The sequence below is a fragment of the Lonchura striata genome, chromosome 1 (assembly GCF_046129695.1).
Source record: "Lonchura striata isolate bLonStr1 chromosome 1, bLonStr1.mat, whole genome shotgun sequence".
NCBI classification, from domain to species: domain Eukaryota; kingdom Metazoa; phylum Chordata; class Aves; order Passeriformes; family Estrildidae; genus Lonchura; species Lonchura striata.
In genome coordinates, this window is record NC_134603.1 from 32,528,142 (window position 1) to 32,600,230 (window position 72,089).

The 72,089-nt window shown below is 38.7% G+C and overlaps 2 protein-coding genes across 2 annotated transcripts; one reads left to right on the forward strand and one right to left on the reverse strand.

Moving 5' to 3' along the window:
* The first annotated feature begins 32,573 nt into the window (after positions 1–32,573).
* On the forward strand, positions 32,574–41,726 carry SBSPON (somatomedin B and thrombospondin type 1 domain containing). Its single transcript, XM_021530611.2, has 5 exons — positions 32,574–32,819; positions 38,899–39,093; positions 39,625–39,715; positions 40,534–40,710; positions 41,352–41,726. The coding sequence occupies exons 1-5, from the start codon at positions 32,603–32,605 to the stop codon at positions 41,467–41,469; spliced, it is 798 nt and encodes a 265-aa protein (XP_021386286.1). The 5' UTR covers positions 32,574–32,602; the 3' UTR covers positions 41,470–41,726.
* A 1,527-nt stretch (positions 41,727–43,253) lies between these two features.
* TERF1 (telomeric repeat binding factor 1) lies at positions 43,254–59,311 on the reverse strand. Its single transcript, XM_077783214.1, has 10 exons — positions 59,122–59,311; positions 57,165–57,260; positions 54,925–55,055; positions 53,729–53,815; positions 52,313–52,462; positions 50,141–50,244; positions 48,922–48,982; positions 48,791–48,851; positions 47,935–47,999; positions 43,254–43,771 (listed from the first exon to the last, which is right to left on the reverse strand). Exons 1-10 carry the CDS (start codon positions 59,309–59,311, stop codon positions 43,613–43,615), a joined length of 1,104 nt encoding a protein of 367 aa, XP_077639340.1. The 3' UTR covers positions 43,254–43,612.
* Positions 59,312–72,089: the final 12,778 nt, after the last annotated feature.

The window sequence follows — 72,089 nt, forward strand, 5'->3', positions numbered from 1 at the left end:
AAAGGTCATTGCTGCAGATTTATTTCCACAGAAAATAGGAGAATTTATCCTGCCAGTTCCACGCTGGTTTGACTTACTCACATATGCTGCCCAATTGTTACCTACACGTTGTAGACATCGGTAAGCTACTCCAAACCTTTATGAATCTTCCTAAAAACCTGACAGACTGCCAAAATAAATAAATAAAAGTAAATACATTAATGATACAAGTTTTCAAAGTAATAACAGCTATATAATGGATCTAGTTTGTCCTGAATAAGTGACAGCAAGCTTTTGCTTAAGACTCAGCAGAGTACACAAAGCATTGAAGACTTGCAGACTCATTTTCAAGTTTGTCAGCAGTTACACACCTTTCATTGACTGCACTGACAATGTTTTGATAAGTAACAGCCTGACAGCGGGAGTAAAGGGTTTGAAATTTTATGAATGTTAATTATTAATTACAAATTGAGACTTATCTTGCACATTTTAGTTAACTCCTCTGTGGTTGCCTGTCATGATGATACAGCCCCAGGCTTCATTTGTTTAGATCTACGTAGATTTCAATAAACAGTAGATGGATGCTTTTAGGTGAAAAAGATGCCCATGAGCACCAAGCACTTAATAAACTTCAGGTGTTTTACAAACAATATGTACAGATCACATTTCAGGGGTCAGAAGTAGCATAAATCCTGATGTTTTTGAACTTCTCCTTGGAAGACTGCAGTGGAATTACCCACATGAACATTTAACTGAGAACCAAATAACTGTGGCAGTCATGCTCCAGAGAGCATAAAGCATCAGTAATAACTCAACCAGTTTTGACATGCCAGTCTGTCAGTCTGATGGTACTTTTTAAACTCTAATGCGTCTTTCAAGGGATGAACAAACCACAGAGGAAGTTAAAATGTTTCACCTTGGAATGACATAGAGGAAAAACTTGGTCTTAATTTTTTTTTGTTTACTAAGATACAAAATAACATTTTTCAAATTACTTAGTTGTCTCTGATGAACATGGAAAAAAGTATTACAGATCTCAGTCCAAGCTGTACTCAACTTAATGTCTTCTGTAACCTCACTGAAAAAAAAAAAAACAACCAAAAAACCCAAAATAACAAGAGTTGTGTTGCTTAGTATTTACATTTGGTTCAGATCAACCCTTTGGAATTCTTTGGAAAATTTATCAGCCTGATAATATGTCCATCTTTCAGCATGCTGGCAGAAAGCAAGGGAAAAAATGGAGATTTTTCTACTCCTTTATTGGGAAAAAAAGCAAGTTGAAAAAAAGTTGCTCATTCCTTCCTAACCAACTTTTTTCTTCCTAGGGCCAAGTGAGTAAATAGAACCATACAAAGATGACAAATTTTCAAGGACTGAGCAGTGCAAATGTGCAGACAATAAGCACACAGGTTGGTCACTGGCTGCATGGGTACATGGATATGTACAACCTGCAGAATTCAATGCTGCCCTGGTACTGACATTAAGTGGTTGGAACAACAGGCCTGAAATTTGTTTATGTATCCCATTTCTTTCAATTCCTGCAGGATTTATCTCTGAATTTTACTTATGCTGTCACACTAGATGGGCAGTCTTACATTCATGCTGTGAGGTCCATTTTACCCTGAGTTTTTACACTGCACAGATTATGTGATGCTGTTGCAGCTCCCTCACATTTTTGGCACTTGCCTGGGCTGTTGCAGTGAATTCAGCTGCACTTTAAGGGTGGAATCACACTTCATCAATACCCATTTTTATGTCTGTTCATTTTATATACCATATGCAAAACCAGTGTGGCCCAGCTGCCAGCACACAAGTCAGATCTGGGTAACCAGATGCTTTCCCCTGGTCTACTGCCACTTCTGAAGAGCAAGTAGAGGAGAGCTTTTTGGTTCCTTCACTCAAGCTGCCTCTTACTGTGCTTGTGAGTATGTGTTGTGCTCCATGAATGAAGAAGGAGATGTGCTTTGAAAAGCATCTCCTGCTAAATGTGAATGCAGGTCTGGCATCAGAGTCAGGAGCTACCAATGGTACAGTGACTCACAGAGGTGTCCTCAAACCCAGGCTGTACCTTGTGTAGTACTTGGTGAGAGGAACTCATTGAATTCAGATCTACTCAATCTGGAAATGCTCAGTCAACTCAGGCACTGACTTGGGAAACTGCATTTTATTTTACTGAAACAGAAATGGTCCCCAGTCACTGCTAAAGAGACAGGCAGGCCTCTAAACTTGACAAATCTCATCTGATACCTTTAATTCCTCTTATTCGAGATCTGGTTGCCTTCTAACCTCTTTCCCTTTACCAATGGTGTTGTTCTTACCTGCCAGTCTGCCAGTGACCCACTGGGCTGCCTTCCCCAGAGGCACACAGGTACATTTTCTCTCCTGCATAGGTGTAGATCCAGTGTAACTTATCCAAAGATCCTGCACTTCCTCCTACATTACCTCTACTCTTGCCTGCCCTGTCTTTTCTATACAGAAGAAGCAGAAGTCTCTACTTTCCTTGCTTACAGCCCTTTATTAACATTACCATTTTTATTTTTTCTCTTTTATCTACACCAAAGACACACTGTGAAATCTGTCCCTTCCTTCTCCTTGAACTTCAGTATAAGGAAATTCCAGAAGGTCAGTATGTGCATTCTGTCCATTCAGCAGGTACCTCACTACCTTTTTTCATCCTTTTCTTACCAGTCCTGCTATTTCCTTTCATACCAGTGTTCTAGGCCTGTGTCTGGTGCTGGTCTTTATCAGAGACAGCAGAGCGAACTACATTAATCATGGCTGATTCCTAGATGAGGCAATTCCATGTTTCTTTTGAACATTTTAAAAATTGTTATTTATGGCAGCCTACATTTTTTTCCAGTGGAGGTGCTCCTATATGGTGAATTCAGAGTTACTGGTAACAGTTTTGCTATTTATAGCTGTAGATGTGGGTCTAGAATAAAAGAAGTTTGCAGAAAACTTGAAAACCAAAGCACAAAACTTGTATTTGTTTTTGGGCCTAATCTTAGAGAAAGCTCCCATTAAGTTCACCTGCACAAGGAATGGAAGATTATCCCCAATGAAATTTTATAGGAAGTCTAACCCCACCCAGAAGAAGAAAGTGTTTCCAGTCTTTCTTTCATATAATTATTTCTATCTGTCCTCTAAAACATGTGTGTTTCTTATGACCACAGCATATTCTGTCTTACTTTAAACAGTGATAAGTGTATTTATAGATCTGTGTAAAACAAAATATTACTAGCATGTCAGCATTTGGTTGATCTTCACATTCTTGGCTTCAGAATGATTTAAAATAAAGCATACACACAAAGCAGGGTTGTTTTTTTGGCTCTGGTTTCCTCATTTTTGCCCACAACAGACCTGGCAGATGTGGGATAGCTGGAATGTGCATATCTAACAATTCTCTTCTGTGCCATCATTTGAAGCTGTAGGAGTGCAGCTATTTGGCTGTAGCATGAAAAAGAGTGATGAATGTGATGAAATACAGATTTCATTTATAACTAGGGGATAAATACTGTTCAGGTCACGAAAACAGATTAGTGCTTGGGGACAAAAAGTTCATGAAGAACTCCTTTCTCGGGGTGGAGGTAGGGGTACAGAGCTACAGCAATTAAACTGAAATGACTAGGTAGTTACCGAGAGTATATAAAAATAAATACAAAACAGGAACTGCAAAAGGATGAAAGTTTGCTAATTGCTCTGGCCTTGGACAGCCTTGCTGGGGAATCACAGTCTGATTAATCATGATAACAAATAAACTGGATTGCTTCACAGGAGATTTTATATTCATAGTTTTGTGGAGAAGTTTAAATTTGTTTCAGGGGCCTCATATCCAAGATAAACCCAAAACAGAAAAGAAATCAGATAGCTGTAAAAATGAGTTATGAACTTTCTCAGATGACTATTAAGTCTTGATCAGTTTATAACAGATCAAAGAAAGTAGTTCCCAGTGGAGGCAGGACTGTTAGAGCAGAAACTCTGCTCTTATCAGAGCCAAATCCTTACCCTGAATTCAGACATAAATGCAAGCTTGAGAAATGAATCTCTTTTTAAAGATGACTGCTCACAAATATAAATTTCAGCAAAGGTATTTCAAAGATGGGCTTGTGGCATATAATGTCCTGCATCTGTGTGCTGGATCAACTTTCAAAAAATAAGGTTTAAAAGATACAGTCTAGATAAGGTTCAAAAACCCAGGAAAACTCCCAATTATTTTAGAAATACGGGGGTATTCTGCATTTTTCATGAAAGTGAGTTCATGGGAATTTTTATTTGGGAAGAATATCAGTACTGAATAGAGAGATATGACAGGGTAGAGAGAAACACACATTACTGCTGAGATCAAAGCCACTAAGGTTAAAAAGAAACCTGGTTTTCAGTGTGAGTCTTGCTGAGGTTTTTAAACAACTCAATTATTTCCTCCAACAGTAGATGTATGTACAGTATTTTCCTTAGAACAGGGCTCAGTGGCTGGCAAGTCAGTGAAATTACAGCTATTCAAGTGCAGAAGCAGGGAAAGAGGAAATGTTTTCTGAAGAACTTTTACTGTATCCCATGTATTTCAAAAAGGGTGTGCCTGACTGGAAAATCTTTCATATGAGAGAACAACCTGATTGTGTGAGGTCCTTCTCACAGATGTCCAGGTGGGGAATAGGCTTGGTAGTTAATACTGGAATGATATGACCCAGTAAAACTGGGAGACAGAGATTTTCCTTCCATGCTGGAAAGTTTAAATACTGTTTTAGCTCTGGTCAAAAATTTAGCTGATCTGGGAGGGAAAGAGAACAAGCCTTCACTGACTGTGCGTGTGTGAGGACAAGAAGTGGAGGATTCAGCCTTTTCTGAAATTTCCTTCAGCTTTGGGCTGTTTGTGTCTCTGGGGAGGGGTATTGCTTATCCCAATCATAGTCAGAGGACTCTGAGAGCTTCACCAGTCTCACTGGTCCTGTTCCCTGTGACAGCTCTTGTATCAGGGATAGGAGCCACAGGCTCTCACCATTCTGACAGCTGTTCCCTGTGTGCAGGGAATATTCTGAAAGGTCATGTTCCATTAGTATTATGGTTCATTTTCACATCTCCAGAGATCATCAGAATGTACGTAAATTATGTGACTGATAAAAAGAAAGTTGTCCAAAGCAGGAAGACATGGAATCTTGATCTTTGAATATATTGTAAAGTACAAGAAGGACATGACTCTGGGCTGAAGGAAATCTGTTTGCTCATAATTTCTCTACTGGCTTTGGTGGAGTTAGTCCAGATTTTAATTGGGCAATTCAGCATCTGGCAATGTTTGTAGAACTTGTCTAATCAGATCCATTTGGATTTGCCGTTTTCAGCAATTGAGACCTTAAGCCATTTCACCACAGTCACCAGATTCAGGTTCCATAAGCAGAAAGTGATGATGTCATTTGTTCTATGTCACACATTCCCATGGGGAAATACATGTCTTTCTGGGTTTTCTTCTAATTCCTATGACCTGTGCTCCATAGTCAAATAGTTTGACATGCATTAGTTGGATGGCTCCTGAGCCTAGATTTTTTAATCACCTAATGATGATGACTGTCCTCCTCCAAAACCACTTAAATGCAATCTGGTCCAATTGGTCGGCTTTGTCGGAGTGCTGAGCCAGCACGTTGTTTGAGTGCCAAGAGTCAACAAAGCCAAAAACCAGGGTCAAAAGTTGCTGTTAGTTGGCACATACCTCCAGCAGGCTTTATAGAATACCCTGATTAAAGCATTTATTAAACCTTGACTGAATTTTTTTTGCCCTTTATAGAGTTTTGTCAGATTTCATTTTTTACTCTCTGACTTCGTGAAGAGGTCTGTGATCAGAATGATGGAATAACGACCTCAAGCAAAAAGCAGGATTTCTGCCATACCGAGGGGATTTGTGTTACTTTACATTATTAACTAGTCTGGTGACAGGTACTATCTCCTGCATTAGCCCAAGATTTTTTGCAAGATCAGCTGGGAGTGCTGCAACCACCGCTGGAACACTGGGATGTGCTGTTGCACAGACTGCAAAGAGCCACCAGATGGTGCACGGAAATAATTAATAGACTCGTAGTTTTGCAGCATAGTTTGAGTTGGAAGGCATCTTAAAGATCATCTATTTCCAAACTCCCCCATCACTAGACAAAGTTGCTCAAAGCCCCATCCAACCTGAATCATCATCAGAGGAAAAATTCCAGCTGGCCTTTTCCAGCTTTGGACACAGCTCAGCCACTACTTGGTGAAGTTTCATCTCAGTTTCAGTGGAGGTAGATGTGAGCCCCGACAGAGGGAAAGCTAGATGTGACTTTGTGGTCTTACATCAACACAGCAAATTTGTACTTAAGCTTGGTTTTCTTTCAGGGGTTTAGATGAAAAATTTAGATACTGACATACGGAAGTTTGACTTAAATTTTTTGTGATTTAAATGGAGTTCATTGCCTGTTGAAGTGTGGAAAGTGGTGCAACAGAAGTACAGTCCAGCTGTGTTTGGTTATCTTTCAGAGCTCAAATCCAGACTGAATCCAGGGTTAATTGATGAATGAACTTTTTGCATCCAAATGGTCAAAAAACTTGCTGATTTTTCAGGTCTTGTCAGTTTCTACTTCCTTGGGCTTGATCTGGAAAAAAATCTGGCAAACGCATTTCTTGTAGTTTCTGCTTGGCCCAAACACAAAAGTTTGGAGTGAAGTTTCAATCCTTAAGTGTGAGTCCAACCTCTCATCTAGGCATTTGGCATTTGGCTTTTAGGTGCTATTTGGACCTATAACTTCTCCAAATATGATACAACACAGCTGAGCATGTGCCATTCTGTCACAAGAGGAGGTAATCCAATGGTATGTGTCTTCAGAGCCTTCCTGGTGAACTAGAAAGCCATTAAAAGTATCCCTGATAATGCCTGTCTCTTCAAAATAAATCTTAAATACTTTATTATTTACCTCGTGTGTTTTGCATTTGGAGGCTTTACCTGTGTGACTAACAAGGACTGCTCTTCATTATGCATCCTTGGCTGGGGAATGTTTTCCTTGTGCACAGGGGACTCTGAAGTACAGTATTATGAGAACTTATTATTTTAGGAGAGGTAAGCAACTAGAATCCACTCATTGCCTGTGATCAAATCCTAACTTTCTTAATTTGTTGAATATAATTTAAAGTCTTACAATTTTTGACATTTGTAAGGTGCAGAGCCCTTTCTGTATATACAGAGAAGATGAATCCTTGTACAGATTATGGTCATTATCTTTTCCAATTTGTGCAAGATTTGGCCTGTTGTGAATGCTCCTTTATACTAGATTTTAGAATAGCTAGAGATAATGCAACAAAAGCAACATTTACAGGGATAATGTTTCTCTATCCCAGAATGCAGAAATGAGAGGTGTAGCCTGAAAAAACCCACCCAGGATTGTCCACTCAGCCAAAACAGACATCTCTGATATGGAACAGCAACATGAACTGTAGTGGGGATTAGACTAGCTATGGAAATCTTGTGTAATACAGGCTTTTACAAAGGGTCAGAAAAAAGACCATCACTGGAATGAACAAGAAACCTAGAGAGCATATGACTACCAAACCTTTAGGTGGGCAATTGCATTAAACTCTTTCTTTGCCCAATGAAGAAAGACAGAACCTGCATGGCTTTGGATTGCTCCCTGCAGGGTTTGTACCTCTTCCTGCATCAGGTGCAACAATTTAAGTTTTGACTCATTTTGGTACCCTAGTAAGGGTCCTTGGCTGTCATGGTTACCTCCAGTGATGAACACTTCCTTATATGTTTGGTGTGATATAATAATAGGGAGTACAGCTATTTTCTTATGGGAATAGTCTTCCTTCCTTTTCTTTAGAAAGAAAAAGTGTCAAATTACATTTAATTAAGATTTTTTTTTCCCCTAGGATTTTGCAGGACAAACATTCGTGAAGAAACCAACTAAAAATCTCTCTTCTAGGAGAGTTTACTCCAAGCAAGAATATGTTTTTCCATCTTTCCTTTACTGGTTTATTCAGATACAAATTTAGTGGTATTTCCTTACTGGTTTATTCAGATACTTGATTCCTTTGGAAAGAACTGTAGGGCAATCAGAAGCCCTAAAAGCATAACCTGGCCTTTTCCTATACTGATAGCATGTTACTGATTATAGTCTTCCAACCCACTAAACTAAACCCACTTTCCATGAACATTGAATGCAATAGTATTAAAAACTCACATGTTGAGAAATGTGAGTATTATTTGAACATGTATCCAACTTGTGATGTCTAAAGGATAAAGTTCAGTTGTCATAATTTCTATAGCAAATATATAAAGTTAATTACCCACTTGAGTAATTAAAAGAATAAGAAAACAAGGTAGCTGCTTGTAAGATTGCACATTTAGAAAGAAGAGATGACATTTGTGGAATAAATTATTCCCTCAAAATAACATCTTTAGCCCTAGTCTTTAGAAAGTTTCTATCCACTTAGATCTTTGATTTGTCTCAGTCCTGGGCAGAAACTCCAAAAATCCTGGGTATAAAACTTCTCTTTACATTATTATTAGTGTCTGGCTTGTGTTCCACATTACAAAAATCTCAGAATGAAAGGCTTAGTTTTGCACCAGAACAATATTTAAAAGGGTGAGATGAAAGGCACTTGAAAAACTACTTTTAGCTACATTACTTACTTTTGTCTTTAAGGAGAACCAGAAAGACAAGAATCGTGACAGACTAAGGTTCCAAAGGTCCTTACTAAATTAAGAACTAATAGATATTTTATCATGAACATCCTTGCTTTCTTACTTCTCTGGAAGTCAAGTTTCCAAGGAGTGCCTTGGATCAAGATCAGTTTCATAAAAAAATTAAGTCACTGCAGCAATACAGCCAGAGGATTTTTGAATTGGCTCAAGCTGTGCAAATTGTTAAACATTAAGGTGTTTGTGGGGTTAGTAGTTTATAGTATCTGTCCCTGAATCTGCATGAGGAGCTTAGTCTCCTAAGGCATGCCTCTGCTCTACCCCTCAGTGAGGACCTGCCTAAATTTCTCATCCCTTCTTGCCAGGTGACTCCAAAGTGTGATGGATGCATATCCATCTGTTGCCTGATACAAAACTCTAGCTGTCAGAAGCATCACAGCTTTTTCCATGCCCAAACTGCATGTCTGAACAGAGGGAGCATTCTGAGGGACTGGAATGGGTATTAAGCACTTGAGTGCTATCTTCAATGGGTATTAAGAATACTGTACAAAATGCTGACTCCAAACAAAGGATTAACCACTTTAAACCACTCTAAAATGTCAACACCATTATTTATTTTTCACTACCAAAGTGGAAATGGTCTCCCTGTAAAAGAAAGACTGACCTTGCCATTATCATAAAGTAATCACTCTCATGGGGACCAGAGCCCTTTGGCTGCAGCTGCTGCCTCCCGGAGCCCAAGGACTGTGGTGACCTCAGGGTATCTGTACTTTTATGTTTGCTGTTTCTTCTGTGTTGCTTAATAAGCAGCAGAGATACATTCCAAGGCTTTTTTTCTATACCACAAAATGCACATAAAGACTACAAGACAGATTCTCAGCTGCTATGTTACCTTACAGAATACTGCAGTATCATGTTGTCACCATTTCCTGAGGATACAGAGGGCTTACTGGAAATACTTTGTAGAAGAAAGGATTGTTTCCCTAAACTTTTCTATTTAAATCACTCAGCCACAAGAATCCTCTGACTGGACTACATTATCTTATAAAAATATATTCAAATAAAAAAATTCTATGTAATCCTATTAAAAGCTATCCTCTGTAGCTCCACCCAGCTGGGATATACAACCTCAGAGGAATGCAGGAACTGTTGTCAGTATGTACCAAACCCACAGATGAAGTAACTAAAAAAAGAGAACTGGTGAAAATACATAAAGAATTGACCTAAGGTCACCTGCTTGTAGAGAAGTATTCAAAACTGCAAATTATTCTATGTCTTAAGAACCAGCTCACCTCCTGTTCTGGAATGAAGAAAAGCTACAAAAGCATCAGGATTGTGTTAATGTACTTTTGCCTTTAAAGAAGCTATTCCCACTCTCCAGTTTATATAACATGTAATCAGATAATTTCAAATAGGATATCATGATTTATAAACTTGTGATTACTCGTGGTTATAAAGGAAAAAATCTGAAGAGCTTCTAAACAGAGAAGTACTGTGCTAGCAAAGAAACTTCCCTGTCTATTCAGTAATTATTTCTTGCCCAAGCAATACTGTGGCTCCTTATATATTGTTTGTCCTGTTAGAACCACTCTAAGGTAATAAGAATGTATGAGCACTGTGCCTGCAGAATGGAGGGAGAATATTTGTGCACGGTGTTAAAGAGATACAATCTATATGATCTGGCTGAAGAGCAATGGCTTTGTGGAGGTAGATGGTCCAACCCTCAGCACAATGTGGGAGAAAGAGAAGGAAATGTAGGAGACATCTGGCTCACATGGGAATGATCTTGTTAACAGAATGAAGAAAAAGTGATTCTATTCACAAAACCAAGAAATAGCAATACCACTGAAGTAAATGATGGGTATTTCTTTAAAGACCAGTGACAGCAATCTGAAAGATAAAGGACACTTGTGGGTGTTCTCCACAAAAAAAAAAAAAAATGAAAGGAGCATCCAAGTGCTCAGTCTGCCTCTACTCCCCAGTGACTTGATTAGCCACCAGACAGCATGGGGGGCTGCTGAGGCCGGTGGCTTGTAGAGATTAACTGAGCATATGTTTGTTCCTGCAAGTAGTTTTAGCTACATGGCTCTTCCCCATGTAATGATCTTGCTTATTTAGGATACAATATCTGCTAATGTTAAGAACTGTTGGCACATATATTGCATTCAAAGCTAATATTGTTACTTGCCATTATGCATGCATCTCTCTTCATGGTCAAACATCTTTTATCGCAGTTACTTTCAGAACTTTTGCCTATGCAACTGCAAAATTTACAACCTGAGTGTTTCATTTTTGCTAAATGCTAACCACAATCATTTCACTAATACACATGCACATTCTGTGATCTGACTGGGATATTACCATAAAAGGTTATATTCATTGAATCACAGAATAACCTGAGTTGGAAGGGACCAAGGATCATCAAAGTGCAACGCCTGGCCCTGCCCAGAGTCACAAGAATCACACAATATGTGTGAGATTATTGTCCAAACTCTTGAACTCTGTCAGTTTTGGTGCTGTGACTACATGTCTGAGGGCCTCCTTCCAGCACCCTGGTAAAGAAACAGCCTCCTGATAAAGAACCTTTTTCTAACATCCAACCTAAACCTTCCCTGACACAACTTCAGGACATTCCCTTGGGTTCTGTCACTGGTTGCCAGAGAGAAGAGATCAGTGTCTGGCCAATACCTTCCTCTTCTCCTTGTAAGGAAATGTACAGAAAGAATGTCAAAACTAATAGTTTGTGTTTCTTACTGTGACAATATCTAGCTGTAGCTACCACTGTTTAAAAAATATTTTGGAGATAAACATGAGCTCTTTCTGCCTGTCCTTTCACCTGGCATAAATCCCATGGCTAAGAGAGACTGTATCTTAGTGATGGTTTAGGGATGTATTTAGCATAGCCACATAATTCTTGTTCAGTAGGTAGTGTGAGCTCATACCCATCCTCAAAGCTTTGTGCAGATATTCTTTCTGTTGTATTTCTCTAAGCCCAAGAAAAAAGTAGAATAATGTACACTGTTTCCCACAGAAACAAATTTGTAGATCCTAAGGGTTAATCTTATCTCGCCCGTGTCTCCAGATCGGAACCAGGTCCCTTTTAAGGTAACATTTCTCACAAAGTATGCTATTCTGATATCTTGCTTATCTCATGTGACTTTGTCAGATCACTTTTCCATCCATTGAGATCAGATCAGTTGGTCAGAGCCTGGTACAAAAAATACCAGGGTTGTGGTTGAATCCCCATATGGGCCATTCACTAAGGAGCTGGACCTTATCCCTATGGGTCCCTTCCAACTCAGAATATTCTGTGAATATGTGATTCATGTAATGGGAACCAAATGGTTGCCTGTTGAACAACAAGGAACTCCCATTTAACGCAAATTAGACACAGCAGAATAAAGGTGCCCCAGTTCAGCAGCATTTAACCTCCTCTGACTACACCACTGTAGCCTCCTACTCCTTCCTGCAGGAAGAATATTTCATTGCTTACAGTGTTCCACACCCAGAAGTGTAAGTCTGTCAGTGAACTAGACCAAGTCTTGCTCTATCTGAAATCAGTTTGACTTTTCCTTAATTGTAGGCAATTTAAAATGAAAGACATAAAATTGTTTCCATGCATTCAAATAGGTTTATTTGAGCAGTAACAGCATAATTGAAAATTCAAACCCATTTCAATATTGCATTTCAGGAAAACTTTCAAACACTACTTTACTGAGTAATAGCAAAATCTTTATCTTTGCTGACACGTATTCTACCTGAAAGCAACTGGAAGGTCCTTGTCAGATAAGCATTTTGGCAGTTAATGCTGTAATGCAGTATTCTTATTAGCACTGAATAAACCCCTGAACACACTTCAACAAATAAATTAGAAAGGAATAATTAGACCTATTTGTGCAAGTAATAACCCTAACATATGGAAAACAAAAATTATTTTATGTGTAGCTGAACAAATAAAGCTTCGTTTCCTAAAGATTTGTATGTTACACGACTACATTTTTTCAGCCCCCTCTCCTCACTGCAGTATAATCAGCTTCTTTGTTATCCTCTTTCTCTTTAATTAAACAAGAAGTAGCAGGGTGCATTGATCAAATGGATGCTGCACCAGAGTAGAAACAACTATTTTAAAAACTGCCTTTCCTTATTTTTGTCTTTCTATTCAGCTTCTGATTTTCCCAGATCTTACAGGTACTAAATGTATTGAAGGTTTCTCTCTCTCTTCAAGCCTACTTTCAGTTTTTCAAATATATGAAAAATCTTCATCTCTTTGTCAAACTGTCTTACCAACATATACCTGAAATTGTCAGAAATGTTCTCCTCGGTTATTTGTGTTATTGTGTAAAGCTGCAAAAACACGTTTCAACATTTAACACCTCTGTCTGAAACATCTGGAAAATTTCTCCCCACTTTTTATTTTCAAATAAAAATTGGTAGAAGTATATTCCTACTGTTCAATGAAAATATAAATAAAATTAAATTCAGTGTCAACTCAAGATGTTCAAGAATTTATGGCAACAAAATTTATCATTCTTTGGACATGATTTTGTGATTGGACATGATATTTCTTTTTTGATTTGGCCATCAGCTTCAGCCAAAGTCCAGCAGGACTGTCCCATGAAAGTGAGTTTAGAACTGCAGCTGGGAAACCCTCAGTGTTTCTTTGTCATTTTCATTAAGAAGTGAGTTTTGCCACTTTTCTTTTAAGCTTTCCAAACTGATTTTCAAGATATTGTGGAAGCCTTCTGCTGCTGGCAGAGCAATACAGAGACTGATATTTTGAAGAGGAAGGAGACATTGGTCCCTGTGGTACTCTAGAAAGGACTAGGGCTATGGAAAACATGCCAGAAACCTGCTGGGAAGAAAGTGGGCTATTGTGAAGTCCACTCTTAGGTAGAATGAGCACTTCTTGCCAAAGGTCTGATGCACTAGAATCAAACACAGTGGGAATGTTTTGCCCATTTCTAATCTTTGCAGGAACAATTCACTGTCACTGGAATGTATTTGCCTCTGGACTAAGAGGATTCATGCATATCAACCGGATCCAGGACACTTTGGCACAAAACAAAAAATGCTAGAATAAGGTTGGAAAAAAGATGTTAATTGCTATTCAGCAGAGAAGTAGCAATAGTATCGGCACACGAAAATGTATTTCAAGAAGTGGTCTGGAATCTCATTTTCAGCCTTTTTGGGTAGGGATCATGTTGGACTTTTTTCTTCAAATGAAGGGCATATGTTACATACAACATGAACTCTCAACTCCAAATTACTTCATACTAATGGAAGTCTAGAGTTAACTCCATAGGCTTCTGAATCTGGTTTATTGAGCTTATTCAAAAGAGCTGCATAGCTCTTCTCATGCATTTAAGAGAATAGCAACATAAATAGAGTGAATGAAAAAGTGGGTCACAATTTTGGCACCCTTTTTCCTTCCCTGCATTTTTGGTCTCAGAGGTAAAGCCTTCAACATGTCCTTGTATAGAAAAAACAATTAATAAAGAACCAGATATTTTAGTGGAAGCAACCGTACAAATAAAATTACTTGGCTTTACCAGGGAGGAAAATACATAAAAATGGGCAACATCCTGGAAAAGCCCCAATATCATACCACATATGGTGTGAACTGATAAAATTAACATAGTTGATCTACAGATAATGTCTGTGAAATGCTAACAGTAAAACTGTATGTGCTGAAGGCCTCCAAAGTTTAAATAAATATTTTGGGTAAATGTTATGAAAACCTCTACTCTTTCATGAGCACCTGTTCCAAGAAGGTTAAACAAAATATAGTTTATTTATATGAATCCCATTCTGATCTTCAATAAAAAATAAAGTACAGGCTGTGTTGGACCGAATGATATTGCACACCCAGCAGGACAGGACACAAACCCTGTTAGTCTCAGAGATACGTCCAGCCTGCAGAAATAAGAGATATTAACCTCCTGGGAAAGCAAGACATATTTTGTTCTACATGTTCCAGTTCTGCAGGCTGCAGAATGCTTAAAAATGCAGGTTTGATTGATTCTGCTGTAGGAGGAAATCCAATTCAGTTTATTGCCTCTAATAAAGCTATAAAAAGCCAAAGGGAATGGAACATGTTCTGAAACACTGTGTTGAGGGAGGAAGGTGGAACTGAAATACTGAAGCAGATCCATGCATTTTCTGGGGCTGGTGGACCTAATGAAGCTTTAGAGGGGATAGATATAAGAAGAGGTTTCAGGCCCTGCAACTGAGAACATATTTCTTGAGAAACCACAGGAACAAGGTTTAATCATCTCCCAGCTTCTCATGAAGTCTTTCTCTTGCACAAAATACCCTGTGACTCTCCTATACCTCTCCACTTATGTGGGACTGTGGCCAAAGGAAAAGGGTGGAAGAGGGGAAAAGTAGGGTAGAGAGAGAGAGAGGGAGGGACAGAAACCCAGCTGGGCCATCAGAAGAGCCTCAGGTGGATGTCCTTGATGGACTCTGTGCTGCTACAGAGGACCAAAGCAGCTGGAGCAGGGAGAGGCAGAGGAGGGGGATTTTTGGCAGCTGGGGATGGAGCAGTCCCTCTGCAATCAGGGAGCAATAGCTGGCCTTGTTGCTTGAGAGTCGTCCCAGGATCTCAGCTCGGGGCCCAAACAGTGGGATGAAAAGAGAACTGGTTGAAGCCTTCCTATTACTGCTCCTCTATACCCCTGCACCAGACTTCATTTGTGACTAACTGTTAGTCCCGCTGTCTTTTATTTATAAATTAACAAATTCCTCAAAAGTCCTGGACCAAGATTTCCATAACTCCTGACTTCCAGTGGAAATGGTCTTTTCAACAGATGTCCAATGCATGTGGGTTGTTATCAATGGGCTTGGGCAGTGGGATCAGGACTTGCTACTGTAATTTTAAGACATTTTGGGGTGGTGCAGAGGTAGGGACAATGCAGGAAGGAAAAGGAGGTGATGGGACCATGGAGAGGGAAGAACTGCATCCCTCAGGTGTGGCTTGTGCCATTTTCTATTTGAGAGAACCAGGCCATTTTGTTCCCCTGGAAAATCTTTTTTTATAGATCCAAACCATGGCACAAAAAAGCAGGTGGGGTTAAGCCTGAGTGATCCACATTTTCAGTTCTTGATTTTTAAAGGCTAAAAATATGAAATCACAAAAGAATAACAATTGTAAGGTTTTAATTTAACTAGACGTCTTCCATTTCATAAGCCAATTTTCTTTTGGGCTGATACTGTGAGTGCTGAGTTTCATATTTATGACTGAGTTAAAGATCCTGAGTTAAACAATTAATACAGAACCATGAACATGTACTACTTTTTGTAGCAATTTTTACTTTATAGAAATTTAAAAAAATATTTTGCATTTAATTAATAAGTTTTAGCTTGGTTGCATAACTGTGTCATTTACTTATCTTCATGTTCATTTAGTAAAAATTAAGTGGCAGCAAAAACCTATGTCTCATGACAGCCATGTAAATTGCTCCAACAACAGTTTATCTATTTACTAGATAAACAAATTGCTGCTTGTATTTTTGTGCTGCATAAGTTATGGGGAGTAGTTAAAGACAGGAAATCTTTATTCTTTTCCAGGCTGTGGGTCTCTATAAACAGGTGAATGTTCTATAAACAGCGGGGAATGTTCAAAACATTGTCTTTTCACTTTTGGCTTGTGCTTTTGCCTGTTTTCTGCGTGATTCAGTTGCTAAACCTGAATGCTTAGGAACCTCTGAACTGTGAACTGTCTTTGATAATGATAAATATCTTTGATTATAATAAATAAATCTAAAATAAAAAAATAATAAAATAATAAAATTTCAGAGGATTTTCCCCAATATTAATATTTCAGTGACTAAGTTGGCTATGGGTAGGATAGGATTCTCTTTTATTTATATACATTGTTACATATGATATTTCCAGATTATTCACTGAATATGGAAATTTTACTATCATATGAAGTATCATTGACAGAACAACAACATTTAATTTTTGGAAACCTAGTACTTCCAAAAAAACTCTTTTTAGTATTTATAGATTACCAACTTTGATGACCTAATGTTAAAAAGAAAATTGAACTGAAATAAACTAAAAATATCAACAACTTGGGTATTACTTAAACATCATATTTCCCTTGACAGAAAACCAATTTCATTCATCTGCACTATTTCCTTTCATTTTTACTAGCTTGGAGTCAGCACTGTAAATCCCAGTTCTACTTTTTTCAATTTGATAGGTCACAATGAAAACTGATAAAAGATGCCTATGTTTTTCCTGCTACATTTGCAGTGCTGCCAACTGCAAACTTAGAGAAAACAAGAATATAATCCCCATAGCCTTTAAATGGTGTAAAAATCATGAAGAAGAAAAAGAAAAGTGGGGTATTCATAGCTGACTTGGGACTTTTCAGCCCTGGAACTATAATTGTCTCACATTCTTCATACTTCGTCAGCAAGTAAAAAAGACAGAAGCTTTGCTTTGAATGCAAGGGGAGAGTCCCATGAAATAGAAAAGTTTTCATTTTCTTTCAGCCAGAATCTTGAGGCTTTAAGAAAACACATAAGTAGATTTGTGATGAAATTTTGGGAGCTGGCAACACCTCAATCAAGTTTGTTCTTCATTTCCATTGAAGCTGAAAGGAAAAATGCCAAAACCATACTTCTGGTGCAAAAAGTGATAAAGCAGCAGGAAATAGTCTTGCCCAGTCAGCTTTTCCCCTGAAATGAAAGACAAGCATCTTGTAAAAGGTCTGCTCAGAGTTCCAGTGAAGTCAAATTGCAAAATCAGCTCTTAATGACTGCAGTGTTGAAATAGTTTGCTCACTTTAGGAGTTCTTCAAGGGAAGAGAGGGTACTCTGCTACCAAATTGAAATTCAGATATTCTGTGGCTTGATAAGCCTGTAGCCCTCTAGAAGCTGGCAGACACACAGAGATATTTTTTTATTTCCTCCTTACCAATATGAATTTCTACTACTGGCTTTGTTGTGAAGTACTGAAAAGTTATATTGAATACTGTGTTTCTGTCTATTTTTAACAAAAGCTGAATTTATCAAGCTAAGTTATATGTTTAATAGAAGCTGAAGTGAGTTCATTGGGCAGGGGGTATAATAGCGTAAGTTTGTTAAAATATGTCACCATGGTGAACAGCATATAAAGCTGAATAGTCATTATCTTTAAAAATTTATGGCAATGCTAGTGCCAGGTCATATTCATCATCACAGCATACTTTTTAAAGGTGGTTCCTTCATCCATTTCAAGGCCATATTGCTATCAAAAATGTCTGCCACAAAAATAATCTCTGCTCAGTCCTGTGCCTATCACATCTTTCTCATTAGCACTGGCAATTATGCAATCTCAGAACTGTTGGATCTGCTTGCAGAGCTGCCTGAAAATAGACATGAAAAAAAACCAAAGTTAACATTTAGCTGAATCAGTAAGCTGACTTAGCTCTCAGTTCAACCCAAAGAGCAGAGATGGAGGCAGCAGTGGCATTGGAAAGGCAGGATTACCCTTTCCACAGAAGCATGGTCTTTGAAAAATCTCATGCTATTCTTCAAATTGGACCTCTGCATTACAAGTTTGCTCAGGGTAACAAGGTCTGTCTCATTCTAATTGTGCTACCTTTTTGCTACTTTGCACATTAGGAAACCCTTTCAACCTGTGCAAATTTGGCTTCAAAACCAGGGCAGGTGAACTGATATTTCTCCATTGGTAGTGTATTCTGTCTGCTTTCTGCAGGTATAAATCACTCCACCATGTGCTAAGCAGAAAGCCCAAGGGCTGCATTAATTTTTCTTTCTTATCACTATTTTGTACTACTGCAGTAAAAATTAATATAATCATAATAAAAAGTTGTTTGCATAGTACCAGAGTGCAGAACTTCAAATTTTCATTTATATCTATGAGATTTTAGGGGATCATTTCCTCTTTGCTTTATTTCCACCTGCCTATATCAAATTAATGTTATGCTAAAGACATTATTTCCTATTAAGAATCAACATAATAGTCTGAAATAGCTACCAACATATGGTTTTGTTACTTACTGTAGCAGGGAGTTGAATATACTTCACTGAAAATCTTAAGCCATTAAGAGTTTCCATGTCCCAGAGAAAATTCCCTACTGTGTTGCTTAAGACCAACCAAACAAAAAAAATCAGTGCTTAAAAAATTAAGGATGACAAAAATTCTATAATACAACATGACAGTCTTTGGTGGAAGACATGAGGGCATTGATTTATTAGTGCAAGCAAATGCCTAACGAGTAGTGCTGTGTTTTTTACTTTGCCTCTTTGCCAGGAACAAAATGTGTGCAGTGAAGTCAAATTAACTGTATCCTGTAAATGACTTGTCAAGTCCAGATATGCAACTCTTTGATGTGAGCAAACAAATACACAGCAGTCCTGAATTACCAGAGGGAAAACAACTAGTTTTTTTCTCATCAGAAAGAAATCATACACTTGATAACAACTGAGCAAATGAAATCCCTTCTAAGACAAACCCTTTGCTAACTTAATACTTACCTAGAGAACATGGAAAGGAAATATGGTGTATCTGTAGTTTCTGTCCTTTTTCACTGGATAGCAGGCTCCTGTCTCCCTGCTTTGCCTGTTTCTCTTCACACAGTGGGCAGTCCAAAGGAGCAATGTGGGTGAAGTCCAAATATCTCCATTTTACTCTCTGTAACCCTCAGTTTGTAGTGTGCAAAACTAAGCAACATGTAAACACCATTCTTTTGACTGAGTTCTGATGACTCTGAAACAGAGAATATAGTCAAGGTCACTAATGCTTCACAAGTTGTGAAAGGGACACTCCTCAATTCCTACCACTACAGACATGCATTGATTTGATTAAGAAGAGAGCTGTATTTAAAAATATAAAGTAATACTAGTCTAACAGGGTATTCAGAGATCTAGCCCAAAGCATGGCCAACTTCAAAGTTACATCAGGTTGCCTGAGGTCTTGTCCAAACTAATTTTGTGTATTTCCAAAGATGGTGGTGACACCACAGCCTCTTTGGAGAATCACTTCCAGTGTTTTACCACTCTAACTGTGAAGAATGTGTCTGTTCTTCCCCAGTGATTCAGTCCAGAAAAAGAAGGGATTGCATGAAGCCCTGGAGCCAAAGAAGAAGGGCAGCACATGTTTTGGTCTGGATGCTGGAGGGACAGGTGGCACCAGAGACATGAAGAAGATGGCTCCCAGGGCTGTGAGGTCATTTGGGTCACTTGTTGGGTGATAGCAGTGGGAACACCAGTGCTGTGCAGAGCTGGAGGATGATGTCTGGGTCCATGACTAAAAGTGCTGGTAGTTTTTGCCTGTATTCTTTTGAAGGTGAGGATGTGTTGGAGGTCACTTCACCTTGAAGTCAAAATAGTAAGTAGTTACTTCTGTAACTCACACTGACACAAAGACTGTGTAAGCATTTGCATAGATAGTTGCAACATGCATAAAACTCCCTGTTAACTTGGACTGACTGACAGAAAAAAGCTATTTACAGTATTCTCTCTAGCATAGAAATCCTGTAGAGCCACCCAAAATGTGATGAAGCTTGACAAACCACTCCAGGGAGCTGCATAGTTTCCTTTTTAGTCAGACTTCAGGCTCTTCAGTCTATCCAAAACTGCATCAGCTGTTGCAGAATTATTTTCCTGACATTGTGCTGCTGCAGCAGCACTATAGACCTGAGGTTCGCTGTTAGTTGGCAGATTTCATTTTTCATTTTATTTTTATTTAATAATAATTTACTCCTATTAACAACCAAGCTATCTCCTTGCCTTAGGGCACAAGTAGAAATTGGGATTGCCTTGTGCTGTGTGCTCTCTGTGTCCTCCACAGAGCCAATGTATTACTCATTCAGGGCATCCATTTAATCCCACTGCTTTAACTGAGCTATGCAGGGCAGTATTTGGCTTACGCTTTTAAATCTGATGATGTATAAAGAAGTTTAACACCATTTTTTTTTTTATTCAATGCCTCACTGAGTGCCTGCTGTTTCAATAGATTAGTACAAGTGATTAATTTGTTTTTTGTGTACAATAAGTTCTTTTCTGTAAACAAATAAACATCTGTTTATGGAAAGTGCTCACTACTTGTTTTATCAAGAAAGTTGTAAAGAGAATGTGAATTGATTTGTACAGAGGTCAAGAAACCAAGTAACAAAACAAAGAAACAGTCTTTTTTTCCCTTTAAAATTTTGCAGAAATGCTTGCTGAAAATATCCATTTTAAGAAACTGTTTTTTTTGTCTCTAGAAAAACTGCAGCAAAATTTGTTTAAAGCCTTGTGCTTTGCAGCACAATCATATGCTGCCCGTGGCATAACTTCCAAAGTTCTGAACTGATTTTCTTTTCCCCATAAACAATCAAGTCCCATTTTGTTTGAAGCATTTTATATCCTGTGCTAAAGAACTCATCTCATGCACACATTTAAACATGTACACACAAGAATGTGCTGGGAGATTTTTTTCTCTGAGGCCAAAAAAAGGCAATGGTAGAGACTAAGTCTGAAGTCTCTTGATGTCAGTGATGGAGATTCAAAAGTTACTGGATAAGCTCTGAGTCTCTGTATGAACATCTTAGATCAACAGAAAATGTGTCAAGACCTATAATGGTTCCTAGAAACTTTAAAACCTCTGTGGATTAGGAAAACCATTCCCACAATTTACTTGTCCCCATGGGCAAACACTGTCATCTCCAAACTGCATAACATATGGGACATTGCAAACAGTCTAGAGGCTCTAGGCTATTTCCTTCTGACAGTGTAATTTGGACCTCATGGCTATCAGATGATTATTTTTATTTCATTCCTAGCTTTACCTTCATCATCAGTCTTTGCAGAATATGAAAATGAGACAGATCAGTTTTGTACTTATCAGCTGATGCCCCTATAATTTTAGAAGATAGTTAATTTTGACATATTCTATCCCAGAAATTACATCCCATCATGAAACATGGTTTTCTGTTAAACATGAGAAAAAATAAATAAGAGAGAAAAAATATATAATTCTGCTAAGAGTTTTGATAATCTTACCCAGTAGTTAGCATGTGAGAAATAGAAATGAGAATTGGAAATCTTGATACAATAATGATTGCAAACATAGCCCAGTGTTGAACTTCAGGTCAAGCAGGATTACAGAAATGAAGGAAAAAACAAGTAGGCTAAGAAACATACAACAAAATTAACCAACTAAAATTATACCCAAGTAGGAAAAAGCTGTTGTGTGTGATCTTGTTTGTAAAACTGATGCACTATCTTTCTCAAGCAAACAGATAATTATATTTTTCAATTCCAAATACTCTGATCACTTACCCTGGGAGAAAATGTTTGTTGGAACTTGCTGCATTTCTACCAGACTTCTAATTATCCTACTGGGATGCAATTTACAGCCCACCTTTTAGGGTGAGTCTTGGAGGTGCAGTTCCCATTAACATTAATGATATGTGCATGCTGTGGAGATAGCTATAATCCCTTTGTAGATTAAACACTTGGTGCTGTCAAACATTTTACTAATGCTGCAAAACTGAAGGCATTCAAAATGGGTGTAGGGATTTCTTTTTTTTTTTTTCATATGAGTGATTGCAGTATTTTTGATTATTTTGGATGAACAAAGAGATCTCTCCAAGACTGATGTTGTCTGCCAGAAAGAATAGTTATGAATGGGTAGCCTGGTTAATGTAGGTGTTCAGAATCTTCAAAAGTCATGCCAAAGAGTATCTACACTATATGGAGCTAATAAAGTTTAAGTGTATAAAAACATAAAAATTTTATTTTTTCAATTTAATTTAAATTCACTACCAGATTGCTGGTGGCCCATTCTGTATTGATATACATTCAGTTGGCAGGACGACAGTTCTCTGAGTTTCATGAGTGGTAGATAAAGCTGGAATGCGATCCCTTGAGAAAAGAAATTGCTCTGCTTTCTGAGATATAAGCTTCTCTGTGCATTAAGTGCAGTATATCTAGTTTTGCTCTCCAAGTATATAGTCTTAGCTGAACACAGAAATTATGTAAAAAATTTCAACATCAAATTTGTAGACATGCTCTGCTGGTCTACAATCAAATTAATGCACAGATAATTGTACAAAGAATTGATAAACATGTTTCAGACAGAGAGGCCTAATTGCAGGCATCCTCTGCCCTAGAGACCTCTGCTTTGTAGCTAAGCCAATATTGGAATCCAGAGGGAGACAGAAATACAACTGCAGTACTCACACATTCAAGCTAGATAGCAAAATCAGACATTTAAGAGAAAGATACAAACAAATCAAGACACAATGTAGCTCTAAAGTTAACAACCTTTTTATATATTATTCAGTTTTAGCTTTTTATATATTATTCAGTTACCTGTCTGACATGTACATTTAAACTAAGGGATACTGAGATTGATTCAGGGCCATGGATAAGTGGGTTTCCCTGGTGAGAAAAGCCCTCACACTTGTAGGCGCTGGCTGCTCTCCTTCATCTGCTACAGGCAAAGGCTGAGCTGACTCCTCTTGAATTGAGTGCTCTACCTGCTCTTACCATTCACTCACATCAGCAGAATATAAAGCCTAGCCACATTGATCAGCTCTGTCTTCTTCCAGCTATGCAGTGGTATAACTAAGTCCAGGCTCTCCTCATAAGCAGGGAGAGTCCAGGAGTCAGTTGTTACCATCTTAGAATTCATCTGGAGTATCATTGAAGGAAATGATTTGTCACGTGTTTGCATCCAAATTGGAACCTGCTGGAGTGGATATAAAGAATAAAAGTTTCAAAAATGGCACGATAATAAATTTGTCTTGGGAAGAGTTTGGCTCAGGCTGCATAAACTATTTGTGCTCTTAAGCACTATTCAATGTTTTATGAATCATCTGTACATTCTGAGTAGTCTCCATTTCAGGTGACACAGATGCACTCAGGACACATCTACACCAGGCCAGGTTCGATGCTGTTATTACTGAAGTAAGAGCAAAAATACATGAACCCGTCCTGAGTTCAGAACCAAGTTCAACACCTCAGTAGAAAGATTACTTCTCACTCTTTGTCCCCATTTGGCACTTTCACTTCCTCATCTCAACCTGCTGCTATTTGGGAAGAAGGCTCCTCCAAATCACTTTAATTTGAAAAAGCCTTTTGTAAAAAAGGAGAGCACATGCAGGTATTACACATCAGGAAGAAACCCAGATTATTTAAAATATATTTTATGAAATGCAGAGCACTCCAAAATTTTCTGAGCATGTGAATTAGGCAAAACATGAAAAGGCAGATCTCTGTGTAAAATAACATATTTTCATGTAAATTACATGGAGTGATGCCAGCTCAGACTTGGGATTGACCTCTTATTTAAATATTACATTATTTGTCTTTAAAGCAATGCACGGGATTTTGTGAGTGGAGCTGCAAAGCACTCAAGAATATTTACATTGCGGCAGGAGGGACCTTTGATTCTGTGATCACTGCCCCTGCCTGCACTCCAAGTTAGTGTTTCTATAAATAAGGATATAGCCCAAAAGAAAGAAGTGCCGCTATAGGACACGTGAAAGCACAACGTGAGCCACCTGCTATTTGCAAGGTAAAGAAGAAAGTTTATTTCTCTGACTCCACCTTTTATACTTTCCCAAAGGTGACATTGTATTGGAGAGTGAATGGGCCACCTCTCCAAAGACATTGGACAAACCACTAGTACATCAAGTTTCTCCACCCCCATAAAAGAATGCAAAACAATATGTTGTTTACAGAAATTTTGTGGGAAAGTTCTCCAACAGAACATAAACTCAGAAGGCTTTAGAAAATCTTAAGTATCAGGGTGACACAGAAGCACGGAATAGTCCTCTCAGTGAGGTAAGCCACTCTCAGGCCTTCACATGCATTCCCCTGTGAGTCCAGGAGAGGCCTCTTACCTCTGCAAGGACAGCCTTTAAAGAAGGGGGTGGGAGTATACCAGCTGAAAAGTCATTCAGGGCCTCTGCAGAAATTTTTTCTCAAGCCAGCTGGCTGCCTCCAGCTGAATTGCCCACATGTCACAAACCCACCAGGCACTGCAAGGGCAGTGATATCCATGGCTGTTGAGACAGTGCCTGGACATGCCACAGACAGAAGCAGCCAAGTGGAGAAGGTGGTATGGGGCAGTTCACTGGCCAATGCAGTCCCAAGGTGTCCTGCAGGGAATTTCCTGAAGGAATCCTTGAAATATTGATGGTAATGGAGGGATCTTCCTTCACTAGATCTTCCTTTTGATGCAAGCCTGCAAGGTTAACTGTGTTTTTTGGCTGATGAGGCTCATTTTTTACCACATGCATGTATTGTGGTTCTGTGGGAGCTTATTGAAAAGCTATTGTTATCAAGACAGGTTTGAACACAAGAAAAAAGTGGTAACAATAGGACAAACTGCATTATTTCTGAGCTTCTCTCTGCTACTGAGGCACCTACACATCCCTGAGGACTTCAGATCCTGGCCCTGGTACTTTCAGGCAGAAGAGGATACTCCAATCCTGTGGTATTGAATGACCAGAGTTGGCTGTGGCAGATCTAAAGCAATTACTCCAGCCAAGCCAAGCTCTGAAGCTCATCCCCTTGCCCTCTCTTCTCTCTCCATGCAGCCCTGTCCCATTTTGGCTGAAGGTCACCACTGTATTACAGCAGGCTTGATAGTTATCCTGCAGGTAGGATCCAAGAATGGGAGGCTGAAAGCACATCTGGACACATGAAAACACAACTACTGGGATTATTGTAGGATCTGGTGATTTGTCCATTATTTCTGGTCTCTAAACTAAAGCTGTTTCTGCAGAGGTCAGTGCAACTAATGGAATATTTTAGGAACTCAGCTTGAAAAATGTTGAAAATGCCTGCTACTTGCAAATAGAGCTACTTTAACTGCGAGGGAATTATCCGGTGGAGTGTTAAAAGCCTGCATTGCACTGATGACAGATGACGGGAGATAATATTTTGTTCTCTTTCTGAAATTCTTGGTTTCTTTTAATGAAAATACTATCAGGACCCATTTTATAGATGCAGCTAGGACAGGTTCTAAATTTGACATGTCTTGCTTTTCTGGTCACCCTAATGCTGGATGAACTTTCACAGGAGTGTTTAACAACATGAGTAATAGCTATCTTTTAAAAAATGCAAGTCTGTACATTGGAGTGACTTATTTAGGTAGATTTTTTTGGGGTCTTTTTGGTAAATAGATATGCTTCTTTTTAATTAGGCAAAATCAAAGAATGCAGTAGTATTTGGAGTATAGGAGGCACATGGTTCTTTTGACGAACTCTTAATTTCCTGTGGATTTCTCCTCTGATTCCCATTATGGATAATACTTCCACACAGATAAGCTCTACCCTGGTAATGGAGCCCTCATCACATTACAAGAATTTAATGGTTGACTAGTGTCAACCATTAAATTCCTGTAATGTGATGAGGGGCTTTGGGCAACCATGAAGAAAATGGTAAAGACTGAGCTTGATTTGAAATTCTGAATGGAACTGATATGGATGGGCTTCACATTTTGTCTCTCAGCTGAGACTGTTGCATATGAAGGAGTATTTTCTATTTCTTCCAGGCTGAATTAGTGGGTCACAAATGCTTGCTGCACTTTTACCTGCCTGGTGCACACAGGTGTGTGGACACATAAGGGTAGATCTCAGTGCAGCTATAGTCTGTCTACACTGGAAGGACTTTAGAATCTCTTACAGCTGATTAGATGAGTTACAAAGAGATGCCTTATCAAACATCACATTTGCCAAAGTCATCATCTGACTAAAAAGTTTAATTCATTCAACAAGATATGCATGAAATTTGTATGGAAAATAATTCAGAATGATCTAGATGCTACAGATTCTAGCTGTGTGTGGTTTAGAGTAGTCCTCTGCAGCTTGAGAGACAAAATCTGCCCTGTGCGCTAACACAACTACATTCACTTACGTGAACTGACATGGCTGTAACTAATTGGACTGAGCAGGCAAACTTTCACTGCACACAGCCAAAGATAAACTGGCTCCAAATATTTCTCCCTGAAAATATTTTCATGGTACCTAGCTTCATTTTAGTCTGAACAATACATTTCTGTCTCCAGACACTAAAAATAGTTCACGTACTAATTAAAAAAAAACAAGCTGTGACAGAAAACAATAAAGGCAAGGAAATGGAAGAGCATTTTTACATAGCCAGCAGCTTTCCTGGCACCATTTCTAGCTATGAAGAGGGTTATTAGCAAGCCCAGAATTATATAAACAGTTCCCTCTGCCAGCCAGTGTACACCAGAATCATCATTTACTTTCAAAATACTGAAGTCAGCAGAATTCATCTTTTCATCAGCCCAGCAGAAAGATTGGCATAGGTTCTCAAAAGTGTGATTATGATAAGAAAAAACCTACTCTTTCTCTCAACAGCTCAGTGCCCTAATTTCATAAACTCATAGCTTTTTTCATTGACAGAAATGTGTGTTTATTCCTGCTAGCAGAGCATGCTCATCAGCTGCAGGAGTGGGAGCTGCATTCTTCTCTGCAAAATGCACCATCATCAAAATCATCCAATAACTCCAAGATGAAGAATCTTTGCTACTGGATGTGATAAATGAGAAAGAAAAAAAGAAAGGAACCGGCTGAGTTTTGGACTATACTAATACTGATTATAGTTTTAAACCACAGGGAAAATCTGATCTGGATTTAATGAGAAATAAACAGTCTTAGCTGTTTTGCATGAATTTTAATAGTGAATTTGAGGATGAGCTGTTAATTTCTTTGGCTTTATATGCTGACAAAAAAGGAGCTGACTGGGTGCAAATCAGGGCTAATGTTTGCTCTAGATCTGGCAGAATAACGTGGCTGCTCAGAGGCAGTGCACAGAGAGGCTGGTGGCTGCAGCATGCAGCTCAGAGAGAGGGAGCTGAGCCTCGGAACCCTCTGGCACATTGGGAGGCCCCAGCTCAGTAAATCCTTCAAGACTGCACAACCTGGAACAGGTGAACACTCCTATGGTGGTGTTACTATGTGCCTTGGTTTATGCAAGTGCTTAAGTGTTTTGCTGGATAGGTGCCCTAATCTCTCAGTATCTTTTTATCCTGTCTTTAAAATGGTAATAACTATTCTTACATCAGGAAGGAAAATAATTTATTAGGTCATGATTGCAGAAAAGAGGAGGTCTGTAAATACTAAAGAAAATAAACCCCGAAGCAGGGGAAACAGGAAAGTGTGTGGAATAACATCCTGGGATGCTTATTTGGTAAGAGGCAGGTCTGTTTCGGAAAGTGTTAAACTGCCACCCTCTCTTACTCTGGCTGATTGTGTGCCTTTAAAATGTAAAACTACCTGGAAAACCCTGCAGGAAGATAGCTAACAAGCAGGAGTCAAATGAACTGTGTTCCTCGCACAGTATGAATAGATGCCTTCACATCTCAGCAAAGTCTTTGAAAGCATGAGTGTCTTATTTGGCCTGAAGAGCCAGAACAGATTGTCTGAATAACAGGCTGACTTTCCAGGATCAGGAGCTGATAAACACATCACTGGTTCTTCAAATAGAGCCAGGTACTCAGCATGTTCCCTTGTGAGTGACTCCTGGGGGAATATTGTTCTCAAAATTACTAAAACAAATGAAAATTGGAACATCAGTAACACTTCTAGATTATACAGCACTTAGAATTAAAATGAAATAAAAATTAACATAAGAAAATGTACTTATTAATGCAATACTACTATTCCATAAGCCAGAGGCTGTTAATTCAGACAGGAGATGTAGTTGTAAACTGATAGAGCAAGGAGCATGTTCTACTATGTGCACCAGCTGAGCCAGTGTCATCTTTAACTGCTACTGGTGGAGACAGTCCTGCAGCCTTTTGCCCATTCTGCCCTGGGTTACCTCCCCTTCCTCATGCCAGCTCAGGTGCTCCATTTCCTTTTGGATCCCTGAATTTGAAAATAAGAAATTCAGGGGAAAAGATAGAACAAGGATGTCATCCAGTCCTTACATGCTTAGGCTGGACACACAGATTTGCCTGACTTTTTCTGCATGGAAGTTCAACAGCAGCTCTCTGTTCACCACACTACTTGGACATTTCTTCAATAACTTACAGGGAGGAAGAAGGCCTTTAAAAATCAGCTAAAAATATCCTGATAGGTAGTTCTTCTATATTTCCATTAACTTCTCCAATTCAAGCAATTTTGTGAATCATTACCGACTCCAACCAAAATCAAAGGTTGTAACTGAGAATGCAGTAAGCCAATGCATCTCCCATGACCCATGACAGGCTTGTACCTGACAGAACTGCCAAGGCAAAGTGGATGCACAGCAAATGACCTCCCTCAAATGCCCCCCTGAGCCAGGCATTCAGTCTGCTCTCTTAGGGGTGATTCAATGGAGAACAGCTCAAGATAGTCATTGAAACAAGCATCATGCTTTCTGTATAACATCATGGGCCATGGAACTATAGAAACTCTCTTTCATGTATCCTCTACTGTGTTTCTGTGCTGGTTGATCATTAGCGAAGAAAAAATACTCCTCATTTATCTTACATACAAAATGTTGCTATTGCTTTAAGCTGTCAGCTACACTAGTAAACACCATGATTTGGTTATCCACCCTAGCAGGGATTATTTCTTATCAGGAGAAACTCTACTTTAACCAGAACAAGGGGAACAAGGGCCTCATATGACAAATCATGTTGTAGCTGACTGTGGGGCTCTTGGGAAGCATGGCCTTGTGTAGGATAGAGACAGCCTGTAGCCTTTGTACTTACATCAGTCACCATGCTGTCTCAATAAAAAACGCAAGCAGGTTGGTTTTGGAAGGGTATTTCTCTCAAATAATAAAAGCTGTGTGCAAACATGAGTGTGAAAGAAAAAGAAATGCCCTGCGGGATTTTTGAAGTCCCCTCAGTTTGATGCCATTGGATTAACCTCCTAGCAGCAAAGAAGAATTAGCTCTATTTGTGCAAGTTTGGACCTTCAGAGAGTTTGCTTGTGAGGAGGTGTGGTCATGTGGAATGCTGCTGGTTGACAGATAATATATATGAAAAAAGACTTTGAAGTTGAGTTGAATAGACCTTACATCAGGTACTCAGAATCACTGCAGTTGTAAGTTCAACTTGAAAAAATAAGAAAGGTGTTTTAGTATCAAACACAGATTTTGTACCTAGTCTGAAGCTTTTCCCACTTGCAGGTGCTTTCAGTCTATTCTGGGTAGATATGTGCCACAGGAATGGATGGAGAGTAAAAGCTTGGCTCTGCTTTGCATTCTTTATATAAAGAAAGCATAAACAATCTTAGTAAATAATACTACTGGTAAGCATGGCAAATAACAGAGATCAGTTCTCATTCTAATTTACTGTTGGAACACACTTAGCTCATTTTGTATTTGTGGTATTTTAAACCAGGGACAACTCCATGTAAGGCAATGGGAACACTTGGGTTGGAAATAAAACAATGGAATAAAACTCACTGAAGTCATATACATGTTTGAAAAATTAGTTGAAAAGAAGTGTCCATAGTCTTGGTTTCTTTTCCCCTCTTACCATATTATACTGCAGTTACATGTTCTAGTTTGGGAATCTCAATTTAGAGATTCCAAAGCTAAAATAGGGCAGAAATGGAGAAAAAAATGGCTGACAACTTGAGCTCGATCATGCTTTTTAAAATCTCAGAGCCAGCAACAACACCTGTTTTTGAGAGGACTACAATACAGTACTTAGATTTCTGCTCACCTCTGGGATTAAAAAGTATTTTGGCATGAACAGCACATGTGCAACAGATGCCTGATGACCTCTGCTCCATGCAATGCTCCTCTGTGGCTTACAAGAAAGAACAAGGACTCTGCATGTTCCCTAACCTTAACTACACGTGCATTTTAAATCTCTGCTTTTCTTGTAAAGTTATTTGCATGACAAAAAGATAACCAACAACAGGTACTTTGCAACACCCACTTTCTGTGCACCATCTCATGTCACACTGGAAAGAAATCTCTGCCTATTTTGATGGAATAGCCTGTGAGGGTTTCTATGCTGAGTCATTGCTGAGAGCACATCACTGTGGTTTTTTGTCCTTCTTAGTTACCTAGTGCTACTTCTAATAGAAAGGAATTAAGTAAAAGAAAAAAAAAAACCAAAGTATTTACTGGAACAAACTGGGTAAGCTTGTTCTCTTCATCAATTAAGATTTTTTTTTCCTGGTTGCTCTGCTTTACTATGTCCAGTAGAAATTATAACATTTTTCATTTGTATTCTGTTCTCTTTTACTAGACTATTGCAGACATATTTTCTTGTTTTTTCTGTAAACATATCCCCTAAGAGAAAGCCCCTCTTTGACCTGTTCTGGACTCATCCAAGTTTTATTGGCTCATCCTTTCAGCATAAGTCATCTGCACATTATTTATCCGTCTACAAAGGTAGTTTCTACTACTATTTACTAATATTTTGCCTTTCAGGTGAAGCACAGGAATACAATGAAGGAAAGGAAAACATAAAGAGGCATTCCTTCTCACTGCTTTTACCAAGGCAGGCTGCAGTCTTGTTCTCCTCTCACCCACCCCAGGAACTCCCCCAACATTTGCTATTCAGGGGTACAAGTTTTAGGCTGGCAGAATGCCAGTAAATTCATTAGTGGGACACTGGATAACAGATCAGACCCAATCCTCAGGGATTTAAACATTTTAACAGTAGTGTTTGATTGCTAGAAGAAATTAAACTCTGTCTGGCCTGAGCTGTCTCAGGGGGTTGAAGTACCCACATGTAGTAGATAATATAATAAACTGTTACCTCCCCTCATAGGCAGCTTTGGGAGACCAGATGTCTCTTGCTTTAGTAGCTATCTGCAAACTGAAGTGTGCAAAGCTAACATATTTTTGCAGTCACCTCACTACTTACTTTTGGGATTTGACTTTTGGCTAAAATTATCAGGTTCCATTAGTACTGAAAACCTCTTAGCACTGAAGTGAACTGAAAACCAGAATCCAAACCTCTTGCTACTAAGAAGTTACTTGGGAATCCACCTAGCTTTTCTTGTGCACCTGCAAGTATAACTTCTTTTGTTTCTTCTGGAAACAGATATTAAAAAAAAAAGAAAGAAAGAAAGAAAGAAAGAAAGAAAGAAAGAAAGAAAGAAAGAAAGAAAGAAAGAAAGAAAGAAAGAAAGAAAGAAAGAAAGAAAGAGAAAGAAAGAAAGAAAGAAAGAAAGAAAGAAAGAGAACACAAACTAAAAACTTAACACATGCAAACGCTGTGTAAGTCATGCCCTGAAATGAGAAAGTGCCAGTACCAATAAACCATGGCTAGTGGCATCTTGTTCCCACCCACGGGGCTGTGTGGAGATGGCTGGGGATGCTCTGGGACAGCTTTGGGGGGTCACTGTGACATCAGTCACCGCTGTACACGGTATGGCTGGGCCGGTCACAGCTGTACAGGACACTGCTGGCTGGGACATGCAGATCAGTCCTGTGCAGGACACGGCTGTGTGACACCACTGTGGAGGACGCTTCTCTGTGGCTCATCACTGCACGGGACACTGCTGCTGCGCAGGACATGGCTCTGCGGGAGGGACATCACCAGGCATTGCTGGGGGGGTCACTGTGTGTGGGGCACTGCTGAGAGGGACATTGCTGTAAGGGCCGTCACTCAGAGGACCTGCAATGAGGAGGTCATTGAAGGCCATCATTGTGTAAGTCCCTGCAGTGTGGGACATTGTTCCCGCAGTGTGGGACATGTTTCCTGCTGTGCAGGACACCCTGATACAGAACATCGCCGTGTGGGACATCGCCGGCTGTCCTGCCGTGCGATCCAGCGGGAAAGACCCAGACCCCTGGCAGGACACCCCCGAGGCAGCTGTGCCGCTGCCCGACCGGGCAGGGCAGGGCCGGGCAGGGCCGGGCCGGGCCGCCCCCCACCCCCGCCGGGCGCCCGCCCAGCCCGCTGCGCTCCGCTGCGCTCCGCTCCGCTCCGCCGGGCGCTGGCGGCGGCCGCGGCGCGCAGCAGCGGCGGGGCCCGCACGTCGGGCGGCGCGGCGGCGGCCGGTGCGCGGCGCTGGGCGGCACGGCGGCGATGGGCGGCACGGCGCTGTCGGGAGCGCTGTGGCTGGGGCTGCTGTGGGCCGGGAGCGGGGCCGGGGGCAGCTGCCAAGGGAAGTGCTGCCAGGGCCGGGATGCCGCCTGCGTCGGCGAGGGATGGAGGGAGGGAGGTGGCTACGGGACCTGCTACTGCGACGGAGGCTGCCGGCGAGCCGGGGACTGCTGCCACGACCACGGCCAGGCGTGTCCGGGTAGGTGAGCCCTCCCCGGCCCTGGCGAGGCCCTCCGCCCGGGTGCGGGACCCCGGCCCTGCGCCCGGGTGCGGGAGCTGCCTGCCGGGGCTTCGCGGGAGAGAGGTTTCGCCAGGTTCGTGCGGGCACGGGCTCAGGGCTGCGAGAGGGGCAGATTCCTCCCTCCCCAGCCCCGAGGCGAGGGCTTGAGCACAAGCTGGGGCAGCGCCAGGGCAGCGCCAGGCTCAGGAAGGGGACAGAAACTTTTCTCTCACTAGAGAGAAAAGGTTTCCGGATCAGCTGTGGTACAGTGACAGTCTGAAGTTACTTTAAAATATTATGTTACTTACTTTTCACTCAGGCAAGTCCCAAACACAGATTGATTGCCGGGAGGATGTCCGATTGCAGAGACAGCAGGGAGATTAATTTAGCACCGTCTGTATCTCTCAGCTGATTCTTCACATCCTGACAAACAAAATTCAATGAAATAATTGGGGAAGTCCCCACTGTGAGGTTTTGTCTAGGAGCATGAATCTGCAGGAATTTACTGGGAAGGCAAAGGCTTAAAAATAAGCGTAGACGGATAAGTGAGAAGGTCCTCTGCCAGCCCTCGGGGGATGGCAAGACTTGCCAGTGAGCAATGGCAAGGAGGGAAAAGTAGCCCAGTTCTACCAAACGGAATATCTGCTTTGTAGGTGCTTTCACAGTGCTTCTTTCTGTGGGATTTCTACCCTTTGCAGCCTTCACAATTTGACCGACGTCTGTGAGCCTGGGATGCAGGACACAGACCTTGCTCTGCAGGTGCAGTACTAATGTCAGCTTAATGTCTCTTCCCAGCTGGCTGGATGCATGCCAGCCTACAGTCAGAAAGTCATGAGCCTCTGCTGCACAGTCCTGCTAATTAGGGTGCATTTAGCAGGCTCAATGCCATGCTGACATAGCCACATAGCTTTGGCATCCAGGTTGGCTTACATCTGCCCGGATTGGGAAGGCAGAGTTCAACTCTCAGATCGGGTAGACCCATCCTAAAAGATGTAAAACTGCACCAAGGAACTCAGCAGAGCAGAACTATGACCCCAGGCCTCTAGAAGGAACATGGTCAGCTCTCTCACAGTTAAATAATCTCCTCAGAGTAACAGAAGGGAAGAAAATGCACCACAAAGTCAAACAGAATGTAGCATTTTTAAAATAGATGGTTCTTTCATTCAGGAAAGTCAGTAGAGGAAGAACTGGCAAGATGCTTGTCATACAGCTGCAGCATATTGCATGTTTTCAGTAAATCAAATAATTTTTAATATTCAAGCATAGGAGGAGAGAGCTGATAAACATGCACAGTGTTAGCATGAAAACAGAGCTGAAATCCTTGAAAAATAAGATCAAGATTGTGCTTGATAAGTTCTAGTTTAAACACTTTCATTACCATGACTTCTGGGGTGACTTCTGGCACTTGATGATGCCCTGCTGTCATCAAGATGGTATTTTTTGGCTCGGGCTCAGTGGTGATTGCCTCAAAAGGCATTGTATGTCTACAATATAAACACACCACTCTTGTACCCTCTGTGGGTGGTGGGTGCCCTAGATCCAGTCAGGAAAATGGAAGTGAAGCCTTCCTGTCTCATTGCCTCTCCTTCACCAGAGCTGGAATTTGCCAGTCTTTGGTGGCCCAGTTCAGGAAGATAAATACACAGGGAACTATTTCTATTTTCTCTATTGCCTGTTTTCTTTTATTGCCTGGTTTGACTCCCCGCACTGACTTGCTGCCCTGCTGTTGTGCTAGCACCAATGCAAACACAGAGGGAACAATGCATTTTGCATTGATGGGTGTAGCATGGGAGGGCAGAACTTTGGCACCCAGGCAAGGTGATCCTAGAATTCACACATCCAAAATTCTAAATTTACAAGACGTTGTTCTTTTAAAGGCAGATGATAATATATACTCTCCATGGCAAGTAGTCATTAACTTGTATTTTGTATAAACAGAAATTCTAAATAGTTCCACTGGAAGTTTGTTTCAATTTACAGAAATATGGCTGAAAATTTTAGAGTCTTTTTTGTTCCTGTTGGATGTTGGTGTCTCCCCATTAAGTCTTGCTAAAATCTATCTAAGTGTTTAATGACACTGGGGTGCTCACTGGCATAGTTCACTGTTTTGAATGTAGAGTTCAAAACTTTGAAATAGAAATGTGAAGAAAGGTGATCAATGGTTCTCGTACTACTGCTTGTTTGTCAACCTGTTCACAACTCATGATTTCAGCATCTGCAGAATGGACAATTCATCCTTTGGGGAAAGTGCAAAGTGCCTCAACTTTAAGTAATCAAGAGATGCTAGGATGCAAGAGATGTTAGGAATCACCCAAAAACAATGCTCCAGAACAAAAGAAATGACTGAAAGAATGAACATCCTAAAGCTGCCAGCAGCAGGGTTAAATTCTGTCATGTCTAAAAATCATTGTAGGTTTAGTACTTTGTATACTTCTGGCTTGGCAGAAGTTCATGGACTGCTGAACCCAAGTTCAAGAATTTTTAAATAAACTTCCTTATAGTTCTAACACTGAAGAATATTTTTGAATAAGTGAACAATATTCTTGAAGAAAAAATATTGTTGTACATAGTATTTTAAATAGGAACTACTGTCCAGTGAGAAAGCCTGAGAAAGGAATCAGCTCACCATTTGAATCAAAGTGGTTACTCTGAGAAAATCTAGAGATCCTTACATATTACAATATATGTTGTACAATGAACATACTACAATCCTCTGTTTTTCTTTTCCAGAGATGGGAAAAAATTAAATGGAGTTTCACTCAAAAATAAGGATCTGTGTTTTGTAGTGCTGCAAGTAGAAGACAAAACCAAATATTTGGCTACTGAGCTGTCTTTCATAAGATAGCAATGTAATTTTTCTGTGGTTTATTTTGAAATTTCAAGTGTTGCATTAGCTTCCACATTTTGGTAGATACCCGAGAACAAATCCTTTCCTTCGGTTTCCTTTGACTTGCATCCTCCTCATTGTTTCCATGAATCATCATTTGACATCACTGTGTTAAATAAGCTGAGCAAATAGCAATATAGAGAGAGATCCATAAAGATGGGTATACCATAGCTATGGGTCCTTGATACTTCTTTTTGTGTGTCAAGAGATGACACCATTCCTTTTATGTCAGCTCATGGATCCAGTCTGTGTCATGCTGAGGAATTTGACATCTTTTCAACAAGGCACAAAATTGATCTACTGTCTCTTAATAGTTTTTGGGTACTGACTGCAAGAGTGACATTATTATCTCACTGCCTAAATTCCATTCTAGCAACCCAATATTCTTATTTTTCCACATGACTAGGGCAATTCATCCTTCTTATTCTAAATCTTGATAACCATAAAATTACCATGTATTTCTGCAGATGACCAGTATTTAACTGTCAGCTTGGTTTGATTCCAGTAAGACATGAAGTCATTGCTTTATTTGTTATGCACTTACTCAGTTCATTTGTTTATTCATGGAAAATTTGATGTTAGACTTGATGTTATCTGCATATCAAGGTGATAATATGGGGATTAAAGTTCTGTGGAAATTGTTATTTATGCAGGTCATTCATACAGCCAGCTTGGAAGAGAATCAATAGATAAGGAAATAGGCTAGACAGACACTTACTGTCCTTTGGGCACATGGGTAGGACTAAGATTTGTGATCAGGCATTGAAGTCTGTGCTTGTACCATAAAATCTAGCAGAGTCAAGGACTGTGTTTGGACTTTGCAGCCAGGTGGTAAAGACTGTGAGGTCCATACTGCATTTAGCACTTGTCCTGGCTATCCCATGGTGGGCTCTAAGACATTTTAACTATGACTGGTTTTCTTTTCTAGTTCACAGTTCTTGGAACAGTCTGAGGGTTGTAGTGAACATGTCAGTGTGGTGCCTTCACAGCCACAGAGGTTGTGTCATGTACTTTGGGGTACCTGGATGTGTCTGAGGGCAGTGCCTGGTGGTGCAGTGTCAGGTGTCTGCATCTGGCAAAGGGGGCTTTTTCTGCTATTTCCCAGCACTGTTCTACAAATCATACTCAGGAGCTGTCTAGGAAAGTGTTTTTCAGTAAGTAGAAGAAAAAAACAGAGGATACTAATTGTTGAGGAGGATGGGCAATGGCAACACTGCCTGAGTGTTAAGCAGGTGGTCCAATACTCGGGCAACCCTGTGGTTCTGTTTCAGTGGAATTCCTTAGGGCGTGGGATGCATCATCCTCAACCACAATACACCTGGTGCTGTCAGGGCACTCAAAGTGAGCAAGTTTGGTCAGAACAGCTGGTGCACAGTGAGAACGGAGAAAGGGAATTTTAGTGACGCACTAAGGACATCTGCCAAGTAGCCTCTTTCAGAGGTTTTATCTGCTTTATTATATTGGTAATAGTCCAAGAAATTAGAGATGTAATGACAGAGCAAACACTGCAATTTCTATGTTTTGTGAGAAGAGTCACAAACCCCAAGGAGGTTATCACATTCTATTCTCTCTTCCCAATTTCTTGTACTGGTCAAATCCCAGAGGGCATAAAATATTTTCCTGAAAGATTAGTTTGGTCCCATCACTTTCCTTCAACACTGATACAAGGATGTAACTAGGGGTTAAGCTGTAAAGCTTCTTGGGGATTTAAATTGTAATCCGGAAATGCAGAAAAAAAATTGAAAGCATGTGATATGTTCCATTACAAGCTAATGAGAAATAGTACACCTGGGAAATGAAAAGTTTTATTTCACTAGATAATGAGAAGCATGACCCAAAACAATCCAGAACCAGTTTAAGATAGCCCACTTAAGGTAGCCCATTTAAGATGATAATGTGTATTTTGTACCATTCTCTAACCTGGAGCACCTACCGGGTGGCCTCCAGGAAAGAAGGCTACTGGGAATGCCTCACCAGTCAGATTAAATGTCCTTGTAGGGCACAAATTAAGTATGACCTATGTAGGGAAATCATTGCTTATCCTCAGAGAATTCTTCCACTTGATGGATGCCCATGTGTGAGACATTTTTCTTATCTGCTCTTTCATGCTTCTCCTGCCACGGCTGTGCAGATTTGAAGCTCCCAGGTAGAGGGGTTGTTTGTTCCATCAGTGAGCATCCAGAGATCATCTTAATCCAGCCCCTGAGGGCTCAGCCTGCAGTGAAGCTTTTCATTCTAACTGCTAAGGAAAGGGAAAATTTTTAGGTTATATAGTTTTCAAAAACAGGGACTTGGTATTCCTGGAGATGGGTCTGAGAATAGCAGTTTCATGGAGATGTAAAATGGCTGTGTGCCTTTTACAGCTGCATATTGGTTTAATGGAAAAATAAAGTGAAGACTTTTGTGTTATGTAGCTTCTCATTCAGGAATAATGTATCTATCACCTGTTTTTGTATTCTGGAATGACACTGCAAAACCTTTTCTCCCCTGCCTGAGGGAAATGCAGTTTCATATGATTCAAAGTTTACTTTAAAAATAATGGTACTTTCCCTAGAATTTTTGACTAATTCAGAGGATTGTGATCCATGAGAACTGAAATTCAAATATCCAATGGACTGTTCTGTAGTTGGAAATGAGCAGGACCTGTGTTAAAACAGGAGAACAAAATTGTGGCACTGAATACAGTTTCAGTGTTGAAGAAAAAGGAGCTAGAAATAGATCTGAAGGTATTCAAATGTGCTACTGGTTAATGTTCCAGCCTTTAAACAAAATCTAGTGGTGTAGGAGCTGCCAAGGAAAGTCAGACCAGTCTGGTGTAGATAATCCATGAGCTGGTCTCTCTTGAGGCTAATGCTTTATGCTTCAGAAGAGGGTACAGAAGAACCCCACAGCTGTAGAGAAAGGTTTTGATGAGGGGCTCTTTCTTTGTGGACAAGGGATGGAATAGGGAGCCAAGCATTGCAGGCAGGTTTGAATTTTCAATTTGAGTATGCAAAATTCTGGAAGAGCATTCAAACCGATATAAATAAAATTAGAAAAAAAAGAAAAAAAACCCCAAACCAAACCAAACAAAAAGCCCCTCAATATAATCTTATTATCTCAAGCTTTTGAAAGCAATTAGGATAAAACAGAATTCTTGAATACTAATAATGTTTTCATACTGCTTTGCAGCTATTCCCTGTGTTGTGGGGGAGTGGAGCCATTGGAGTGGCTGTGCAGAACAATGTCATCCTGGGCTGCGGATCCGTAGGCGCTACGTACAACAGGAACCTAAGAATGGTGGGGAACCATGTCCAGCTCTGGAGGAGAAGGCTGGCTGCCTGGAATACCTGACTTACCAGGGGGAGGACTGCGGCCATGAACATGGTACTCTCCATTTCATCTCTCTGCTGTATATTGTATCCATCACGGCCATCATAAATTTTACTGATGTCAATGAACAGCAATAAACCAAGCATCTATCTGCAATTATCTGGTTAAAATTTTAATTTAGAACTTTACTTTCTACTGTCATACTACTTTTTATTCAATAATTTGTTTTCCTACTCTGGCTGCTTTAATTTTCTGTTAAGCAAACAACTAAGCTGCGTGCATTCCTTCAGTTAGATGCAAGTATCAAATTATCTCTGTGCGAAGTTAGAACACAAATTCAGTATGAAACTGGAAACAGTACTCCTTGTGGGATTCCAGTACATCCTATTTCCTCACTGTCTAGATGGCATGCATTATTTTTGTTCTGAATAAGGAGAGAGCTTAGCTGTAGGGAATGGGGTTGAGGTCCAATGTTGCCAAACATTTTATCACTTTTTCAATAAAGTCATTCACCCACTGTTAGAGTAATTGAAATATGACTCAGCTGTGCCTTGCTGTTTTACCATAACTGTTTTTTTCCCTCAGTCCCTGCTTTCATAACTACCTCTGAATACGGTAAAGAAAGAAAAAGACAAGCAGCTTCTTCTCTCTGGCCTTCAGACAAAGAAGCAGCAGGGTAATCTATTTATCATATGTATGTGGGTCATCTTGTTCAGTAGAAAACAGCTGTCTACAGAGAAAGATGTAATTAAAATTTCAAAAATTAAACAATAAGCTATAGCTTGTACTGGTTTTCTCTCCCGCAGTTTATTTGCATATTCTAGATATTGTTTATTACTTACTAATTGTCCTGAATTAGACATTGGAATCATGGCAAATCTGATGATAGCTGCTTTTGAAAGCCAGCAGTAAACAATGCTAAAACAAAGCTGAATGTAAGTGTAAGTCTGAGAAATTAGATATAGGTCTCTGAACAACGTGGGCTGAATGGGATTGGTGTCAAGAGACCTTTTTTTTTAAGCTATTTGACACAAGCGGTAAGAAATTTTGTTTAGTTACCAGTAGAGATGGTAATGAAGTTTAAATTAGGCTATTAGTGGGTCTGTAATGCTCATAATGCTTTGTCCTGTCCTATTTTCCCTAGAACAATAAAACTCATTGACAGTCTTAAAGACTCTTTCCCATTTTCTTTCAGCAGCATAGAAGAAAAAAATATGGGTTACTGAGATCTGGTTTTCAAAATAATGTAATACAGAACACTACCAGAAAGTGAGATTATACATAAAACACTGGACTGTGGCATAGTATGAAAAATAGTTTACATAACGTTTTTAAGAATCCACTGATTGGGTTAGGGTCAGAAAGATTTGTTAGCAATGATGATGTCTAACTTCCATTTCATAAACAGCACGCTTACGATATGTAAGTCCATTCAAAGTGCCTACTTAGCTCGTTCTTTATCACTCATAATTTGGTTCTTTTCCTTCTGAGCAGATACTGCGTGGAGTTCAGGACGGAATCCCTTTCCCAGCAGTGTGCTCTGGAGACGCGGCCGTACGCGCGCTGGATGCAGTACCTGCGCGAGGGACACACCGTGTGCGTCGCCTGCCAGCCCCCGGCCATGAGCACGGCCACGCAGCGCTGCGCCGGCGACGGCCACAACGCACACGGGTAAACCAAACGCAGCACAGGAGTCCATACTTCCCAAAATCTCGCTAAAAGCTGCATTTATTGTACCTAAAAACTGGAACAGCTCAGAAGGTTTTATCCTTTCACTTCACACAGAAATTGCTTTTAAAACCTAGATAAAATTGGGAAGTCATTTCAATATAAGAGCTTAATGCTTTATTCACTATTGTTAAGAAGTGATGGAATTTGTATAGTGGAAGAGGACTTTTTACAGCTATGGGCACTTTTACTTAAAAAGGGTATTTCCTGCCATAGTCCAAATCTGATTGCAGATTTAACCGTGGTGGATTGGTACTCCCCTCAAGCATATATACCTGTTTTTTAGAAAATTAATTGTGAAAGTAGATATGTATTATTCAGAACTGATTTTTATTTGATTCATGCATTTATTAACATGCATACTACTTAATACCTGCACAACTAGCTACTTAACCCACCATGCTGGATATTCCACTTAGGAATATAATGTCTGCTCCGGAAAGAATTTTAAGAGCTTGATGTGCTTAATAAAGTCTTATATGATTAAACAAATCCAATCTTCTGACATTTTATACAACACAATCCAGTAATACTAAATACATAGCTTTTACTCTTCTAATTTCATATTTATTGTCTCATTTCAGAGATAAAATCTTACACTGGGAAGCAATTGGCAACTCTCAGTGCCAAGGAACCTGGAAGAAGATCCGGCAACTGGAACACTGTTCCTGTCCCCTGGTGCATAGTTTTATTTTTACATAAAAGTTTAAAAGACCTTTAAAATTGCAATAAAAACACTAAGAAAATTAACACCAATGCCAAGAAACCCATATATTTCTGCTGCATTTTCTGGAGCCTTAACAAATTTTAAAGGAGTCAGGACTTTGGCAGAATTATTTCAGGAAATGGTCTCTGCCGTAATACAAAATGCGAAGACTGGATCTCTGTATTAGAACACTAGAAGCATGTTACCCTGTTTCTCTTTTGTAATTAAAATGCTAATGTTTCTAACCACAAAAGTTGCTTTCCATCTTTACTGGCCATAGTCCTGTCTACAGGCACTGCTCCTACTCAGTAGTGAGCCAGCCAAATATTTTCAAGTCTGACAATAGTTACTGTCAACATATAAGAGGAAGGGTGAATAAAAATTAAGTTTTTGAAAGCTAAAACTGATTTCAGTTTAGGTATTTTGTTCCTCTCCAGTATCATCTAGACAATTTTTTACACTTTAACTATGTAAGTATTCTTCCTCTATACTGCAGTTTTCATGTTCAGCCACCTTCATGAAGACATATACCTAGTCAGCATTATTAAAGAATTAGTCTCCTCAGAACTTTGTAATACATAGTGTAACTTTTCTGGCAGATGAACCTAGACCAGACTTTGTGACTAAGGCCTTGGCTAAGAGTAAAAAAAAATTACTTATTATTAATTAAAAATGCTCATCTACAATGATTAGCACAGGAACCTGCAACATCTGAGCACTGACAAGACTGCTACAAAGGTTGAGAAAATTTCCTTTTAAGACAGGCAGCATTTGCATGCAACATGAAGACTTCCTGGAAGAACCCAGAGTCTCTTAGCAAGAATGAGAAAGGTGATCTGCTTGAGGTTCTGTCTACAATAAGGTGTTGTAAATCAAACTTTGAATTGCATTTTACCATTTTATTGTAATGAAAGCAGGCCTCCAAAACAGAAAGCAGAGATTATTTTAATACTTTCCAAACATTTCAGACTTCATAACTATATGTTTTCCTTTTTAATGGGGAAAATTATCTCAGAGAGCTTTGTTTCAATATGACCAATTCAGACAGGTGCTTTTTCTTATCATGCTCTTGGAAAATGAAAAAAAACCAAAACCTTACCCAAGAAAAAAAGGTACAGAAAATATCCGAATTGAAGGGATTTCACTTTAAAAAGAATGATGAGCTATTATGTTAGTTCAAGTCACTTGATTCACACCAGTATGACAGCAGAAAGCATGAGTTTTCTGAGATTGTGGAAATCTCTTCCAAATTATCTGAATCCAGAGATACAGGCTAATGCTATCATCCATCTGTTAGAGTCTCCCAGGAGCAGGAGAATTGCAGTGGCCAGCAGAGACCTTGATAGTGACCCCCATTAAAAAGTATATTTGCTGTCACTGACAGAGTAGACTCATTATTGAGCCACACTTTGGCCATGTGTTTTTGAGCTTTCCCTTTCCTGCTGCTCTGGAAGAAGTCACTTGTCAAGACAAGGTAGGTGGCACAAGCTAACCAAGAGATGCTAAGTGCTAGTATAATAGTGTTCCTTTCCATGTAAAAAATTAACCAGTCCCTTCGTTACTTACAAATACAACATTATATGAATTTACACCTTTTTAACTGCAGAAAAAAACCCAACAAACCATCATCTCATAAAATTAACAATACTAATACATACATAGTTTTCAGTATAACTTACAAAGATGACAAGTCTGATCTAAATTTCAAAGTAAAGCAAAACAAATTAGAATGGACTTTATAGCAGGAAGTAAAAATATGAAAAGGTCAATCTAAAAAGACATATAGCCCATTAAAAATACAGAACACTTGACTTTTTATTAGCCTCCATCAAACTAAAGATCTAATACCCCTATTTACATGATAGACATTTCTTAAATCACTGCAAACACTTTTACATTTCAGAATCTAGGTGATCTGTTACTGCATACAGCAAAAAAGGCCAGACTCTACATTTAAGTTACCATTACCAGAGCAAGTGAGCTTACACAAATGTTTTATACCTATTACTATTCTGTTGCATGTTTTAGGACAGCAACACTGCTGGACACTCTGAGACTAAAATAAGATGTTATTCTGAAAAGCTAGAGTAGGTCCTCATTTAGGGAAAAGTCAAGAAGAGTTGGTTCCTGCAGTCCAAATCAGCTTTGTTTGATCTTGCTCAGTGTCCTCCACCGGTCTTTCAACATGACACTTGTTCGGTTGTTGAAGTTACCATGGGCTAAAATTTTAGCCCAGTTACCCACTCCAAACTGCCTTACTCCCGATTTCAGCTCCAAGTCTTCTTTGTGAGTCCATAGCTAGGGCAAGAAAAATACCAGATATATGAACAGCGAAAGGCATTAATCTAAGAGCTTATAGGAAATATAAAAGCAATTTTACAGGCAGCTCTCTAGTTGTTACAGATGTCAGAGGGTTTTTTTTTGAGCACCTTATCTTGAAACTAGAGATAAATAAATGATAAATTTGTAACTGAACCTGTAGAGCTTTATGGGGCCTCCCAAAGGGGACCTGTGTAATAAAGCCTTGGGTTAATTGGAGTAACTGGATTGGAACTAAAAAATGTTTATAGAACATTACAAGAGCCATAAGAATGGTAAATGGCTGAATCTGAAGGCCTAAAATTTATGGCTTGGTGGAAGAAAGGTTGGTTTCCCAGAGTATGTATAAAACCTCCATGTGTAAGTAACAGATTGCTTCCAGCTATCAAATGGATAAATAGTGTTGGCTATAAAGCAGAAGAAAACATTAGAGAATCATACTATGGCTCACCTTTACAACTGAAACCTTCAAAATTGTAAAGAACTGAGCAAAAGGGAAATGCAGGTGCAAAGGAATAGCCTCAACTTAAACCAGACTAGCAGATCTGATAAGTGCAAGGAAATGCGAATTACATCACTTAACTCCAAAAATAATGTACCCAATGGAAATGTAAATCTTATGGCTGCTGTCATTACACAAATGCATACCCTGCTGCTTGTGCACAAGGGAGGATGAGCAGCAGGAACACCCAGCCAACATGACTGTCAGTGGCACAAGAACCCACATCCGTGGAAATAGGAAGAAAAAATAAATTTATTTCTTAATGACCTGGAATCCTTCTGGGATCTTTAAAACCTCTTGTAAGCATAATCAGTATAGTCTCCGGCCATGTGACAATTTTGAGTGTTATTCTGCATGGTTCCAACCTTCTGTTAAATTTATACTTCTAAAAATTGCAGCAGGGCTCAGACATGAAATACAAGGGGGAGTAACATTCAGCACTGTAGCAGATCAAAACTGTATCCTGGTTATTCTCCAAAAAGGGAAAATGTGGCATCTAAACAAAGTGCAAGCTGAGGTGTGTAAAGACTAAACTTCACATCTCAAAGCTGTATTTATTCCAGCTTAATGCAAGTATTAGGGCCTCTTCAGTAAATTCTGATCACTGACAAACCTCACTAGGCAGTGAAAGAATTACAAGTAATAGTAGTTCAACTGTATTTTTTAAACAGTTAAGAACATAAAACTTCTCTAAAGTAGTTTACCTTTTATCAAAAATACCTCCTTTTCCTAATTCTTCCTGTTCTACAGATCTTTTACAACATTAGTAGTAACAGCCTTTTTCTCTACTATTATTAAAAGACCAGAGATTCCATTGGAATCATGTAGTTCATCTCATTTCAGAGCATGTCAGAAAACTTTACTAACTAAAATCTTTATTCAAGTAACACAGTTATGCTTGACCTACAGCACCAGATAATTCAAATACTTTCATCAAAAGAGACAATCACAACACTTGTTACTTGCAATGATTAATTACATTTGCTGTTAAACGGTTGTTTTTAGCTTGTTTTGATTTTTAATTTCTTACATGAGCTTTTTTTTAAAAAATAAATTTCTTCCACTATAGTATAAATGAGGGTCTGCTTCACAGGTAAATCAGGGACTGACTCATTTTCTTTTCACTGAGAAACAGAACAGAGCAATAACTTGTCCCCTGCCCCACTCAATGAAAAGCTCTCTGTCCCCTCTGGGCCAGAATTTATCTAGATTCCAGCTTTGCACTGCTACAAGACTGGTAGAAAGCCTGGACATAATGCAGCACTATGCTTGAGCTCACATCAGCACAGTGCCTGGTCCACAGCAACGTGACATCTGGCCAGCCCTGAGCACCAGCAGAGAAAGCTTGAGTTTGCCAGGCAGAATGTGAAGACATTCCCTCACAAATCTGAGGATATTGTTACTCCTTTGAGTCAGTTCTGCTCTAGTAACCTGTTTTCCTTTATGCATTATTGGACTCTGCTCTGAGTTTTCTCCTTCAATTTTAAATATACAGATTTTTTTTTCCATACAAGTCTGACAAAATTCTGAACACTCAGATTTTCAGACACATTGTTTAAGTTAAATCAAGTATCATCCATATTTTAGACAACTCAAAGGACTTGCCATTTAATTACTGGATATAAAATTGAGTACAAACAGTTCCCTAAATTCTGTGACACTTGCATCCCCTAATTTAGGAATGAGAAAATAAAGTATGTGTCCTTTCAATAGCACTCCAGATTGTTCTATGCAGCTAACTGAAAACACTGAAAGGCTGAAAATGGGCACTGAACCATTGCAATGAAATGCCATTTACAAAACAAGAGCAAACAATGCCAACATTGAATGAGGGACTACATGGAAAAGGAAGTTCTAGAAGTCAACAGCTCTGACATTCATTGCATTCTTTCATGCATGTGGACAATTTTATAACCCAGATGATAAAGCAGAGGAGCAGATTTATTGTTTAAAAGGCCAATTATCAATGCTTTCTATAAAACAGTGGTAGGGAGTAAGGCATAAATATAACAGAGGGAGCAGATGCCTACAACTTTTCTAAGTGCTGAAAGAAACAGAGTTCTGAATCTTACGTTTAAGTTATTTTAAAATTTTCAGTGCCCCTGTCAGATGCAGTTCTCTATAATTTAGTCTTTATATTTCAATTGAGGTTGAACTATAACAACGTAATTAAGCAAACAACTCCTATTTTTTTCTAACAAGATGTGTGTATAAGCCCTAGGCCTAGACACATGCTTGTAGGTGACCCCATAACAGACTAGCTCAGCATAAAAATATATGACTACAAAGCTTTCATTAGCTCTGTGTCATTGTGGTCCAAATAGTTTAATTCTTGATGTTGAAAGCAAGCTTGATCGAAGTGTTCATGCTTACCAGCAACTGCCTAACAAGGTACCTATCCAAGTATATGCTGGAATAAAGTAAATTTGTCTTTAAAGGCAAAAAACAAATCCAGTAAGTGCTGTCTTTTTTTTCTCCCCCTTAGGGCACTGGTTTTATCTTCAGCTTTTAAAGAGATTGTCAGTGATCTAACTATTCCTGAGATCTGTGAGAAACTGAAAAACTCTTTATAGGGGCTTAAACTTCAAGAATGAGATCTCATTAGGACTTCAACCCATTTGAGGACAGCATCTAACTGAAAGATTTAATCAGTACATCAACTTCAGTAAAAATGCTTAAAGATATAGCTCTAGAGAAAAACAAAAAAGCAGATTTGGTCTTCCCTGTTATGTGAAAAATGAAATATCAAAGTGAACACCAGAAAAACAAAACAGCTCACATCAAAATGGATATATGATGACAACTTGTACTATTATCTAAACTGAAAGACTCCATATTGCTTCCTAAGAGATATCATAAAGAAGAATCCAACAATGTCAATATACTTATTTAATGTTAAATAATGTTATTTAATTTAATGTTAATTTCTTCAGTTATCATGATAAAATACCAAACACTTATGAAGGATTTGTTATAATCAAAAATTAGCTTGAAAGTCCCCAACATCAAATCAACTTCAAATTGCATTCTATTAAGGCATACACTTCTGCATGTTCCACCAATGGGAATGCCAGCATTAGTGAACACAGTAGGGTTATTTTAATGTAGCCCTACAATGAAGTAGGCTTACTCATGAAGAATGCACAAAGGACCATTTGAAATGTAGCATTACAAGAAGACCCTACCATTTGGTTTATAAAAACTAGAGTAGCTTCCCAAGTAAATATGTTTTTATATCACAAAAGTATTGAATTATAAAATTGCTAAATCTTTATCCTTCTAAGCTGGAAAATGAGTTGCCCCTGATACTTGCCCAAAATTCTCACAGGTAAATGGCATCCTGAATTCTTTAATCCAAACTGTGGAAAGAATTTTTTATTTCACAGTAAGCTTTGTTAATGGTGTATTTCAACAAATAAAAGCCTTGGAAGCTTTAGCAACAACACTTGAGACAGTAAAAATACATTCTATTTCCTGTCTTTAAAAAGAAAGGGACTGTAACAATTTCAGGAACTGTAGCACTTGAGTAATTTACATAATCTTAAATCTGAGCAATAGATTTAAAAATTAAAGTTGAGAAAAAAATTCTGTGCATGCAGATTGATTTTATCTCCATTTAGAAGAGAGAATAGGTACAAACCTGTCTTTTTCGGCTACATGCCAAAGAAACTCCATTTTTTCCCACATTTTGCAAGTCGTTAAGACCTAGAAGACAGTTAATATAAATCCAAAACAATGAGGAGTCTACATCAAGGCAGCAGTTTTACCATTTACACCTGACAAGAATGTACATTATTTTGAATGCACTATGTACACTATAGGATGGGAAATAACAACCAATGAGAGCTATGATTCTTTGTACACAAACGCCATAATTTCTAAGTACATGTATCAGGTTTAACTGTGGCAAGCATTCAAGGCATCTTAAGAGTTTAAGAATTTGTCCTTCCATGTACAACATGGCCATGTGCAGGAGCCATAACACATCTCGCTGTAGTAAGAGGGTGCTAATGGTCTTAAGAACTTACTTATAACTATTATATTATCTGTGTTAGGTTTTTAAGAAGTAATACCAGGAAATCACACAAACATCCTGACTTCATACATTTTACAGTACAATTTGTTTTTCCTATCACCTAACTTCTTTAGGTCCTTCCCAATCAAGTTTTCTAGCAACAGAATTCAGATAGAAATGAATTTCAGTACTCCTCTGTCCACTTTATTTTGCACAGAATACCATAAGTCCTGTAAACCAACCAAGCAAACCAGAAAATAGTGAATGACTTTGCAAATTAATTGCTAGAGAACTTAAAGCCATTTCACTGCTTCCTAAATATGGCAATCACCTAGTTTGCATTTGTACAGAAACCATACACAACTTGGCTGCTTTTATCCACCACAACCATTTCTGCCTTAATCAAATAACATTGGATAGCAGTTAGAAATAAGTGCCTGACATGACTGTTTTGAAATTGTAAAAATAAACTAATACTCACTCCGAAGAGCTCTGCTCTCTTTGGGCTTCCGTCCTGAATGTCTCCTGCAAAGAACACAAATCTGAAGTAAAAATACAAAGAACTTGATGAAAAGTCAGTGACCAGAGCAATAACAACATTTTTTAACTTGCTATGGTTTTTTTTATGCTTACAGATGACTGACTTGTGATACACTGTTTCTCTTTCATCAATCTTAAAAAGAAAAGACAAAAAAATTATTTCCTATGCAGCAACTTGTCATTTATATGATTCAACAATATTTAAATGAAAGAAGACTTTCTTCATTCTTCATCTAAGACTTCTCTATAGCAGCAGTGGCATACAATCACTAGCTGCATCAATGCAATCACCCTCTTAACCTTGCCTCCCTATACCTGGAGGAGAAATACAGAATCTGCCGAGTTAGAAGCGACCCACAAGGATCACTGAGTTAATCTTTTAGCCCTGTACAGACATCCCCAGGAGTCACATCATGTACTTGAGACCACTGTGCAAATGCTTCTTGAACTCTGTCAGGTTTGGTAATGTGACCACTTCTTTGGGTAGCCTGTTCCCAAGATATTTAAAGAGGCATTTTGCACTTCTATTTTTTCATTAGAAATTATTTCCATAGGTTTTTTTTGAACAAGTCTTTCATCATATCTCTCAGATGTGTCAGAAGCTGCCCTTCTAAAAAAGCAGATTTAAAAAAATCTTATGACTTGTCCTCCTCTATGCTGACTGCATCAGTATTTTCTTAACTAAGTGATACCAAGTATTCCAAGTACAAAAATGAAGAAATAAAGATTCTATCCCAGCTAAAGCTAGCAACTTATTCTCCCTGAATAAATGGTGATAAACCTAGAACATTAACATTTCCCAAAATAATCATATAATGGTTCTGAAGGCTTGCACTGTCAAAATCATGAAGCAACATAACTATTTTCCTTCACACTGGTATCATTAAGGGATCACTGTAAGAAAAATGTAAAACTGATTCAATTTCCTTATTCTTTTTCTTCTTCAGATGACCAATAGTCTGAAATTAGAACTAAAAGGAGTCCAATCAAGAAATACAAAAACAAAGTCTTTTTTGTGCTTATATTATTATAGACTGACAGCTGTTTAAACTGCAAATTGTCCAGCCTCACAAATAATTAAACTTAATGGCAAGCTTTTTCATGTAAATGCCAAAAGTAACAACCACAGAAGAGCACAAATTTAAAGAAAACAGGGAATGTGCTTGTAGCTAATTTTCTATTGGACAGCAGTTTGGAATTTAACTTTCCCCCCTTTTACCTACTCTTTGATCTACAAGTTTCATGTTACTATCAAAGCACATCCTTTAGCAGTATAACACTTAATACAAACCTTTGTTTTGTTTCCAAATCATTTTTGTCATTTTCATTGACTTCCACAGGTCTGTTTTGCAATGTTGCTCTCAACCCTTTAGATGTCACATGTTTTGTGGCTTCCTGTGAGAAATGTAATTGATAGTTTAAAATTAAAGCCAGACAGTACATATATAGGAGTTTGCACTAAGATTAATATGCATACTTTTTATTAGAACTAGCAGTGCTTATTTGATAGACATTTCAGAGGTATTAACATTAAAGTAGTTTCAAAACAACTTTAGCATGTTAAGTTGAAATCCATAAAGATCTTTATAAACTAGGAAAAATTTTAGTCATAGCTGCAATTGATTTTTTTATGGACACAAAGAAATGCAACAAATAGTCGCAAAATGAGTGAACTTAAAAATGTGTTAAGTAAATTACAGAACTTAACTAAGACTGCAAATATTACCAAAGTACTCCAAAGCCTGGATTTATAACTAGGTTAGAAACTAAAACTGATAGGTGTCAAGTTTATCTAGTTCTGTAGCACATGGCAGGACAAAGCATACATGTAACATGTTCAAAAGACATTTCTAAGCAGACCTTAGGCTTGCAATATAAGCTTTTTTTGCACTGGCAAAAAATATTTCTCACATCCTGCTCAAACTTTTAGCCACAAATTAAGATTATTTCTCCTCCATTGACAAGAGAAGGCAGTAGCAATTCATTACTCCTTATAGAGTACCTAAAAGGGGCCTCCTACACTGAATAAAGATGGGACAAACTTCTTACCAGGGCCTGTAGAGGTAGGACAAGAGTTAATGGTTTTAAACTAAAAGAGGGTAGATTTGGACTAGATATAAGGAAGTATTCTGTTTTGTTTATGATGAGAGTGGCAAAACATGGAACATGCTGCTCAGCAAGTTGGTTGATCCCTGAAAACCTTCAAGGCCAGGTTGAATGGGACTCTAAACAGCCTGATCTAATTAAAGATGTCCCTGCTTATTGCAAGTGAGTTGGACTAAATGACCTTTAAAGATTCCTTTCAATCCAAACTATTCTATGATTATACTTTTACATCTGGCACTAGAAGAAAGAGAAATTAGCAGTTAAAGCTAGAATGTTCTTCTGCAGAGAAGAACTGGGAAACCTGTGTGCTGCACAGAAGGGGGAATTCCTCACAAAGCTGTCTCCTCCATGTGCCAGAATAACTCTGCTCAAAGTAAGATTTGCAATGTGGGTACAGACAATAGGACAAATAGGATGGACAAATGCCTGCAGTGGGGATGAAAGCAGTGAGGGCCTTAGGCATGTTAGTATGGAATTATGGGCCTTCTCTGACACCTCCAAGCCTCCGCTTTCTCCTACACTCAAGAGCCTTGAAAAATAAACTTGAAAACTGACATTCAAGTGAAACCATTAAAAGGTATTCTTTGTATTATACTTTGAGTGTATTTAATAAGTTGCCCAGTCTCTCTGATAAGAAAATGAAAAACACAGAGGAACTTCAGGATTGTTTATTTAAAATTTGCTTCTTATTACCTTTAGATGTCTGTGCTTTTGTAATTGAATAATTCAATATTCTTTTATATGAAGTAAACATAAGAGAAATTCTTTACAATCCTCCTGAAGATGAAATGAAGAAGGAATGTTGTTCTTGCCAATTTTAAATCACTTTTGAGTAAGACTGTTTGTAAGAAACATTTGTATTTACAGGAAAACAGCAATAATAGTTTTCTATCTCCTAACTCCCCTGACATTCCTAAAGCTTTTATTCAAATTAACAGGTCTTAATTTTTTATTTTTAGTAGGGGAAGTCATGTAAGCTTAAATAAAATAATCAGTAAATATAAAGCTACATTTTATATCAGAACTGCATTTCTTAAACAGATCTTGTTAAAACAAGATTATTATCCTATTAACACTATTATTATTAACACTATTATCCTAACTATTTTTCTAATCAAAGTAGTTGTGGGAAAAACATTAATATAAGATATTTAGGAGCAGTCTCTTTCCTACTTTCTCCAAGACATATAAATTAAAACAAAAAGTTTGAAAATAAGACATTCCAAAGGAAGCTAAAGTTTCCTTTTCATCTAATACAGTAACTGAATATTACCTAAACAACTCCCTTGAAAGGATAGGTCTATTTAATTGTATCATGTAAAATTTTTCAAAATTTCTAAAAATACTTTCAACATACCTGTCTTAAGAAGTTAGTTTCATTTTCTTTCATGAAAAGTTCAATGTAAGACTTGATTTTACGTATCAAAAGACTGTAACTGAAGCTTTGGAGAAGAGGAACATATGGATCCTTGGTTTTAATGATGGTTGCCAGCTTCACCCTTAAAGGCTAAGAAAAGCACAGCCTTATACAACACAAATCCTGCAGCAAACTTGGTATCTGTGCTAAACAGGAAATACAGAAAGCTAAACGTGATGATTATACAGGCTCCTGAATATCCCTATACAACTTCCTGCTGCAGTTTGAAACTGCTCTGGAGTCAACCAGACATAATACCAGGTATTTGCCTTATGTGCTCAGTAAATGGCAAAGCACAACTGACCAGAGATCTACATTCTCATTTCCTTTAGGAATAACACTGAAAGCAGAGTTGTCAGTGGGGGAAACACACCCAGAAAAAGCCACCCATTACTCGGTTCTCCCTTCTCCTTTGCTGCCTCAAAAAGACTGCCATTGAAAGAGTTGTACAGTGCTCAGGAGAAGGATAACAGTACAGCAGCACTAAGGATACATCAATACTGATAATTAGAAATTCGCATTTTGTCTACCAATGCCTCTGAATTTTACAGAAGCCAATATATCCAGAGAATTGTCTTCTATGTATAGGCTGCATTTTTATTTACGAATTTGAGTATTATTACCACAATATCCACTTTCCAAACATCCAAATCCTCTGAGTGGAAGTGTATCTGAAAAGTAAGTTATACACAGGCTACTACTTACATAGAACATGTGTCCTAATATACCAGTCAAAGATACAGGAAGCATTTTTAACTTATTTTCACCTACAGTCCTTCTGTTGCTCTTTTCTTCACTCCAGCAAATTCAAGTGTGCGTACTAACATATTAGAGACATATTCACTCAAACTTACAACTTGATGAGTGATGCAGTCAACTTCAAACCAGGAGATGGCCTAACACATATGTTGTCTTTTCCAGTCAGGGGCATAATAGCATTCAGTCTGTACTACAGAAGCTAATGAGTTTTCCTTCCCTGGGATGCTTTGGTACATAGAACACTAATAGGAGGTGACAGAGTCCACTACAATAGAAATCAGAAAATTGGCTTAGTAGTCAGCACTATCAAATTGACAGAATTTGTAGTGCTATCTCACTCCTCATATGAAGTAGAAGAGGGGATGAAGAACAACTGCTGCTAAAAGCATTTTACTCCCACAGAAATCATCCAGTATTTCTATCAATCTGGCCACAAATTTCCTTTTGCATTTTAAAGTGACATAGGTATGAAAGTGACTGCACAGACAATAATGAAATTGAAGTTATGCAGGTAGGTTTTGCTAACTTTGCAAATCAACTCCCCTCTTTCTCCTCCGAAAGTCAAGCACTTTTAATGCAATTTAAACAATTTACTACCTTATCTGATTCAGAGTCTGTGAACAACCTTTCAAGAACTTCAGCAGCTTCCTTGAAATATCTGTTTTCCATATGGACTGCTACAATCTACAAGAAATATAATTAAAAGATATGATAAATATTCCACCTGAGATTCAGAAAAAGCAAGAGCATTCACAATTCTACAGTTTTCTAAGACTCCAAAAATTCAGATTATTATATATTTGAGAGTTATTGATACTTATCTAATTCTAACAGTTAGTTCTGAAATTAGTTTTGAAATTTATTTCAATTGGTATCTTTTTCAGATTGGCAGCTTTTGAAACAAATTTGAACTGGTACAAACAGGAACCATATGAGATAGAAAAAGGTCCCCTATACAGACCTATACAGAAAATTCAGTTCAGTCTGAATAGTCTGCTAATAGCCCAAGATTTTTGTAAAGAGGGCTCTGTTTTAGTAAGGATAGGATAGAATTTTTAAGGTTGGAAAAGACCTTTAAGGTCATCAAGTCCAACAATCAGCCTAACACACACCACCAATTTTCACCATTAATCCACATCCTCAAGTGCCATATCCACATGTTTTTTTTCAAACCCTTCCAAGGATAGTGCCTCCACCACTTCCCTGGGCAGTCTGTTTCAATGTCATGAAACCCTTTGTGTGAAAAAGTTTTTTCTTATACCCAGTTTAAACCTCCCCTGGCACAACTTGAGGCCATTTCCTGTCATCCCGTCACCTGGGAGAAGAGACCAACCCCCACCTGGCTACAACCTCCTTTCAGGCAGTTGTAGAGAGTGACAAGGTCCCTCCTGAGCCTCCTTTTCTCCAGGCTAAACACTCCCAGCTCCCTCAGCTACTCCTAGTAATATTTGTGCTCCAGACCCTTCACCAGTTATGTTGCCCTTCTCTGGACACTCTCCAGCACTTCAAAGTCTTTCTTGTCCTGAGGGGCCCAGAACTGAACACAGGATTCAAGGTATGGCCTCATCAGTGCTGAGCATAGGGGACAATCACTGCCCTGGTCCTGATGGCCACAGTGTTCTGGATACAAGCCAGGATGCCACTGGCCTTCTTGGCCACCTGGGCACATGCTAGCTCTTGTTTAGCTGCTGTTGACCAGCACCTCTAGGTCCTTTCCCACCAGGCAGATTTCCAGCTACCCATTCCCAATGAGTAGGCAGCATCTTGAAGCATTATGAGTAAGTCACACAGACCTGAATTTGAATCAAGCGACGAATTTCTTCATGAAGTTTTTCCAGTTTAATTTCTTCCCTTTCGAGTAAAGTCCAGAAAGACAGAGCAGATTCCAAAGGTGAAATTCTTGGATCATTTTCAAACTGTAATCCTTAGAGGGGAAAAAAATAAAGTACTTATAAAGATTAAAGGATAAAGTTAAATAGATTACATTATTTATATGCAGTAAAATAATATGTATTACACAATTTCAGTTCCTTTTTCCTCAATTTTTAGGTGTTTAAGAAACCTGAAGCATCTGTCTTCTTTCCAGAGATTGGTTCTTCTTTCCCTTCCTAGTAATATTACTGCTGCATTTTCAGGGGGTATTATGTCAGCTAATTATTGATCACCTAAAATGCTACTTGCAATCAGGTATTTTGGTCTGGCATTAATAATGCATTAAACTTAGCATGAGGTTTCACAACATTTGATATTGATACTATTAATTTCGTAATATAATTACCATACTAAGTAGTTTGGTTTTTTTTCTTCCTGTGTCTATCACTATTTCCATATCTTAACTTTCTGTTGTATTTGAAGTGCTTAAACCAAGAGGGAAACTCAAAAAGGTCTACACAGGAGTGTCACTGAAAAAGCAGAAGCAACCTCCCATGCCAAGGTTTGTGCCAACACCAAGGTTTGGGCAAAGTCCCAGCAAAGGATCACTGACCAGTTCTGGCAGAAATCTAGTCTAGACAAATATTCATCCCCTTAACACTCCCAAGCAGTTTCCCAGACTGGTCACTGCACACCTGCACAAGTGAGTGTGCCAATGTAACAGATGCAGGAGGAGCTGGCAGGTGCACAAGTGCTTTTTTCCCATGGCACTGCCAGCTTAATTCAAGATGTTCACTGAACTACAGCCTCACTTGTGCCTTCATTTTATTGTATCAGTAGAATCTCTATTAATAACTTACTCCTTTCATTAAGTACTTTTTCAGACAGAAGGTAAACAACTTACACAACACTGAAGAGAGAAAAATTATTTTATATCCACTACAATGTCAAACAGTGAAATTTCAAACATAATTATGTGCATATATACACACATAATGAAAACAAAATCATGTGTTTCTCTAATTATTGTCTAAATCAAGTAACATGACACTTTATATTGCTTATTTTAATAGTGTAAAACCAAAGTGTTTAGCTCCTAGAAATCTTAAACAGCCCACTCTATATGATCAGTACAGATCAAATATTTTAATTCCTAGCAAAATAGGAAAGCTACCATATAATAGCTTCCCACATACATTGTGTAGTTACAGCTGATGTAAGACCTACTACACACATGCAATCTTCCTCACCACACACATCATTCTCTACTGACAAGACAAAAACACACAATGAAGTAATATTCTCAAATGTTACATACAATAATATAATTTGGAGCATTAGGACAAAAATTTCCTTATTTTTATACTATTTAAAATATTAGAATTTGACTCCCAAGCTAAACTAAAACAGGATGACATAATACCTGATAAGCAACAGAGGAAATTTAATTGTATGAAAACAACACTTTGTGGCATTGCTAGGCTAGAATACACTTTTTTATTCCATGCTCATGCTTTCAAGACTGCTTCTGAAGACTTTAAATTCCAGAGTTTTATCAAACAGTGAAAAAAAAAAAGAAGTTAGTCTTCCAGAAGCTCAAACAAAATCATCTTGGCTAAACCAACAAGTTACAAATGCAGCCAAACAGACGATATGGTAGTGAATAAGAGCCCTGAGGACTTGCAGCCAGCTGAGAATCTTAAAGTCTTCTATAGGAAATATGGACAGTCACCCTTTTCATCCATCTTCTCATTCCTGCTTCTGTCCTACTTTAATCTCTAGAGTTAAATGTGCAGAAAAGAACACATATCCTGAGTTTTAAACTTGCAAGTATTGCTCAGTAAGAGCTATTCAGTCCTTTCCAGTATATTTCTTTTGTTGATACTACTCTGACAAAAAAATATCAATTTAAGAAGTATATGGTCATTCAAACTCCATGCAGCTAAGTCAGTCAGCACAGAGTAACACCAGTCCTGCAGACAGTTCACATGTGTAATAAAGACAGTCCAAAATGTGAAATTTATTCAATTTATATATAGCTGTATCTATAGATAAAAACAGATCTGCAGAGTAAGGGCTTTATAAAAGCATATCTAATACACTTCTGTAGAAATTTATACAACTATTTTTAAACAAGTGAAACAAAAACCTGAGTACTCACCAAGATTTTTCCCTTGTGCAATTCTTATCAAAAGCTGGCAGAGATATACTGTTTTTTTCTGATGTGGGGGTATTTGGGAGAAACCATTAATAAGAGCTGAAAAAGAAGAGAAAAGTCAGTCTTGCTCCAGCACTGCCACAGTGTGGCTAGATATATATTTGACACTGTGTTATCAGATTTCACTACATTTCTAACTCCTTAAGAAACCAATGAAGCACACTTAATTAGCATTCTTCCCTGCTAAAATAATATTTAAGAGCTTGAGCAAAAGAGGATATCTTCTTCTGAAGAAACAGTAGAATTAACCACAGGCTTAAATTCATCCAATTCAAAGACCATAGAATCAAATTTAGGTTTTTTTTTTTTGGTAAGTAGGGTACTACAAAAGACAGCTGTCTGGTCCAAAGAACAATTCCAGGGAAGTGTGGGCATTCCCTTCTAGGGAATGCCCACAGACAGACTGCTAACGCTTACATGTTACTATAGCAACTTACAGAACTAAGGCAGTAAAAGCAACATGGAAAGCTTACTCAGAAATGTAAATTCACAAGGAGGGTTTTCCTTGCGAAGCTGGAAGGTCACAAGGATTATCACATATTTTAAAATGGGAGCTATCATGAGTTTTTTCCCATCATTCAGGTTACTATGAATTTCTTATGCTAATGTGCTGGATATAGTAATTCATCTTCACAGCATAATACAGAACCATTCAAAATGAAAAGTGAATCACAAAATAGTTGGGGTTTAAAGGAGCTGCTGAGAACCACTGCCTTCCTAGGTTTCTGCATTTGCTTCAGCTTGAATTGACTTTCCTGTTGACAGCCAATCATTATTTCTGTAGGGTCTCCCTTTGACATATGCAAGAGTAATAGTTCTGTGTTTCTATGAAAAAAAACATGCCTAATTTTCTATTTTCTATTCTCTTCTTATGACTGTGTTTAGCTTTTCCCAAAGGCTTTTACAATATTGACTTTATAATCTTAGAGTGCTAAACTCTTTCCTCTGTTGTTGAACAGAGTAGGAACAAGTTCAAAATTTGCTATTATTTCTTATTTCCTTATGGCCTGGAATTCTCTACAATTTAATCAATAGTTTCCACTAATACACTTAGTCTTCCCAGAAGATATTCTCAATGTGCTTTTGCATTGAGTGTCTCTGCTTCCCACCTACATGAAACTTCAGTACAATTTTCCTACTGAGTTGCAGTCCAAAGGCCACACATCGAAAGGCAATATAAATAATCTAATCTAGCAGCCCCCCATTCAAAGTACTTTATTAAGTTACTGTTAGATTTTTTACCATAGTCCATAGAAATCGACTTAGTAATCATTCTGCATGACACTGTATTTCACTCTTTGCAGAAGTTTAAACAAGTCATACTACTACGTTCACTTGAGTCAAGAACATGCAGAAAGAAAAAATATCCTCCAAACCTCTAACCTGGTATCCCCAGAAAACTGCTTCTTACAGAAGAAAACATCATAAATCCATCAAATTTATCTGAGACTTAGACATTTACTTCTAGTTGCCAACCACTCTTACTCTAAAGATCGTGTCTCATTTTAAATGTATGTTTTCCCATTCAAAATCCAGTCACCAGTCTTCATTTCATCTCATCTCACCTCTGTCTGCCAGACTATAGTTCTCTGAAATATTTCTAGCACTGCTGTATTGCTGCCGTGTGCGAGTACCACCCAAGCCCTCCGGAGGCCCCCGAAGGGATTTGAGCACCACGCCCAGCGCTGCTGCCACGGTGGTGATCGGGCTACGAGCGCCTCAGCGCAGCCACGGTGGTGATCGGGCTACGAGCGCCTCAGCGCTGCCACGGTGGTGATCGGGCTACGAGCGCCTCAGCGCTGCCACGGTGGTGATCGGGCTACGAGCGCCTCAGCGCAGCCACGCCCTCAGGGCCGGGGGCTGCTGCCCCTCCGGGCTCGCTGCCCCGGGAGCGGCTCACCCTGCGCAACGTCCCTCCAGCGCCAGAACTGCGGCCCGCTCTGCTCCGCGAAGTGCCGGCATAGGGAGGAGCAGGCGAACTCCAGCATCCACTCCGTGGCCACGGCCTCCACCACCTCCGGCGGGGCCGAATCCACGGAGCTACCGCTGCCGTCCGCCACCCCCAGCGAGCCTCGGGCCGCCGTCGCCATCTTCAAACGCCGCGCCAACGGCTGTCAGCCCCCATCTTCGCCGCGCCGCAGCCAATCAGCGCGATCGCCGTGCCCCGCTCCGCTCTGCATCCAATCAGCAAGGCAGCTCCACCCGACCCCGCCCCGCTCACCGGGTCCCAACCAATCAGCGCGGCCGCCGGTGTGCCGTTCCCGCCGCTTGGTTTGGTGTCGTTTGGCCCGTGGCGGCGGCGCGGGAGCGCTGGGAGCCGCCGTGTCCCTCCCTCCCTTCCGCGGGAGCGCTGGCCCGGCTGCGGCGCTGGGAGCCGCCGTGTCCCTCCCTCCCTTCCGCGGGAGCGCTGGCCCGGCTGCGGCGCTGGGAGCTGCCGTGTCCCTCCCTTCCCGCGGGAGCTGAAGGGGAAACGTGGGCGCTTTCTTGCATGTGTGATGCGAATGGCTTCGCTAAGCTCATCTTTATGTGGGCTCTGAAGAGAGGAGGCTGTGGAAGGGAGGGAGGGCGGACATACCAGAACCTGGAAAAACTGAAAAGTGGGAGCTTGGACTTGGCAACGAAGCCCTGGATGGAATGTGAGGAGGGGCGGTGTTAGCTGGGGTGTGTCTATCTGAGAAGGCAACTGTAAAACCCAGGGAGGAAGAAGCTAATCTGCGAAGGGCTGAACATAATGCAAGTGCTGAAGGGCAGAACAGTTTTCCTCTCTGAGATGTGGTGGAGGGTGAAGTGATATTCTGGTAGATCTGGTGAAAAGGTTTAATTAGAGCAGAACAGTTTTCCTCTCCGAGATGTGATGGAGGGTGAAGTGATATTCTGGGAGATCTGGTGAAAAGGTTTAATTAGAGCTTTATTTCGCTCCAGGGAGGAACAGGGTGGTATCAGAGAGCAGGAGGGATCAGCTGATGGGCCTTACCTCCTTTGACTGCTGTGCTCACGATAAATTGCACCCACAGCAATCTTGCTGCACCATTAATACATTGAGGTCAAAGAGACGACAAGACACATAATTTAACTTAAAAGAATCTTCTCTTTAGACAGCTGTATTTATTAATGCAAGTGCAAGACTTAGGTTTGCACTTTGGAAGAGATTGTGACAACTTCTTAATGCAGATAATCTCAGGAATGAAAATTCTTAGTGTTTGACATGAACCAGGTGGACAAAAAAATGAGATTATTATGCATTAATGGTTAATTAAGCAGATATTTTATAAGTTTTATATTAGAAACTGACAGGAAGGTGGATCAGAGCTTGAAATTACCACGATGAACAACAGGACCAGGTTGCCGAGTATAAGCTCTGCTCAGTACTAGCAAAATTATGTTTGTTTTTATCTGTGTGTTCAGCACAAATCCAAAACACAGCTCTTCACTGAGCCCCTGTGAGGAAAATTTACTCTGGCCCAGCCAAAACCAGCACAACACCCAGCCCTGTGTGTCTTTGAGGAATCCATTTGCCCATGGTATGTGGGCAAATGGATTTCAGGTATTGCCTATCTCTTTCCCTTAACACTAGTGAGAGCCTGAAGTATTTTAGAAAAGATGCCTATCTTGTAGGTATTTTGAGGGCAGATGACTTTTGTGCTGGGTGAGCTTGCAGCAGCATGAGAAATGGTACTTTAGTGTGGCAAAAAGCATGTTTTTATTCTTATGAATGAGGTGGAAAATCACAGTAGGTCAGTTAAATTCTTAAGCCTGTTTTTTCTTTCTCTTGCAGGTGTTTCTACCAGTTCTGTCTGTGATGGTGACAATATTTTCTTCCTAATTTTAGCTCCTGTAGCTAAACCTGCACCATGTTTATGCTTTCTTCTTTATGCTGAGAAGTCTTATTGTTTGTCTGCCTTTTATACATTTTAAATTGCATTTCTTGATTAAACTGCTAACTACTTAGAGCTCCTGCTAGAAATCTCTCCTGCTGATGGATCTGCAGAGGGCAGATGTGAATAGTGTTTAATCCCAGTATAACTAAGAGCCAACAGAGGATTTTGTTGAACTGAGAGCATAAAAGGTACAAGTTATATGTGATATACATGTACATGTATTGCATGCCTTTATATGTGTATAAATATATATTTATAAAAGTATAGGCATTAGCATAAGGAGTTAGTATGTATATATTTTTTCTCTATGTATACATATCTATACATAAATGTATATGCATGGCAATTTAGTAAGTGCAGAGTCTCACCTAAACTTGTAAAATCTGAAAAATACTCTCTTGCCCTAAAGACAGTTAAAATAACAAATAAGACCAAATTACAACACAAGTAATTATCAGTATTATCATATAATAAATTAGTAAATACATACTTAACAGCATCATTATGTAAATATGCTTTTGGTCTCCAGACTCAATCAATGTGTATTATTCTTGGTTTGTAGTTGCTCATTTATTAGAACTTCCAGTTTAAAAGGCTTTAGTCTTCATCTGCTAATTTTTTTTTGTTTGAATTTATTTTTAATAAGAATCTTTAAGAAGCATAATAAAATGGACAGATCTTTTTTATCCCCCCCAAAACTGTGCATTTTATCTATTTTAGAACAACACATACAAATTCATGATGAAATCTTACACTATTTTCTTCATTTTCTTTTTGGTTGCTTTATTCTTTATTGTCTTATTGGTGTTATTGGGAAGTAGGAGGCCCCTTCCTTGCTTTTTATATTTTGTTTATGAAAGCAAAATTCATTATTTTTTCTTTTGATAAATAGTCCATATTAAGTTCATACAATATTTAATCTTAAAAGAAAAGAACCATTGCACAAGAAACATCACATACTTAGGTGATTAATTGCGGTGGTGTGTCTTCAATTTGATATTTGTTCATTATCTGTTCCCCCCCCTATCCCTAATGTCCTATCCCCAGCTGTTAATCTTCCCTACCTCTTCCTTAACCCCCTCCTCTCCAAGTTGTCAATCCTCCCTTTCCCTACCCCTGTCCCTGGAACCTTCCCTGTCATTCCTCCTAGCCCCCTCCTCTGCTTCCAGAGCATTCCCTGTCTGTTTAGTGAGGCTCGACACCCTATTGCTTATTTTGTGTTATTCCACTCCCCTGCTTCCCCTGATAAGTTTGTGGTATGTTAGTTCTGCCCTAAACTCCTGCCCTGCTATTCCCTCATTGGTTGCTGTTCCTACACCCATCTCCCTGAGTTCTTGTATAAAACCTCTGCCCCCGCTCCCGAGGGGGTCTTGGGGCTCACTGAATAAAACCATCCTGTTCACCCCCAAGTCCCGTGTCGCCTTCGTCTGTTCCCGTGCCACCGACTGGGACAGCAGAGCTTCGCAGGGGGAGCGGCCGCCCGTTCTCTTCCCTCACCACCCAGCACGGCACCGCTCGGGGTGCCGCGATACAACAATTAATATATGCTAGTGTGAGAACTCAAAATGTCTCTCAGACATTTTTAGAGGTTCCAGGCCTTGGTCAGAGGCATTCTAGACCCCAACAGGCAGCTGAAAAACAGCTGTGATTTTGAGTTTGAGCCATGGAATGAGTTACCAACTTTGGAGGTGGAACAAGCAGTCACAAAAGGTTAGATAGTATAGTAATAGTAGTTACAAAACAGAGGGGAATTTTTTTTAGTATTGTACAGGGGGGTTTTAGCACATGTACAGGGGGGTTTTTACTTTGTACATGGGGGTCAGAAGTTCTAAGATGGAGGAAAGTGGGCTCATCCTGTCCTTCCTCCTTCTTCTTCCTTGCCTCCATGTTCTTGGTGATGTTGGCACTCACAGATTGGTTTAGAGTAGAAAAGCACTTTGTAATATAGGTAGTAGGTATTGGGGGAAAACTATAAACATGTAATATATCATATAAAAGATAGCAGCAGCCCTGGGCGGGGGGAGAGAAGAAGAAGACAGCAGATAGAGAGGATGTCAGGGTGTGTGTGTGCCTCTGTCCAGGCTGCTGACCAAGCAGCTGCAGCCTGAGAACATAATCTGTTAGATAACTAACAATAAATCGTCTTGAGACCGAACAACAAGAGACTGTGGAGTTTTTCTTTGGAATCACAGGTTGGAGGAGAAATTCCACCACCACATGGGAACCCAGAATAAGGCTGGGGTTCCCACATGCTAGTATTTTTATAACTGCAATAGAATTACATATGTAAAGCAATTTTTCAAATTTTTCAATGAAAGCTCAGCAATACAACCAGTAGATGGCCCCAGCCTAATATCTTCTTTGCACAGTGGTGCTCTGGTTTGCTGGATGAGTGGAAAAGTTCTTGCTAGAATACTCAATGCACTGATGTATAAAAAAATAGGGATCAGAATGATGGATAAATATTTTATTCATAGCTGCCCAAATTATAGGGTACCCTTCCATACAGCTGGGAACCAACTGAATGTCAAACTGAAAAATTAAGGAGATTTGACTTAACACAAATGAAAACAAGTGTGAAGAAAGTGCCTTTTCTCACACGTGGTAAGACACACAGAATGAAAATTTGAAGTAAAATTTAGAACATTTAAAATGCTGTAGGGAGTAAAGTCTGTTTAAGTGAGAAGCTGAGCTGGAGATTGGATCCTGCTGAAAGCAAGACAAGAATCAATCTGTAATTTCACTCAGTATTGCTATTGGACAAAGCATTTCTCTTGCTATTTAAATTTTAAAAATCACAGGAGGCAATGAAGTTTTCTTTTGGTAATATTTTAAGAATTGAATTCTACTGAGTCATAAAAGGAAAGAAGGATTTTTACTGTCAGCAAAGCACCAACCAGGGATTTATAAATGCGGGTGGTGCCTGGCAGTGCCACAGATTTTCAACTAATCTTTATCAAATAATTTATTAAACCCATATTTTGTTATGGAAATGAAAGTAAAATTTATAGGGAACAAAAGGTGTATGTGACAATAATATTGTGCTGTAGCCCAGATGGTTAGAAAAAGCAAGCATCAGGGGGAAGATGCTCAATTTGATGTGTAATTTTTTATCTCTTGTTTATGCACTAATTCCGTGAATTGTTGAGTACCTAGTGAACACATATGTCAGGATATGTTTGGGTAATTGGAACATATATCTATCCGTTAAAAATACAAAGTTTGAAGTTAGAGATTCAGCAGTTTCAACATATGAGGGAACTAGAAAGTCCCAATAAAATGTAATATGAAATAAAAGTGTATTAGTGTGTCCATTCATGCCATGTTTTAGATGGAAACAAAGGAAGCAAAGCCAGAATTATTCACTGACTGGATGCCTTGGACCTAGTACTTCATAGAAATTCATAACTATAGATTGCCTATAGTCCTCTAGAATCAAATTCCAGTAATACCAAAAGAGAAAAGAAGGACACGTTCTTTTCCAATAATACCAAAAGAGAAAAGAAGGACACGTTCTTGCAGTCACTATGGTTTAGATGAAGAGCAGGGATCCTAAATCTCAACTTCTGACTGTGGATAGCTGCAATTCCTTTATGATATAAAGTCTATGAAATGTTGCATTACAGCAATGAGATCTTAAGATTCCACAACCCAAGCTGAGAGGATTTAAAATAGAGTATAGAAAATTAGGAAAACAGAATTAATGACAATTTTTTAAAATTACTTCCTAAATTATTCCAGCATGGTCTTGGATTTTATAGAGAAAGGGAAGTTTGAATTTCTCTGGGCAGTGCTTAAATTCCTGAATCTGACAACTGTTCTGCAAATGCTACCTTATTCACTTTATCAAATTACTCTTCTACAGCAAATGAGGGATTGGCTACCTCATATTTAGCATCTTCAACACAAACTGTTCATTTATTGCCAGATCTAAGTGAGATGGGGATCTTCTGAAAAAACCCCTTAGTTAAATGTATTGAAAAGGTATTTATACAGCAGAGATGAATTAACATTATAAGTGCAATCTCAAATATTTTTGATTTTCCTAAATGAGTCACTGATGTTCTCTTAAATGGCTTTTCTTTTGCATTAGTTTATTTGAATATGAAATCACAAAGACGCAAATACAGAATTAAATTGATAAAGATTTCTTATCATTGCTGGATCATACCAGATTTTCAAACACTAATTGTAAAGAGCCAAATTCAATATTTTAACTAATGTTAATGACTGTAGCCAAGGGCAATTGAATATCTTAATACTAGAATTTGTTTCAGTGGCACTAGTGGGTCTCAGCTGCTTTCCTACTTGAACATGCCTCGGAAAATGCTATATAGAAGTGTGACTGTTAGAATACATCAGACATTAACTTAAATTTTTGATTTTTTTTTTTTTTACCTGTGACTTAAAAACTCTTTTAATTCATACTTGCATATTTTATAGGTTCAACCACACAATAAATAAAGATAAAATGAGGAATTTTTTTCAATACTGTACTGGCCCAGTTTAACATGTAATGTCCCTAGCTGTTTTTTTTTTTGCTTATTATCACAATATTTGTGCATATGTCTGCATTACCTTTCTTTTGTCCTTTATCTCCTTAAAAACACAGCTTAAAAAAAGAAATTATTCTCAGTCCTATTTTCAAAAACTACTTGTAGCTATACATCATGCTAACTCTATGTATGTTGACTTCTCTACAAAAAAAATGCAGTGGCAAAATCAAGCCACTATACAGAAGAAATTAAAAAAAATCCTTGGAAAAATAATGAAACAATTAATATGAAATGAATCAATAAATAATTAAAAGTGAATAGCAGAATTAATTTGTGTTTATGGAAAGTAATCTGTATCAGGTCTGTATTGGGTCTGGCTGAGACAGAGTTCATTTTCTCATAGCAGCCCTTGCAGTGCTGTGCTCTGTATTGGTAGCTGGAAAGGTACTGATAACACACCCATGCTTTGGCTACTGCTGAGCTGCACAAACTTCAGCTTTTCTTTTTTTGCTTGGTAAATGGCCTTGTTATATTTTCTGTAATACTGGCTGCTTAAAGGATGAAGAAAATTGGGATTTAGAGGTCTGGTGAAGCTGTAGACTTCGACGAAGTTTTACACCACCATAAATCAGTCTATTTTGTTTTGCAGTCCTAGAACAAAGTAAGTTGGTTTTTTTTAATCATACAGTGCTACTAAAAAGAGCCTTACTAACAAGCCTTTGTGCTAGGCATACTGTTGGCTAGGGACTTTCTTTTGATGGCAGAAAAAGATGCTTTTATTCCTGGCAGCAGGAGGTAAATGCATGCATTGGTTGGGCTGAGACCTCCCTATGTGCCACTATGTATATGATGTATATGATGAATATTTATTATGAGTGTGATAAAGTTGTGCAGAAAACCTGTGAATGCCTCACCTGTGGAAGTGTTAAGGCCAAGCTGAATGGGGTTGGGAGCAACCTGGCCTAGTGGAAGATGTCCCTATTTGTGGCAGGGGTGTTGAACTAGATGGTCACTATAGGTTCCTTCTTACCCAGGCTGTTCTATGATTCTGGGATTTCCAAGTGTTGGGCATCATGTGCCAGCCACAGTGAAGTCCCACCAGGGACTTGGGGCTTGGGCATGATCAAGCTTGGAACTTTCAGGGGGCAGTGCCAAGCAGCCTGACAAACATTCCATAAACGTTCCACTGCAGTTGGTCAGGTAGTGTCTCCTGCTTGTGTCTTCTCTTAAGGTTTACAATTCACAGACTGTGCACAGGAGGATATATTTGTCAGGTGCTTTGTGTGGAAAGATTTTGGACACAGCCAGTGGTTAAATTGGCCACCAGTGTCTTCCTTTTGGGATTGCCACTTGTAGAGAGGTCTTCACACCAGAGCATCCTTGATATGTGGGCTGGTTTCTTGGGAACTGAAATGGTCACTTCATGTTGTGGCTTTCAGTAGATATTACCTTGCCCTCTAAACTGATCTTCTTGGCACCAAAAATACCTTCATGTTTAATTAACTTTTCTTTCATACTTGCAAATAATTTTATATTGTCCTGTTGAGTTAAGAAATGGCAGAAAGTTCAATACAGGCAAAGTGAAGCAGTTCTAGCCTGTCTGTGACTTAATTGTCTTTGCCCAAATTGACACTGTTTTCTGAAAGGTTTTTTAAAGTATATCAGCAGGGAGATAGTATTTTTTGTAGCATATATATTCATGGCAAATCAGCATGAGACCTTAATTCCAGTTAAGAAAAGACTAAGCAACCTGTTGTCTGAGGATGACTGTGAGCTAAAAATCACTTAATGCTATTGTGCTGAGCAACTTAAGTGCTATGAGAAACTGCCAGAATTTCTTTTTGTTATCTTCATATGATCTTCAGAATTCTTTCTTTTTCCTACTAAGTGGGATTTTTTTTGTACTGTGTTCAGCAAGAAGGGGAAATTAACTGAAAACAATGTATGTTGGCAAATCCTCAAATACTTGTTTTTAAACCTCTATAAAAAATGGAACATTTGACATAATTTTTAAGTAGTGTTGAAAAACTTGGTGCAGTGTCGATAACTCTTGCCTTGTGCTATATTAAAATAGCGTGCTAACTGCTTGTGTTGTTTTCAGTGGGGTTTTTTTGTACTCACCTGTCCTTGCTCTTACATGTCAACTTTGTATCTTAGTACTGCAGAGGCAGTCTTGCAAAAAAAAGGGATGACATGGAGAAGACAGCTAAGAAAGGGAGGCTGTGGGTATTCCACTACCCAGAAGTAGATACCAAAATAATTTACTATTTTTCTATATAAATGGAATTTCATGTAAAGAAATTATTTACTTTTAATTTAGCTGAAAACAACTTTTTGCAAAGCTTAGTGTAGTCTAAACTAATATTTTATTCATGTTCTATAATTATAATTTAACATCTTACTATTACAGTCATGCCACAACTATGTTCTAAGGTGGGGAAAATACCTTCTTCAGAAGACATGAAAGAGCAGTGATATGATGAAACATGTAATATACTATGCTTGCTGAATTGCCTTGTGATTTTTGAATGGATAAATAAAACCCCCAGCTTTTTACAAATAGCTGTCTCAGGGCTTTGGTTTCATTCAAATCTTACTAAAAAGGGAATTTACTGATACCTGCTTTATCTGTGTTTGTTCTTGTGCCAGCCTTGCCTGTGATCTCAAGCAGTCCCTTGTCCCAGGCAGAACTCATGTTGAAATTATAGACACTGATCAATAATATTTCCTTGTTTGGTTTTGCTCTATTAAATGAAGTTAGTCCACCATTCTCTTGAATGCCAGGAACTTTGTTTTCTAAACATATCCACAGCCTGATTTCATAGTTGTTTTTGGTCAGATTCCTTTGTGGTTTGTTTCAACCAGAATTTACCATAGTACTTTCTAAATCATCTCTCAAATGCCAGTGTGATTTTTTTTTTTTTTTTTGCTAAGAATTGCTTTGTCCTGGGTTTTACCACACTCTTGGATAATTAACCTGTGACTAATTGATACAGTCAGTTTTGTATCTGGCCAAGTGTTTAAGTTTCAGATCAACTAAACTCTATTTTAGAGTAGAAATCCTTTTATTAATCTGGGTTCCATAGTGGTGTTTCTATTCCCTCTTGCTCTGTGTTAATTTAATCTTTTGCATGTATGGAGTGCCTTGAAATTGAAACTATAAAGGCACCATATATGCCCACAGGTTTTCTGCATGTTTGTGTGATCTTTCCTGTTTCTTTTAATTAGAAAAGTCTAGATATGGAAACAACTGGTGAAGAAACAGCTGACAATCCAGGTAGCATTGTAAGCTACTTCTGTTCTAAATTTCCTTGACTATACCCTAGCCAAAACCTTTTTCTTAAGCAATTGAGATGGACTTAACTATTAGGTATTTTTCATCTATTAAAAAAAAAAATTGTGTTGCTCTTGACATTAGAAGCCAAGGCCACAGATTCTAGGGCAGTACTGGTAAAGAGCTTATGGATTTTCAGACAGAAAAGTCCCAAACCCTGGTGTTTTTCCAGAAAGAATACATGCTAAAAGGCTGTGGACAGGCGGGAGTACCTGTAGTGTAGGGCATTTTGAATATATCATTATTTGCAGCAGTACTTAAAGAGTTTAATGTTGTGTGCAGTAATTTCATCATAAGTAAGTGAAGAAAAAGGAAAAAAGCTTTGCTTTGTTGAGTGATATAGATACATTTGAAAGTAGGTTTTAGGCACAGTTTTTCTTAGGAGCTAGTTTCTTGCATGGAAGCAAGATTTTTAAAATGGAAATACATACACACACTCAACTTTAAATTTCTTACCTTCATTCTGCCAGTACCTTTTCTTAAATGTCTGTATCCTGTGCATATACTATTCATTTTTACTTTTTGGGATCCTTATTGTTTTCCAGTAAAAAATACGACCTATCTAGCCTTGAAAGAATAATAATTAAAGAGACTTTATATTCTTACTCAAGTGTTTTACAATTCTCCTTAAAAATCAGATGTGTGTTTTTTCACTTTTACTATGCATTGATTGAAACTTCCCCTGAACTTAGAGATGGGTGATACACATCCTGTTTTCTGCCTCTTTGAGTATCCCGCTTTATCTTAAACTTGTTTGTGACATTGTTCTAAATTCTTTGCTTTCAACAGAACCTAGAAGATGTGAGACACATTCTTCAGTCCAATCTTCATCTGTCTCGGAGAGAGATTCATGCAAAGGGAACAAAAGGTTTGTGTATAGTTAAGTGATAGTTTTTCTATCTCAATAGTGCTATCACATGATACAATAATGCTTTTGAGGGGTTTTCGACTAATGACAAATAAGATAATTAGTATTATTATTACTGTAGTAGTCTGAGAGTATAAAGAAAACAAACACTGGCAGTGGCCGGCTATTCTTTTTACTAGCCATCAGAACTTATTTGAAAATGCAGTATTTATGGTCATTGATAAGGTGATGATGAGGGTTGTGGCCAAGATTGTGTAACTGAAATTAATTTGTTCTGTAACTGAAGCCAGAATCTCCCTGTGAAAACCTTATACTGTTTAATCTTGAGAGATGAAAGTTATTTTCTTAAAATCAAAGAAAATTTAGTTAGAGGGAGAGCCTGCATGGAAGTTTTAATGGATTTTTTTTTTAAATTGCTCAAACCCTGATTCTGATGTCTTTTGGAATCAGTTCATGTTTCTGTATAAAACTATCCTTAAACCAGAAAAATATTAAATGAAAATCTAATTTATGAATTGCAATGGTATCTACAAAGGGGTGTCATAATTTAAACAGAGCACGGAGGGTGCACTCCCTTGCTAGATTGGAAAACTTTGTTTAGTATTATTGAAAACAGACAATTATGGAAGGAAGGGGTTTTGAAGTCAAATTTTTAAATAAGTTTAAAATGTTGATGTTTCACAGAGTGGCTGCATGATGCTAAGTTAAACTCGATTTGTGTGTCTGAGAGATAGAGACTGGACAAAAGGAGTAACTTGACTAAAGAATTTCTTTGCACACTAGTGATGCATTTTACCTCCCTAAGAAAAATTAAATATTGCTGTCACAAGGAAAATCACATAATGTACTTTGAAATCAGTTTAAATGTCCAATGATCTGAAAACCTTGTTGATTTCAAAGGAAACACTGAGATAGTGTTCACTTAAATTTTGGTATTACTTGGAGTGCATTTTTATTTTTTACTTGTTTGAATCTTTGCAGACAGAGATATGGAGTCCTCAGCAGTAATTCTCTTTCCTCTTCTTCTGATGATGAGAATTTTGAAATACAGAAGAAGAAGAAAAGAAATTTAAGGAGGTGAATAATATTAGAGAATAGGGGAAGGAGGAGAGTACCTGGGCAGGCTTTGCATATGCCTAACTATGAAGTGTTGCCATCTTCATCTTGTATCCTTTCTAAATTGGGGGCAATATTTAATCATACCCGTTGGTATTGACAACTGTAATTGGAGTCTCTAAAACTGAATTTTTAGAATTGACATTTAATAAGAAATTTGATTGGGTGGGAATGGGAGGAAATGTAGAGATACATACTTTGATGTATTTTCTTGATGTAAATCTTCACTGCTTCTGTGTTTTGCCTGTGTTTTTTCAAAGCGAAAACCTATAGAAGAGAAAATGTTATAAGCAGGGAAAATAGATTTTGTTACTTAACACATATTCTAGAAATATTAATTTAATAACAGTTTAACAAATGAGTTTTCAGCCTGACATATTTCAGATGTGTATCTTCTGGCACATACATTCCAAAGTCGTCAGGAAAGCCCAGGACTCATGGGCAGTCATTATAATGTTAACACTCACTGAAATAAGTGTTCTTCTTGAACACTTGAACACTTGAAATAAGTAACTTCTTGAAGGTAAAATCTAAAACTATTTTAAAGATGTCAAAGGGGAGGAGTTCTTCCATCACACTAGTCAAGGTCAGCCCATGGTCTCCACATATGGAATAATTGTTCTGAGCTTGTATTCCCCTATGTGCTGTGTTGACTAGCATAGATATTCATAAGTGGTATTGTTAAAATAATTCAGTTTAATGTCTGGAGTGACCATTTTCCCTTATTTACTAATAGCCATTAAATGTAAAACATTAGAATGAGTATTTACCTATGTAGGAAGGTCATGCTGATTTATAAGGTCTTCTGCATTCACTTGCTATCATTAGAAAACAAAAAGTCTTCTATCTGCATTGTAAGTTAGAAAGAACCTTTTTTTCCTCAATTCAAATAAGATCTCTTCTGGTCAGCTTTCAGAAGTGTGCCTCAATGGCAGTTGACAAGGATACCGTGAAAATTGGTGGATGTCTGGCTGGAGTGGAGCAAATGCAAATAGATGGTGCAGTATTTTTGGTTCATGTCTCAGTGAGACATTTGCAGTATTTATGAAAGCTTTCAGTAATGGGCCATCTACAACTCCCTTGGTTTACAGTTTTCTCTCAAGAGCAATCCAGCTTCTCATGGAACCTTATCAAGGCTGCAGCTTTCCTTAACATATAAAATATGTTCTGTTGACT

Coding starts and splice junctions, on each gene's coding strand:
- SBSPON (XM_021530611.2), top strand. CDS start 32,603: ATGGGCGGCACGGCGCTGTCGGGAGCGCTGTGGCTGGGGCTGCTGTGG. Junction 39,094..39,624: donor GGACTGCGGCCATGAACATG/GTACTCTCCATT, acceptor TTTTTCCCTCAG/TCCCTGCTTTCATAACTACC. Junction 39,716..40,533: donor TCAGACAAAGAAGCAGCAGG/GTAATCTATTTA, acceptor CCTTCTGAGCAG/ATACTGCGTGGAGTTCAGGA.
- TERF1 (XM_077783214.1), bottom strand. CDS start 59,311: ATGGCGACGGCGGCCCGAGGCTCGCTGGGGGTGGCGGACGGCAGCGGT. Junction 57,261..59,121: donor CTGGAGGGACGTTGCGCAGG/GTGAGCCGCTCC, acceptor CTTCTTTTTCAG/CTCTTATTAATGGTTTCTCC. Junction 55,056..57,164: donor TGCACAAGGGAAAAATCTTG/GTGAGTACTCAG, acceptor TTCCCCTCTAAG/GATTACAGTTTGAAAATGAT.